At 51.1% G+C, this 62,840-nt stretch overlaps 3 protein-coding genes across 5 annotated transcripts; 2 read left to right on the forward strand and 1 right to left on the reverse strand.

Moving 5' to 3' along the window:
* Positions 1–640: 640 nt before the first annotated feature.
* CLSPN (claspin) lies at positions 641–16,119 on the reverse strand. Of its 2 annotated transcripts, none has more exons than XM_086626162.1 (25): positions 16,096–16,119; positions 15,108–15,237; positions 14,078–14,541; positions 13,236–13,403; positions 12,805–12,894; positions 12,513–12,585; positions 11,855–11,963; positions 10,818–11,374; positions 9,615–9,806; positions 8,647–8,828; positions 7,920–8,122; positions 7,539–7,603; positions 6,925–7,130; positions 6,444–6,604; positions 6,118–6,344; positions 5,786–5,900; positions 4,977–5,058; positions 4,556–4,650; positions 3,972–4,136; positions 3,761–3,882; positions 3,406–3,533; positions 2,782–2,884; positions 2,026–2,108; positions 1,671–1,832; positions 641–1,480 (listed from the first exon to the last, which is right to left on the reverse strand). In XM_086626162.1, exons 1-25 carry the CDS (start codon positions 16,114–16,116, stop codon positions 1,367–1,369), a joined length of 4,017 nt encoding a protein of 1,338 aa, XP_086482288.1. In that variant the 5' UTR covers positions 16,117–16,119; the 3' UTR covers positions 641–1,366. The 2 variants fall into 2 exon arrangements, with proteins under 2 accessions (XP_086482288.1, XP_086482287.1); XM_086626161.1 differs by having other exon boundaries at positions 13,236–13,400; positions 16,096–16,116.
* A 3,773-nt stretch (positions 16,120–19,892) lies between these two features.
* AGO4 (argonaute RISC component 4) lies at positions 19,893–33,592 on the forward strand. Of its 2 annotated transcripts, none has more exons than XM_086626291.1 (18): positions 19,893–19,926; positions 22,942–23,107; positions 23,515–23,635; positions 24,683–24,864; positions 25,260–25,396; positions 25,479–25,613; positions 25,789–25,876; positions 26,304–26,451; positions 26,532–26,651; positions 26,858–26,986; positions 27,145–27,278; positions 27,652–27,836; positions 28,139–28,298; positions 28,897–29,212; positions 29,439–29,573; positions 30,372–30,473; positions 30,704–30,903; positions 31,008–33,592. In XM_086626291.1, the coding sequence occupies exons 1-18, from the start codon at positions 19,908–19,910 to the stop codon at positions 31,114–31,116; spliced, it is 2,586 nt and encodes an 861-aa protein (XP_086482417.1). In that variant the 5' UTR covers positions 19,893–19,907; the 3' UTR covers positions 31,117–33,592. The 2 variants fall into 2 exon arrangements, with proteins under 2 accessions (XP_086482417.1, XP_086482418.1); XM_086626292.1 differs by having other exon boundaries at positions 28,139–28,294; positions 28,875–29,212.
* Positions 33,593–36,446: 2,854 nt separating this feature from the next.
* On the forward strand, positions 36,447–59,352 carry LOC104383758 (protein argonaute-1). Its single transcript, XM_086626290.1, has 19 exons — positions 36,447–36,475; positions 45,072–45,255; positions 45,925–46,045; positions 46,160–46,341; positions 46,585–46,721; positions 46,850–46,984; positions 47,269–47,356; positions 49,072–49,219; positions 49,557–49,676; positions 50,366–50,488; positions 50,977–51,110; positions 52,357–52,541; positions 52,711–52,870; positions 53,162–53,252; positions 55,353–55,547; positions 55,672–55,806; positions 56,689–56,790; positions 57,635–57,834; positions 58,281–59,352. Exons 1-19 carry the CDS (start codon positions 36,451–36,453, stop codon positions 58,387–58,389), a joined length of 2,574 nt encoding a protein of 857 aa, XP_086482416.1. The 5' UTR covers positions 36,447–36,450; the 3' UTR covers positions 58,390–59,352.
* The last annotated feature ends 3,488 nt before the right edge of the window (positions 59,353–62,840 follow it).

A 62,840-nucleotide genomic window follows, 5' to 3' on the forward strand; every position in this document is an offset into this window, starting at 1 on the left:
AATTAAAGAGACAGAAACAGACAAACATTTTGGAAAAAAACCCCAAACAATCCTCATACATAAAACTGCGTGAAATCCTGTAAATTAATTCCAACAGCCTCCAAAATTAAAACCAGGTTTTATTGTGAAATTGCACTCCAATTAGTACCATAATTCTTTATAAACATAATATACAGTAAAATATTTTACATGTAGCACACCAGGCGTATGCTTCTGATGTTACAAAATTTACAGTTCAGGATTCTTCTCTGACAGAGTCAGTGACCCAAGTATGTGACATCAAGTCCTAGGAAGATGCATAGTCTTAGGGAGCAGCCCACTGTCTTACCATTACCCGATCCCTACTTCGACACATGCAACACCATCAGAAACGTCAGAAACGCTGTACACGTTCTGTCTCACGTTTCCTTCACGCTATTCAGAACAGTTGTGAACGATGGTGCCTTATCCTCTGATTTCCTCGTTCCAGAGAAGGCCTCTCATTACCAGCTGTTCAGAAATGGACCATTTCTCTTGGATGAGTGCAGGGAAAAAACAGTTTTTTGCACGAAAACAGCAGAATGGATGATTTAAGAGTCTTCACTTGGGCAAAACAACCAAACAAATCCCACCCCGCTCCCCACCAAATAAAAAACCCCGACACACCTCCTGTTCCTCTCCCACATCTGTTACTCACGTTCTTCCCTCTCCACACACCCACATTCATATGTCTGTGTATGAATATGAACAGTAATAAAAACTTGGAAAGAAATCCTTATCACACCACCTCATAAAAGACTAGGACCTTTTTTAAAAGTATACATTTCAAATATAAATTAGAGCTTCTTAAAACGTCAAGCTAGCAAATGCTTAACTTTACAGAAAACAAGGCATTGGAGGAAGCCATGGCTACCTTCATACTGCAAGTGTCAACAACACATTTCCTGCCACAGCTCACACTGCCTTCTCCTTACCCAAACTGCAGAAACACTTCCTTCACCTGTGCTTTAAGCTAACTGCAGCGTTTCTGCATCATACCTGTCACACAAACAGTATTTTCAGAGGGAACTGATACCACGGAAACATGTGAGATAGCATGAGGACGGTGTACAGTAGTGTATGTTTCCTTAATGCTTGGGAAAGAGCAAGTTATCATTTCATTCCCAGCCAAGCATGGATTTTGTGCTTGTTTGCCACAGTGCACCGAGAAAAATGAAGGGGAATATACAAGACCGTTGCCTGGAAGATACCGGGACTCGTGAAGTAAACGGCAGCAGAGAAAACGTACAGCAATGGGTTTACCTTCCTGATGATGGCTTGCAGATTTGCAAAACAAACTGCAACTGGCACGAAATGAGATCAAACCTCTGGCCCTAAACAGAAATATTCAGGTCTCCAAGTACTGGAATATGCTCCGGCTCTGACTTGTTTCCTCTACGCTGTCCACCCTGGGCCGTTTGGGCAGAGATGTCAGTACTGCAGTAGCACCTCTTTTCTTCACCTACAGGGGAGTATGACACATTAGGATACACAAAATCTCCAAAAAGTTTAAATTCTGAATGATAAAAGAATTATTTGGTGTGAGAGCACATACTGGAAAATCATAGGGAATATTTAGAACGGCAATGCTTTCAACTACTCGGCAGTGCTTCGTGTCTGTGCGTTCAGATAATCTACACGCAAATCTTTACCTGAAGTTTTGATTTCTCCTTTGCCTCTTCACTCTTGTCTGGGGAAAGTGTATGAAAGACAAAATTTCTTGAATTTCGAGGCGCGTTTGGATTAAGATCCGACATTGCTGCTAGTTTCTGAAGCACAGCTTTAGGTCTGTTCAAGAGAGACCCATTTTTTATCTGAAGAACAGAGAAATGCTCCGTTAAGCCACTCACACAAACAAGATAGCTCTTTTAGTAGGTTACTCTTATTAGAAAAGACTACTCCCTACTAAAATGTTACTCACTACTTTACAAACCAGAAACGGCCAGTTGACTTGGATGTGTTCTACACTTGCAGTTTGGAAATACCATTTTCAGAACCATTACCAACCTGGATGTCACTGGCAGGTCTGAACGCTTCAAAAGGGTTCCTGGGTAAGAGTGTTGTGTCTTGTACCACCACTGCTGGGCTGGCTACCAGGGACAGAGAGGAAAAAGTCAGTTTCTGAACTTAATTCGAAAGAATATAATTTCGTATCAAACTGAAGAACTTAGCATTTCAATAGGCAGTAAATACGGGGGGGGGGGGGGGGAGGGGGGAAACATCTGCATCAAATTATGCTGTGAGCCATACAACTGAGAGGTGACTCTGGCAATTAGTTCTATCAGTTAGAAGGGAAAATTTGGCTTTGAAACAGCTTTGCAGGCTTTCCTTACTAAGGAAATCTTAAATTTATTTTCACTACATTACGTAGTTTTTCCTTAAGTCACGGATATTTGGAGAAACTGCTACGCTGGATGCCACAGTCTACTTCTCTGCTACTTAAAGGCAAGCAAATGAAGAATAAAAGACCAAACAAAGATGTAGAGGAATTTACTTCCACTTTACAACAATTTTTTCAAAAAGTAACATACTATTTTATTAAGTAAGTACACACAATTACCATCAAACTTGAAGTTGCATATTTTCAATGCTTTTACACCTTTAGCTTTTCAAGTTCTGGAACTGAGCTCAGACTGGTGTAAGAAAACTAGACACTGGAGTTTTCTGATCTGTGATCTGCTTCACTGGAGACCACAAGTGATGACTGGAAGCTAAGCTTGCTTTCTCTTATTTGATTTCCACTTCAATAAAAACTAAGCTTACCTTTCTTCTGAAGGGACTTAGCAGTTACTTTTTTTGCCAGTTTCATGAATTGGCTGTCTTCACCGATTTCTTCCTCCTCCTCCTGCTCTTTATTTTTTTCTTTCTGTAGCAGAGAGAAGGCACTTTGTAAAACTGAAAAAGTTCATATTAAGAATGAACATATTCAGTATTTCAAGTAGACCAAGTCTTTTCATGATGTAAATTAATATATTCATTTTTATTTACTTTCTCCTGTGAAAGTTTATTGCAATTTCGTAGCTACTTTATCATCCTCATTCTATCTGTTAACGAAAAGCAAACCTGTAGTATCACACTCAGCTGAAAAAGCTGACCTGATACTGAAACTTCTAAAACTTCAAGTTATACTCCCAGCATAAGAGACTTATTCCAGCTTTGAAGCTGACTTGTTTTAGAACACAGCTGTTCTGCCTCTCCCTCTTGAATTAGTTTCTCTCTCTGCACAATACTTGTAGAAGAGAAAGAGCAGAATTCATGACGAAAAACAAAGATGCATTTACAAATGGTATTTTTTCCAGAGTTTAATTCGAGGAACTAACAATTTCCCATCTAGCAATGGTACAGAGAAACACCGAGCAAGATGCCATGCTGGAAGTTGACGATTACCTGCTCACGAAGCCACTGTTCTCGTTCAAATCGCTCTTTCCTCCATTTCACTTCTGTCTCATCAAACTGCTCGTTCTCGTCATCATTATCTGAATCTCTCTGGAACAAATCAGTCTGTGAAGCATAATCTAGACAAAGAAAAATAAGTAATTAGCTATCGATTTTAAGAGGCATAAAACACACAGACTAGACAAAAAAACAACTCAAAACAACCCCCCAAAACAGAACTCCCCCCAACCCAATCTATTTCTGAAAGACGTTATTTACTTTTGAAGGACGACTGAGTGCTATTTCATATGCACACTCTCTTTCCAATCTTTTACCCCCACCTAGTAACTACGGATCAGAAAGGCACCTATGTTTTTCCATCTGAATCTCCTCATTCTGCCAGGCCCATCGCTGTGCAGGTCACCATCAATGAGGTATCTCTCCTGGTACAGGCGTAACTGGCGCTTGTCATCATCCAGCATTGCCTTCCTGCCCACACAGGAGAAAGGGAGCAGGTTAGTTCAGATTATATCCAAGAGCCATGACTTCACACACAAAAACATATACTAACAACTGACATGTGTAATTTCTGTATTTGATTTTCTAATTCCACTTCATTAGGGAGTTCTTCATCAATAATATCTTCTTCATATTCATTCAGGTCTTCGCCATCATATTCATCCTCACTTCCCACATCACTCCCTGACAGCTCCGCCTCATCTTCCATGAAATCCTGCAGTTTTCTATAAAAGAACGTTAAAAGTTCAGTTTGGTAGACCAATAATCATCACACAAATCTTCTGTAAACAAGATTTATCTTTTGACATAAAATTAACATCTATCCTGAATGAGAAATTAGGATTCATCTTTAATTTTTGAAAAGATTAAGTAATTTTGGTCAGAAAAACGTTGCACTGTTGTCATCGTGGCCCTTTGACTTCCATCTATAATGGAAATTATAATGGAAATCTTCTATAGCCCACCAGCAACACAGTTAAACTCAAGCAACGTGACAGCACCAAAGCAAAAAAAAAAAACCCCAATCACCAGATCACTACACAAACAGCAGCTACGTAATGCTGGGGGAATAATAGGTCCAATTTCTGGGGCTGAAGATACTCCATTCTGGCTGGTAATTAAGATGCAGAAAAGATGCACTTACAGTTTTTTCTTCAAGCCCTGTCTATGTCTCAGCAGTTCTTCTTCTTCATCACTAATTTCTGCCTCTTCAGGATCACTGTCTCCACTTTTTTCATCCTGTCAAAGAGAAAGTTTTCAGAAATTAAGGAATTTCTGAAAGCAGATTGCTTTGTAATGACAACTTCTCCTGCTCTTCAATCAACACACACAGACTAGGCCACCACTTTTCAGGGGATTTGCTACGCTGAGATGCTTTATCCAGTATATTAGAACATTAAGTGGAGATTGTAAATGATCCTAACATTGCTCTTAGAAACGTTTCAGTAACTTGTTCTGGAAGCCACGATACTTTGCACTGAAGGTTATATTAAAAAATTAAGTAGATAAATGGAGTTCTCGTAGTCAGAATGCTGTAGCAGTTGCTTCACTCCATCAGTTCATACCTCTTCGCTATCAAAGGCATTGTCATCTGTTAAAAGCTGAAAATCACCAAGTTCTTCTTGCTCCTCCTCATCTTCCTCTTCCCTATGGGAAAAGCGAATCAAAGACATGCATGTTTTAATTTCACCTCTAACGATGGCTTGGCAATAATTTAAGGCAAGATTTCAACCATGGTGATAGCTGGTCTCAGGTAATTAATTACCTGTGAGTGAGTGTTCAGAAAGCTCCAGTCTCTCAACAGCATTTAGCTTTAGATGCCCAAAATCCCCATTAGCATTGGCTTTTTGAGACCTCACATCTTCACTTGCAGAAACCATGGGACAAGTATTAAAACCTGAGTTTGTTTCCCTCCAAAATTCCTCTTGGATCCCCTAACGTTCCCATTTGTTAAGCCTCATCATCCTTTTGTCAGGCAGCCATACACCTTTACATTTTAACCAATGCAGAAAATGCAAGTATCCAACTTCCATTTGGTTATGGTTCCTGCAGTTTGGCAACAGCCCAGAGCAGAACCCAAAAGTCCTACGTTCTAACCATCTTTTCTCAGTCTGATGACAGTTCTTCAACACTTCTTTCACTATCAGCGAAAGAAAAACCAGAATTTCCCTTCACAGTAGCTGTGGGAAACAGTATATGCTGATTTAGAGAGTGACTGCTGAGCAATATGCAATATTCCTCCCTTCACCTCCAAAACAGACCAAACATTTTTGCTTCCAGTTTTGAATTATGTTGAATAAGAAAACACATTAAGAGTGAAACAAGCCAATTACCACTACACGCTGCTGTAAGTTTTAGGAAGAATAATACTAACTTGTCTGTGGGAAAGGAGCCTGAACAAAGTGCTAGAGCTTCTGCCATTGGATCTTCTATGTCACTATCTTTTTCTGCCTTGGAAGATACTGAAGATGCCCACGTTGGAGAACCTGCTACAAAAAGTTATAAGATGGCAACTTATTAGACAGATGCATTTCTACTCTTAGAATATCAGAGAGCATCCTAGAAACGACAGTTAGTGTGCTCCCACACAGGTGACAAATTGTCAGAGCTTTCAGAAGTTCCACATTCTGCATTAGTGCCCAGAACTAAAAGTAAAGCTTATAAACCAAGCAACCAGCAAAGCTGCCAACAGAATTCAGGACGTACTCTGAGACACGAATTTTCCTGAGCAAAGATTAAGCAGTTCTTCCATGTTCTGCTTTTTATTGCTGCTGGTATTTGGCACATGCTCAGCTTGACTGCTAAACTGTCCAGAGCACAAGTCCAGTAATTCATCCATATTGGCATCCATTGCATTCTCATCCATGCTGGCCAGAGTCAGCCGATGCTTTGAGGACTGGTATTTATTCCTATGTTGTCCAACGTTCAAGAACCTGAAAGAAAGTCTGTAGTTAGGAAAAAAGTCTTGCTGGTCTGTATGTTCTATTTCTGTTAAAGGGTGCAAAACGTCATCCTTTACACCTTTTACTTACCCATCTGCATCAAGCAGCTGGCTCTGAGTGTCATCTTCCAGAGAAAATTGAAACTGTGACTCCCCAGCCCCTGGAAATAAACTCTTAGGCTCAGGAGAAGCATTATACAGGTCCTGGGAATCTTCTATGGGAAGAGAGGGCTCAGACGTCTTTCCTGAGCTCTGGTCAGAGGAATGTAAAGGTACACGAGTTATTTGTTTTGCAATCCTAGAAGTCAAAAGCAAGAACGGGATGAAACATTTAAGCTACTTCAAAGGATTAACGCTGTGCAGGTGTCAAGTATGTCCACTCTGCTCTGATAAATCACAGGAGTTCACTGACATCAGATGTTGTGTAGCCCACGTAAGTACACTTCAAAAAATATTTACGATGCACATATTTTAGATACCAAAACCATGTTACAGCATCTTTGCTTTATTGTTTTAGAATATTCACTCCCCCTTGTGTTATTATACAACGGGAACAGGACTAAGAACTCTACCTTGGAAGCAGAGCTGATAAAGCTTGTTTTGAAAAAGCCTGGGGAAGGTGATCTGAAACCTCCTACTGCAGATAAGAAGTTCCCTGCACGGGACATCTGTTTGTTGCAGGGCTGATACGATGGGATCATGGAGCCGATCAGCTCAAAGCTGCTGTTATGGCTACTGTCTTTTGCCAGTGTTGGTAGTGAGAATGAATCATCATCCTCTGAAAAGAAAATAAATATTTAAATACAGTCCTTAACTACTTTTTTTTTGTGACCCAGTAAAATCTCAAGATACTATTTTGCCACACCAACACCCTGCTAAAACAGTCATCTTTCTGTGCTCACGCTGGATTTCTTTCTTCACAGAGGATGCACATTGCACTTTTTAACTGAATTTCATCTTGATTTCTGACTGCTTCTATATTTTTTCCAGTATCATTTTGAACTTTATTTTAACCTAGTTTTTTCAAGCCTTCGCATTTCTTTCATCAGTCTAAACTTTTATAATCATACTATATAACTACTCAGGTGACAAAATAACAAAAATCTTGAATACCAATCCCAAATAGAAACTTCTACATGTGCCATGTGAAAAAAAAATGCTTTTTAGGATAACAGTTCTACTTTACCTAACTTGGTGGGTCCTTTATCTGCAGCTTCTTCCATTTCAAGTTTCTCATCAGGAAGAGAATATCTGCAATTCATTAAATAAAATGTATTTGCTGATATACATGCACAAGATGAATTGCTATTGTCTGTCAAACCTAATTACAAAAACCAAGGTAACACACAAAAATACATCTAGAGCACTTTGATTAAGAAACAGATTATTCCACTACACAATTACAGTCAGTAAGCTTTTTAAAGACAATACATACGAATGCACATAAAAATACTGAAACAAGACAGAAAAAAAATACTTATACAAAGTACTTTAAACCAAAACATCTATGCGCATTGATCAAATTTAAAATTTCTTTGGCACCACTTTTAAAGCTTGGTTTATTTACCCCATTTTGGAGGAGCTGTCCTTAAAAAGCATCAACGTAGACTCTGTTGAAGGTGGTTTGGGAACAGAATCGCAGTGCACAGATTTCTCCAGCTTTTCGCCATCAACTGATTCTTTGTCAGTTTCTTTATCACCATCTTCAACATGTTTCTCTTCTATATCTTCATTATCTTCCTCTGCTTCACCCAGCAGAAATTCCACATTCTAAAAAACATCCCCAAACACAGCAGAGAGGTGGTGACCATTGCTTTGATCCGTCAAAGTCCTCGCATATTTATCAAGAGAACGTTCTAACAACTAAAGGATGAAGATGAGTGACATGCACAGTTCTTAGAGTCACCTATTCCACCCCGAGACAAGTGACACAGAGGTGCTGGAAACAGCCAAGCTTTTCTGATCCATTTTAAAAGCAAAAGGCCATGGCAAACCCCACCCCAGATCAGGCAGGTGACCTCAGTTTGTCTCCTGCTAGCAATGAGCCAAGGATACATAAAAGAGAAAGTGGCACCAGTTTGTTTTAATATTGTTCAGACAAATAAAGAAAACACTAATAAATTCAGCTTTAGACAACCTGAACATCGAACATGCTGACTGTAGAAATTTTTTTATTTCTAGGAAGAATTCTTGGCAGTTACCCTAATATTAATAGCACACCAAAGTCATTTCATTGGGGAGAGGCAGCAGAACTGAAGAGCTGACTAGGTTATGTAAAAATGTTGCATACAGACCTCATGATTGCTTTCTTCCTCTTCCTCAGACTCATCTGTCATCTCTTCCTCCTCCTCCTCTTCTTCCTCCAGCATGTCCTCATTATCCAGTTTGAACAACGCTTGCCGCTTTTGGCGTTCCTCAGTCCTGCGGAGCTTCATGGCCTCCTGGAGTTTAGCCTTCAGCGCTTGTAGCTTTTCACCTGGCCAGAAATGAACAAATTAATACGTTAGAGGAACTCCAGTGAATCCTGAACTTCATCGCCTTCAAGCATCCAATCTAACATAACCTCACACACAAAAAGGGAATTAAAAAATTACTTGGTTTTAAATGCTATTATGAATTGATCTGCCTGCTGCAAGAGCCAGAGCAGTCAGTTCAACGAGCTCGATTTAGAGAGACCAGACAATCTCATCAATTATCAACATTCCTCATTATCCATAAATGCCACTGGTGCAGCACTCGGAATGAGAACAGAGTCTGTCTCTCCACTGTGTCTTCTGGGAACAAGAGCATCCAACTGCCCTGGGCAGATGTGCTACAGCACATGAAATAATTACGAGCAGCTAAAAATAATGTGTGCCCACAGAACCAGCCAAATAATCTCTTTCTTTTAATGATACTAGGGAAGAGTCACGTATTTTTGTTTGCAAACACATACAGCTCTATTAGAAACTGCAGTACAGAAACACGGCAGCGTGAGAGGTCTAATAAATGGCAATAGTGCCCGAGGATCTGAGAGCTACACTCAGAGGGCTGATGGCAAACAACAGTGCTGATATACATTCATAGAGATTTTGGTGCAGATGGGGAGAAATCCAGAGAACCAGCTGCAAAGATCTGACTGAGACTGTTCTATGCTGGCCAGTGCTATTTAAGAGGTCTATCAAGATTCTTTTTTAAAAGCAGGGAAAGGGGGAAATGAAAGGAAAAAAAAAAATAGACAAAATGTTTTCCAATTTAACCATCATCACTTCCCCAGACCAACCTGGCTTTGCGTGGACTGCTTCCTCCAGGCTCTCTGCAGCCAGTACTGCTGGCACCACGTCTGCCTTCAGCTCCTCTTTTCCTTCAGACGTAGTCTCCTTACGAATGATGTTCATGGTTATGGGCCGCTCGACTTTGGATTTCGACGTCCCAAGAGTGTGCTTCAAGAAACGTGCTTTCAAGGCTTCTAATTCTTTACACAGATATTAATCAAATTTCAAAATGCAACTTCAATTAATTTGATAGATTTAAAAGCATTAAGCGTTAAAGTTAGATCAAGAGTAGGTCTTGAGAATTTTTTTTTTCAAAGGAAGTTAGTCAAAAACTCTAAATCCTTAATACTAAAATATTTGTAAACCCATTCTATTTGACTAATAAGACAATAAACCATTACAGACTATTTTTGCTGTAACCTGTACTTAATTGATATTAGCTAATATTAAATTACCTTACCATTGACTATGATTTAGCCACAAGACCCAAATTCACTTCCAGCCACCAGGTATCTCCAAATTTCTGTTAACACATATATCTAAAACCAGACTGAAAGCTGACAAAACCACTGTTTCTTGGCAGAGGTCAGTTTGCTGCATGCACAGAAGCAGCATCCAATCCACACATCCCCTTAATATCTTCTAATACATAACAGATTTAATGGAATCATAAAATCTCCTAATCATTTGCAATCTCTCCCTGAAACGAGGTCAACTATTTAATATTGATGAACAGACGTTTAAATTCCAGTACCTAAAAGACATTCAAAACATTCTTGCTACAAAAGTAAATTTTTGCTTGCTATCTGGTCTCGCCTTTTAACAAAATCCTTGGTAAACACTCTGGAATGCAAGCTAGTTTTGTTTCCAGATAATTACTGCATGCCCCGTTTTGAATCAATTTGTAAAAAGTGCTGCCATGTGCTTTAAGTACCAACATATTCCACCATGGCAAAATGGAAATAAATCATTCATCGTTAAATAGTTATTACTGGGCATTTCTTCAAGCTTTCAAGCATTAGGGACTCAGAAGTTACCTTGGAAACATCAGCTGAACGAAAAGGGATACCAGCATTGAGCAAAGAACCCGTACTAGTAAAGGAATGTACCTGACTATCCCATCACCTGAACGTTTCTCAGATTTTCCAGTGAAAGTCAGATTGACTCAGCTTACTCAGAGAGACCTGACAGGATCACAATAAAAGCTGTACCTTTATTTGGCTCAGAGTCATCGAGGTTTACGAAGGATTCATTGCCAGAGCAGATTCTTGGCTTGATGGACAGGTCTATTCCCAGTTCGCGAAGTTTATCCAGCTTGGACTTCCTCACTTTTTCAGGTTGCGCCACCAATCCAGGCCCCACTTGCTGATGGCTTTTTTCACCTTCTAAGCCTGGCGCTGTTTCCTCTCTTTGCTCAAGGGCACCTCCTCCAACTGCTAGAGGAATTTCACTCTCTCTTTGTTCACTACACTCAGTGCTTAGGACGGCAGCGAGCTGTTGTTCTCCTGAACTATGATCAGTTGTTCCGGTCCTAACTGCACAGGAACCATCACTGCCCTGCCTGGGCGTTTCAGCACAGTCCTCTGCCAAGTTCTTCCCCACATCAGCAGGAGGCTTGTCCACAGCAGCATCACCACCTGTGCCAAGGCTCGTCTCTGGTTCATTAGCTGCTGACTGGCCACCTTCGATTTGCCCGTCTCTGCAATCCGTGCTCGGGTTCTCAGTGTCTGGAGATTCCTCATTTAGGGAGAGCTGGTATTTAGTGGACCTAACGAAGGCAGAAAGAAATATATCACCTATGCCTATCGTGGAAGGAGAGAAGAGGTTGAGAACAAACTCAGAGAGAAAGAAACCATTTCTAATCACTGTCCTTAATGTGCAGGAAGAGGTGAAGGACAGAAGACTAGAAAGCTTCATTTTGAGGAGATAAGCTGAAGCCTAGAGTAGCATAAAGAGTTTGTACTAGCTAGCCACATTGTAACAGTACAAAATTCCTGTGAGATTTCCTGGCAACAGAAGCTTAAGTATTTTCCTACACATTACTCAAAAGAAGAAATAGTCCAAGTAAAATGTTGTGGTCCAGTCTAAACCACATTGAAGCAACTTTGCATGAGCATGTTACTTCACCCAGAGTTACTACGAGGCCCTGATACTTCAATAGTACAACTGTGTTAATAGTGCAGCATTGCAAAAAGCTGGGATATCCTCCAAATTTGTTAAAAAGTATGAGGAAGGTTTAAGTCCTTACTTCAGCAATGCCATGGCATTTCCTTGACATACTGGTCGAGGTCTACGCTTGAAGAAGTCATGAATGCTTTTGGTCTCAGGCACGTGATATGGGAGAGAGACAGACGATTCTACCAGAGAAAGGAGGTGAAGGAAAATGTAGAAAGTCATCCAAGGCATCCATTTGATATCTCTGAAATTCAGAGAAGCTCGACACAAATATTTTGCAGCAAAGACATCTGATTAGGCACAAACAGCACAGCTTCAACTTGAACACAGCAAACACTGCTGTTTGGGAATGAGTTCCAACAGCAACACTCTTGAAGACCAAATTTGCAACATGTCCATGGATTCACTAGGAAACGAACTGTGATGTTAACATCAGAGTGGCAGGACCAGCTTCAATTCTATCACAAGCCTATCGGACTCTCCAAACACTGCACTAACTTTACACAACAAGTTTACAGGCTCAAGTGTTTGCACAGTGATTATTTCTTTTCATCAGTTACAAAGATATCTTGTAACAGGTGCTTGAATAAAAATGGTCTTGCACCCTTCAACCCTAAATAATTCGTGCTAAGTGGAAGAAGGCTCTAGCCTTTTAGATAAATTCTATAAATTTCTCCCCCGAGTTTCTTAATAGTTTATACCCTTCTACATACAAAGAACTTAAGATTTACCTCTAATAAGTCGTTGGGTCTCACTATGTAGTTGTTTAATGGCTTCTTTGCTCAACCTTGCTGCTTTCCGCTCCTTAAGGAAAGGAAAGAAAGGCTTCTGAAGTCAGAAAACAAGATATGGGACTCTACCTATACCTTCTAAACAGCCTGTTTTTCCCTTTCAAACAGAGAAGTCAGAATAAAGCAGCCAGTTAAAAAAAAGATTATAAATAGCAAATCAACAAAAACATGCACAATGTGTTTGAATCACTACAGATAACCACGGAGAGCTTCAAAAAGAAGAATACTTCACCTTCCTTTTTGGTTCTTTTAACACAGGCTCCTCGTTCTCATCACCAAATACATGTTTGTAGCCTTCACCCTCAGAAAACTGTTCTTTGTTCTGCAGTGCATAAAAAGAGAGACGCTTATTTGCCTAGAGACACGGGCACCACCAAGGGCAAACAAGTCAAAAGTGAAAAATAAGTGTACAGAAGCAAAACCAGCAAGTGTTCACACAAACCAGTACAAAAGCTGCCTAACACTTCTGGTAGATTTCCAAAGCTTCTGCTGTAGCATGACGTTTACAACTTTCTAGGACAACACCCTCCATCTTCCAGAGCAAAAAGCAGAGGACTGTTCTCTCCTCTGTCACAGCACCATTATCAAAAAGAGTTTCAGACACACCCAGGTACAACACTTCCCACTAATAACCAACAATCTTGGACCACTATCAAATGTCACCTTGTATTTTTTTATTTTGTTTTTCACTGCCGCTCGTATCGATTCTATCGACTCTTCATCCTCTGGGAGGGAATCGTTTTCCTCTTCCAAGCCATTATCAAAAAGTTCTTTGTCATCAAGAAGACATCCGCTGTCATTAAAAGGATTCCTCTCGCCTCCATCTACCTGCTGCCACAAGAACAAAATATTTGTGTAACTGATTTCAGAAGGTCCCCTTCAGTTCTCTGACATTAATTTAAGAAAAGGTCTTGAAGTCAGAAAAAGTACACACCATCTTTAACCTAGCAACTTTTGTGTCCTGCAAGCCAGCCAGTAATACTCTTTTTATAGCACTGCAAAGCTGATAAGGTAACTCACGGAGCAGTGTTCCCTACATCTGTGACAAACAGGGAAGTTCCACAGTTGCTGAAGACTAAAATGGCTCCGAGAGAATAAATTAACACCTGCAACCTCCCAAGCAGGCATTTCTTTAGATCAGAACTCCAACATGAAAGAAGCCCACAGCTTCCTCCAGAAACCAGCACAGCACAGTAAAGAAAGGCGAAATCCCAATCTGAGCAGTCTGGGCCTGCAACAAACTCCCAGCGAAACTAAAGAACTCCAAGAATTTCTGCCTGACTTAACACGCACTGACGCTAAATCACCAAGTGCTGGGGTCTGTGCTTTCTCTGCAGGTGGAACCAGCAGACTTATGTGGTGTTCCGTGGATCCCTGGGGATACCACACCTGCTGTGGGAATGTGGACACCAGCAATGCCAAAGCATTGAAACACACAAACCAAACACAGCAATAAATGGAAAGTAGTTGAGAAAACATCTGAGATTTTCTGCCAAAATAGATACCTCTGCTCCAGGCTTCTTGTCTTTTTTCAGCTGTTTAACGGACTCAATTCTTGTCTCGTTCTCCTTTCTTCTTCTTGATTTTACTACAGCTTTTTTTGCTGTCTCTTCTTCAAAACCATGTTTATGTTGTTTATGTTTTCTGTACTTCTTCCCAGACTTTAAGGGTCTCTCCTCTTCCAACTCATTGCCAGGCAAGCCAGACTTCCTGCTTGTTTCAAGATTTTCAATCTGCAATCGGTCACCAGCGTCACTGTCATCACTATCTAGCAGAGCCTGGCGAATCCGATGGGATTTCTTGTTCCTCTGGGCAGTAATGTTCTCTTTTTCCTCTCCGTTTTCCTTGTCTCCACCCGGACTATCGTTCTGCACAAAAGAGCCACCATCCTCTCCATCTTCACTCTCACTGTCCTGAAGCACTTTCTTGCTTTTTGCTTTTTTACACACAAAAATCTCCTCCTCTGAATCTGATAAAATATATTAAAAGAAAAAACAATATGCATGCTACAAAGAGGCAAATTCCCCAAGTTAGTTAACAAACCATCAGTTAACCATAAAGTTACATATCTGTTAAATTTCACAGATGTCAACATCTGTAACAAATCAGCTTGAATTCAGGTTTTCAGAATCCCCTTCTCCCTGTAGTGAAGCACGAAGTTGACCTAAATTGACGTTACAGGTTTTTAACTTTTAAAATTAGGCAAAGCTGAAAATCCTTCACTGATGGCAGCTTGCTTTGAAATAGTAATAAAATTCACGGTAATTAACTAAGTACATAGGTCAAGCAAATCATGAAAAGAAAGGAAATCAGCAATTAAGACATTCACATTCTAGTTATTATTTCCCTTTCTGTACCTCAGAAAACGCTTTTCGGAGGTTTACAGATGTCTGCCCACATTCTGAACAACGAAAAGGGCAGCTTGGATTCACACAGGTTGAGCAACAACAACTTCCTGAAAAGGTATTTATGAAACCAAAACCGCCCTGTTGGAGGCAACAGCCACCAGGCAAAATTCATGGGAACATTACAGACCTCCGTCATCGAGAGACGCCGTCCCCTTGATGAGGTGGCCCGGAGAGGCTGTTTCACAGCTGCCCTGCCCGCTGTCACAGTCGCTGTCAAGGGTTTTCGGCGAGTCTGAGTCCAAGTCTCCTATTGGAAGCTACAAAGCAAAATAAATTTTCCTTGCTATAACGAAGGCTGTTGATGTGGGAATGACTCCCGGTGCCTGGCATCGTTCCCAAACCTTGGCTGAGCCCTGACACACGGCTGTACTCACACACACTCTCGTTGCGTGTTAAGAACTAATTGGTATTTACACGAAGGGCGATTACATCACCCCAACACCTACTGGTGTAAAAATCTGTTCAGAGGGAGCTCGCACACGCACGGAAAAGGGCTGACCTCGCCTGATCACTATTCCAAACCACGGGAAGGAAAAAAACAACGAGAAACATAAAAACTTTATTGTCCCGCATCTGCATTTCACCGAGACCAGCTGCACAGGGATCGGGAGACACCTGCGGGGCTTCTGCAGAGCGGATCCCCCGTCACAGGCGCCCGAACACGCTGCAACAGAAGGGCCCCTCCCGTGCCCCGGGACCCCCTCCCGGCGAGGACCCCCCGGCCCGGCCCCGCGCTGCGGGAGCGCAACGGGCACGCTCCCAGCAGGCACCGCGCCCCCCCGGCACCGCCCTCCCGGCACGCCCCGCGCCCCCAGCATGCACCGCGCCCGCGGGGATAGGCCGTGCGCAGCCTTCCCAGCATGCACCGCGGCAGCGAGGCGGAAGAGCGAGCGGCGGCTACGCTGGGAAGCGTAGTCGGCGCGACGCGAAGCGCGAGCCCGGTGGCGGCCCGGTACCGCCTGGGGCATCCGAGGACGCACCGCTGCCGCCACCACTACCGCCTCACTCGCTGCCCCTCCCAGCCCTCCGCCGCGCCGCAGCCAGAGGAGCCCTCAGGCCGCTAGCAGACAGGCTGCAGCCGCCACTGCCCGGTTGTGCGGAGCGGTAGGACTCACCTCAGCGGGGGCCGCCGCCATAGCCGCGGCCCGACTCAGCCCCAGCGCTCCCGCCACACAACCGCGTAACAAACCGCTTCGAGTCTTCGCGCGCTGCCCCAATCCCGCCCCACCCCGGGGACAGCCAATGGTTGCGCAGGGCTGCCCTGAAATCCCCGCCCCCCAGCCTTTTTATTGGGCGATTTTTTTCTTCGGCGTGAGCCCGCCCTTTCCGTCCGGTCCAATCATTGCTCGCGCTTCGAGGCCACGCGCACGCCGCAGAACCCCGCCCTGTGGCAGCGCTGCGGTCAGGGCGGGGCGAGTTCCCGCTGAGGCGGGCGGCGGGCGTGCCGGGCCGGGCTGGGCGGGCTGCGGGGCGGCCGGGGGCGACACTAAGCTGCGTGAATGCCCCGGGGGTCCGCGGGCCTGGCCCCCGCGGTGCGCTGCCCGTCAGAGCCCCGGCTGGGCCGGGCCCCCGAGGCGGCCTCAGTTGTGAGGGCAGCCCGACCGCCTCCGCGGCCGAGCGAGGTAGCGCCGGTGCCTGGTGCTGCCTCCCCCGGGCATCCTGCAGGCACTAGCTAGCGGGAGCGCAAAAGCCGTCCCCGTGCGATCGGGGGTGAGTACAGGTGAATCCGAGCAGAGAGGAGTCCCGCACCTCAACTCGTTTTTCTGCCTCCGCGCCATGCAAAGCGCTGCCACCGCGTCACACCACCAAGCCTGCAGTACGTAGGGCCCCAGTGCTGGCAAAGAGTGGGAAGGATGGCAGGTTGAGCTCGACCCTGACGCTCAAGAGGCTTATCCAGAGCGGTAGGAATTCGTGGAAAAACCCAGAAGTGTTTGATGTGTTTTAAGTGGCTTCAAGGTGGGTGTCACCTCTTCTTTCCCTCCCCTAGAACCTGGGATTTCTAGAAATGTTTGCAACCCACTTCCTACTGCTGACAGCTGGTGGGTGCCAGCGACCTTGTTCTGAATCAGTTACAGACGTTTGGCACTTTTTCGTTGTTAAATCTGTTTTGTAGAACGTACTGCTACAGCAGATCGTTTTCTTCCAAGCCAAACGGCAGGCATCTGCTGTCACTGAAGGCAAGGCCAGGAAAAAAAAAAAAAAGTATTCTGGAGTGTTTGGTACTAGTCATGTTTTTTTTTGGGAAAAGGACCAGACGGGTTAATCTACTATGGTAGTTCCCTTATAGCAAACAAGTCTGAGAATGGAGGAAGTGAGGAAAAGCAAACGTCCTTGAAACCCACTGCAAACATCACAACGCAATTCTGGTTTCCTGTAGCTGCTACAGTAATTTAATAATTACTGTTTAGTAATGAGAAGGCAGATGCTGGCTCTGCAAAAACACCATTAATCCATATAATTAAGATACTGTCTCCAACCTACTGGAGTCAGAAAGGAGAGAAAAAACAATCTTCAGCTGTCGTACAGCTGAAGCTACCTGCTTCCCAAAAAGGTATTCACTTTTGTGAACAAATAAAACCTTGGATGTTTTAGACTGTTGTGCAAATGTGAATAAAACATGTTCAGCTAGTATTTAAGACTGACTATGCTTTTTCTGCAGAACACTCTGTTCTTTGCTGAAGAAGCAGTAACTGCGCAGACCTTTCCTTCCCAGTGCTGTTCTCTAACTGGTAACAATGTACAAAGGGTGGTGGCATTACGCTAGAGATTCCTGGAATTTGAGGATCTTTCTAGGTAGTCTGCCAGTTAAAAAAAAACAACACTAGCAAACAGTTTATTGTACTGACTCAAAGCTGTAATCTCGTTGCTACGTCAAGAATAGTTTTGAGAGTCAACTGGCAAGAAAAATGTGGCCAAAAAGTTACCTCCCTGCCACGGTAGGTTATTTCTGATCCCGAATTGTGTTACTCATAGCTGCCACGCAGAGGTGGTCCCACAGAACAGTTGACTCTTGGAAAACGTTTGCCATTAGGAGATTCTAAACTAAATTCAAACTTTTTTTTTTTTTAGCACTGGATAAAATACAATATGAATACGTTTGGGTTTTTTTAAAAGCTAGTTTATGAATGTCTTTTTTACTAAATAACAAACTCTTTCCATAACTTCTAGCAGGTCAGATGTTTCGAAACAAATCTTCAGAACTAAGAACTAACTTCATAGCTGGTCTGTCAGAACCAAATTAGGGCTTGCCAGTGGGAACATGTAGCTGTTTTCAGTATAAGGGGTGGATTAACATATAGAAATAAGGTTCTGCCCGCTTTGGCAGTCAGGATGCCTCAATGAGTACATGATATTTATCAAGTTCATTGCTTTGCTGACTTTTTTTGGAATTTGTAATGCGTTAAGCACAGACGTGAGGTGTCATACTCAGCATCTTGTGGGACCAAGCCTCTGTTTTGCAAATTTCTTGAGGCAGCGATTGAATCTTTGTTTTTTAAAGTCCTGTTTGCACAGCCCTACATGTATGATTTTTATACACGGACATGATGAATAATCGCATGGAAGCGTTGGCTGGCATCCTGGGGTTTTGTTTCTGGGCTTGTGAAACTGGTTTTTCCCTGAAGTGTTCATTAACTGCTGTCAGGCAATTATGTGAATCTCAGACGTCGTTTCATTTTAAGATAGCTTTTTAATGTCTCAACTTGGAAAATATCAACCCTGCAGGTTGAAAAAAGGCAAATAAAATGGACTCGGCATTTATTATTTACAAAATGTTTTGACTCCTGACCTTGGGAGTCAGCTGAGCGCTGCTGGCTGAGCAGAACCCTAAAACAGCTTTCAAAAAACAAAGGCATTGTCGGTCAGCCCGCTCCCTGCCCGGTGCTGGGACAAAACCAGCCCGGGGAGCGACGGAAGCGGGCACGGGGCCGCGGCGAGGTGCACCCCGGCAGCCCAGCGCCTCACCGGGGGCACCGGCCGGTTCCCCGCTGCCGGTGCTCTCCGGGCGATGCCCCACGTTGCTGTCCATCTCTGCACCCGCTGCTGGGCCCTCACCCATCGTGGGCGCTCACCGGCGCGCCCGCCGCACCGACCGGGCCCTCCCGTGCCCGCGGGGACGCGCCCGTCCTGGTCACGGCCCTGAGGCGCTCCGTGCCCTGGCTTGTACCGGCCCGGTTTTAAGCCTCGTTAAGGGTCGGTGTTCGGGCTGTAACTAATTAAGCCGGGCAAGTTTCGGGCTCCGGGGCGCAGTGGAGTGCCGGGGGGGCCCGGCGCGGCCCCGGGGCGGAAGGTGCCGGTGGAGCTGCCGTCGCGGCGCGTGCCCGAGTTTTCGGTCGCCGTTCGGTTCCATCACGAAACCTGCGGGCGGATGCGGGGCTCGGAGAGGCGGGCAGGAAAGCGGCGGGCACGGGAACGCGCGGGAGCGGGGCCGCGCGCCAGGAGCCGCCGTCACCTGTTGCCGCCGCGGGGCCGCGCCGGCGCTGAAAGGGTGCGGACGGCGTGCGCGCCCCCGCCGGCACGGGGGCGGCGCGCGCGCGCGCGTGCGTCAGCCGGCGTCGTTGGGCAGCGTGGAGGGGCCTCTTCTTCCTCCTCCTCCTCGCTCGGGCGGCCGGGGGCGCGCGCGGGGGGAGGCGGCGCGTGCTGGCGGCGGCGGGGGCGCGCTCGGGCTCGGCGGGGGCGCAGCGGGGGGATTGTTTGCGCCGCCGCTCGGCCAAGCGGAGCGCGGGGACCGCTCCCCGCCGCGCCCCCCCTCCCCTCCTCCGCCCCGCGCCCCGCCGCCGCCGCCCCCCACCCCGATCCCGCGCCGGGCCCCCACCCCGGAGCCAATATTCCCGAGATCAAGCGCTACGCGGCGGCGGCGGGGCCGGCGGCGGGGCCCGGGGCGGTCGTCGGGACCGGGGGGGACCGCAGCGAGGCCGCCGCCGCCGCCATGGAAGCACTGGGACCCGGTAAGAGCCGCGGGGGGGCCTGGCGGGTGGCGGTCACGGCGGGCCGTGTCAGCGGGAGGAAGGAGGCCGCGGGCCCGGCCCGGCCCCCGCCATCCTCGGGCGTTCGCGGCCGGGCCGACAGCCGCCGCGGCCGGGGGCGGGCGGTCCGGTGCGCGCCGCAGGCCGGGCCCGGCGGGCCCCGGGGCTGGCGGTGACCCCGCAGCAGGCCGCCGGCGGCGGGCTGACACGCGAGCGGGCCCCGAGGCGTCTCGGCGGTCGCCGGGCGCTTTCCCGCAAAGAGGAACTGCAGCAGGCGCCGAACCGCCCGGGGGGTTTGCCTGCGCCCTGCAGTCCTGCCGAGCAGGTCGCCCACCCGGGAGGTCCGCGTGGGCTGTCGGGCCACCGGCCCTCCGAGAGGGAGGGAACGGGACGGGGCTCCGGCGCTGCGCTCGGCCTGTGGGGGCGGTGGCGGGGGGGCAGGAAACACTCGTAGGTGTCTAGATGTGCGCAGCGATGTGCTCCGCGCACGGGAGTTCTGTAAACTGTGTGATAATAGCTTGGGGGGTTTGATGTTGAGCCATTATTAAGAGTTTAAGGTGATCCTTTCTGAAAATACGACATTATTATTTTTTTTTAACAGACTTTGGTTAAATATCGGTGGTATTTCACAGGTGGCATTTTCCCACCTATGTCTTATTCTGCTATTATTCTTCTGTCAAATGTCTGCAGGACGTATTTCTTGACCTAAGTGGTCTGCACATCTGATCCATTCAAGTTCCGGATCAAACTGTGGGTATAATCGAAGTAGTGTTAATTTAGGTGCCATAGGAAATGTTTATTGACACATGCAATTGCACAATACAAGTGCAGTTCCAGAGGAATCCAGATTTTAAGATAGCAGAGGGCTACCTTGGAGATCTGCCGTGTGTGTACATGATGTCGTGTGTTGTCTCTGACTTCCAGCTGTAGAAGTAGATCCTCTTTTAGTTTCGTGAAACTGCTTCCTGTCTGAAGTAACTTGGTGGACGGTGCTCGGTATGGAATCGGCACAGAGTAGAAGAAATTAAAAGTAACAGCACATGTAACCCTAGTCAGGCTGATCAGGCAAAAATCCCGCTAAATCAGTGGGACTTGCAGGGCAGCCTGGCTCCAAATGGGAAAACAGTTCTTAGCTTGTGCTAAGAACCCTTTGAGAAATAACTTCAGGAAGAAGATGCATGTTTTATCGCCTTCGATCAAACTGATGGAGGTCAGCATTGCCTGTTTACGGAACTTGTGAATTCCGAGGGAGGAAAATGGGTAAATATAGTTGTCATTTAATCTCTTGCAGGACGTCAGTGCCTGCACTTACTTCAGACTAATTAGCACGGGATTAATGGATCATCTCTCTAGTATCCAAATAAGCACAGCAAACTTTGATTGCCCTTGGTGATTCACGCTCGTCAAGACAGCTGTAGTTTTTTAAAGTGCTAACTGTACCCCACAGCCGGTTTCGCTGCGGCTGGGAGCTCCTCCGGGACGGATCGCGATTAGTCAGGCGGGTGCGGAGCCAGCGATGTGTCGCGTGGGATGTCTGTGGCCCGGTGGCCACCGTGCTGCTGCAGCTTTGGGGAGCTGGTGTGTTGAGTGGGCTGCAGCGTGCTCAAAGTGTTACTTCTGCTTAAAAATATTCTGGGGTTAGTGTCCTCACGTCGGTAATTTTAACCGGTACTGTAGCACGGGGTGGCTTACAAACCCAGTGTAGAAGGCTCCTTGGATTTGGTCCTGGGTTTAGTTTAGGATTGTGTTCCTGCACCCTGAAGTGTACCCAAGTGTGAGCTTCATCCTCCCGCATCTTACCTACGTCTCTTCCCTCCTGGCATGAACTGTGAGCCTTTGACTTGAATGGGTACTGGCAGGTTGGCACAATCTTATAACACTAAATTTGCCCTAAGTTTTACAATTGCTTTATTATTGCATTCTTATAATACTTTTTATCCCCCTCTCCTTTGCTACTCTACAACAGAGGGAGGAAACTTTGGTCACACTAAGCACTGGCAGATGTAGACAAAACTCATGAAAACACACTAATTTTATTTGCTTTATGTGCAGCGTCAACTGAGGCTGTGACAGATTTAAAAAAAAAGTCTTTTTGATCTTGTTAACGTGGTATCTCAGATCTTAACACTTTGAGGAAGTTAACTAAAGACTTAACGAGTGACTAGCTTGCATGTGAGTACTTCTTCAAGCCGCTAGTAATTTCCTCCTTGGAACTATTGTGTCCAAATAAATTGTATTCTCCGCATCTGTTAGGAGTCTATACCTATGCTTTCTTCCTTACTCTTCCTTTTAGAAGAAAGCCTAAACCTTGCCTCACTCCTTTCTTTGCGTTGGAATTTTTTTTCCCTGAAATTGTGCTCTAGGGGAAGAGTATTTCACTGTTAACAGAAGCGGTGTGTTCATGATGTAAAGGAAACGACAAAACTGTTTTAGCTTAGATCCGATACAGAAATACAGTTTTAGTTTAGTTAAGAATAAAAATATCCCTTCCCCATTTCTGGATAGTATCAATTTTCGGGTAAAAATTGCGGATGTACATCCTAAGTATGCCGAGAGTGGCAATCATTAACAGCTGAACTTTAAGCCTGTAGTGAAAACAATGAAAAAATGTGGCTTGTGTGGCCATTGGCTAGTTGTAGAAATGGTGGTAGGAATTTCTTTCTCTTTACATTATATAAAAATACATAATATGTAGATGGTTGCATTCCATCTCAGGACTCCATCAGGTTCATAACCACAGTCGTGAACAAACACCATTAAAATGCTGGGAATGCATGGTGGCACTAACCTATATATGCTTTAGGGGGCACGTTTTCTTACCTGGAAGTTCCAAGCAGCCGGCAGGCTGTGAGCCGCTTGGAACACGTCCATTTGCACCCTCAGAAAGCAACTGGAGATTTCTTTCTGTCCCATCAGAAAGTCAGCTCAAGTACACCCGGAAGGCGACAGCGCTGCGTGATCGATCACATCTCACACATATTTATCCGACTTCCCTAGGGCCCCCGACCAGCCTCTTCCAGCCGCCCCGTCGCCCTGGCCTGGGAACTGTTGGGAAGCCCATCCGCCTCCTCGCCAACCACTTTCAGGTTCAGATCCCCAAGATTGATGTTTATCACTATGATGTCGATATCAAACCAGAAAAACGCCCCCGAAGAGTGAACAGGTAGGAGTTGTTTAATAAAAAAAAATTAAAAAGTCCATCTGCCTCACCTTAAGAAAACTGTACATCATAGAAATTCTTCATCTACTAAAGGCCAGTTTGTGTTTGTACCGTGGTTAGCAGTTGCTTAATTTTTCAGTGAACTAGTGTATAATATTCTCCTTGGTTTTATTACGGTGTCTTTCAGTTGGACTGTAGTCTGGAAGGCTCTAGGAAATGTACAGGGCCTTGAACTACAGCTGTTTTTACGTTTCATTCTCCATCGAGTGTCCCTGATAATTGTTCCACAGTCCTACCTTGGTTGTTTAAGAAAATGTGAAAAGAGAATGTTAAACTGCATAATTTTAAATTATGGATTTAAACTGCTCGATCTTCTGTTCTTCAACTTAACTTGAGAAATCCCTCTGTAGAGAGGTGGTGGATACCATGGTGAGACACTTCAAGATGCAGATATTCGGCGATCGGCAGCCCGGATACGATGGGAAACGGAACATGTACACCGCACACCCCTTACCGATCGGCCGGGACAGAGTAAGTGTTACTGCGAGCAGTTTTCAGTTTGTGTGGCAAAACGGTTACGTTCTCATTGGAAAAGTGTTCTTTTATTGACCTAAACCCAAAATGCTGTCAGACGTTTTAGTATAGTCTTGGAAACGACAGGCAGTGCCAGTCAGGGATCTCTAGGAACTTACTGATGTTTTACTGAAGTTTGTCATCTTTGGATTTCTAATTCCTAGTTCTTCTTCAGTTGGTGAATTTGTTAGTGATGACGTAAATTAGTACATTGTGCTCTTTCAGCTGCAAGTAGATTTTTATTTTTTTTTTCCCCCACCCTGACGGAAACTTCCCTTTTCTCTGTTCCAACCCTTGCTCTGTTGTGCAATGATAAAGTAGTTGTAGATGACAAATACGCTGGTTTGGTTTGGCTGCGCTGTTGAGATACGTCCTCCTGTTCCACAGGAACAACTACATCAGCTGCGCTGGTCCTTCATGCTCTGGGGTGTGCTTCCCAGCACCCTGGCTCTAACAGATCCCAGTATGAACCAGTGCTGGTACAAAACTTAACCCCTGTCTACTCTTCTCCCCAGGGATCTGGTTATTGCTGGCACAGTGCCATGAGGAATACGCAGAGCGAGTTCACATTTGTGCTTTGGGCTGATGGTGTGTGAGAATAATATCAAGTACTGTGCTAGAACTCAGATTTGTGTTTCCCAGTGAGTCGTCTTTTTGACCAAAAGTTTTTTTTGCCTTCCCATTTGCTTCACAAGACATTTTGCTGTTAATCGGCCGACTTAAAAAAATGGCTCACAGTTCTTCAGAGCTTTGATGTCACTGTACTAATGACTGCTGAAAATTTACACTTAAAGGTACCTCAGTGCAGTTTTTCAGACGAATAAATTACAAGCTTTCAAAATCCTAAGGAAACCATCCCTAATGTTTTAAGAGAATTACACAAACTAATCATCAAAAGTATAGATTCAAAGGATACCCAGGAGAAAAACCTAACATTGATTAGTGTTGTGATAGTCTGCAATACATAACAGAGGCTTGTGCCTAATTCTGTTCTGACTATGTCAGGTGGATATGGAGGTGACACTTCCAGGAGAGGGGAAGGACCAGACGTTTAAAGTATCCATTCAGTGGGTGTCAGTTGTCAGCCTTCAGTTGCTGCTGGAAGCTCTGGCAGGGCACTTGAATGAGGTTCCTGAAGATTCCGTACAGGCGCTTGACGTGATCACACGGCACCTTCCCTCCATGAGGTGGGTACTTCCAGCGCCGTCCTGCCTGGCTTAACCTCATATCTGTCTGAACGATTGTATCGGGCATTGCCTGCTGCTGTCCTGCTGCTATTGCACTTCCCTGCAGTAGAAGGGATGAGGGATGCAGTTGTGTAATTCAACGCCTGCCTTACAAATTTGCACTAGAATAAGGAAATCTAATCTGGACTCAGGACGTGTATCTGCTGGTCATGTTTCTAACAGCAATTTTCTGCAGCCTTTCCAGCTGCACTGTTGGTAAAGGCTTTGTATCGTGCCATAAGTCAGCTCTGACAGTTCTGACGTACTGGAGACACGGGTTTTAAACGTTGTAGGTGTGAATGTAAACAGGTGGATCAGAAAGGAATGATCAAAGTATTAATTTTTTTTTTTTTCAGGTACACTCCTGTGGGTCGCTCCTTTTTTTCCCCCCCTGAAGGTTATTACCACCCTCTGGGTGGTGGCAGGGAGGTCTGGTTCGGTTTCCACCAGTCGGTCAGGCCCGCCATGTGGAACATGATGCTCAACATCGATGGTATGTAGGAAATTCGGTCTCGCTAATGTAACAGAGAGTTCTTTCCGCTTCTCAATTAAACGTCCTCTTTTTTTTATCTTAGTGTCAGCAACTGCTTTCTATCGTGCCCAGCCTATCATTGAGTTCATGTGTGAGGTCTTGGACATTCAGAACATCAACGAACAAACCAAGCCTCTGACGGACTCCCAGCGTGTCAAGTTTACCAAAGAAATCAGAGGTAAAGGCTTGTCTAAAGCTGGGGCAACGAAATGCTGGAAACCTGCTCGTGTTATACTGTGATGAAAATTTGCAAGGCACTTGGGAAGCCGACCTGTTGCTTTTTGCCCTCGTCTTTCTCAAAGGTGACTCCTACGCCTGAATTTATTTAGGTGACTTCTGTGTTGGGTTTTCAGGTCTGAAAGTCGAGGTTACCCACTGCGGCCAGATGAAGAGGAAATACCGCGTTTGCAATGTTACTCGGCGGCCGGCCAGCCACCAGACGTACGTGTACAAGCACTTTCTGACCATCCTTAACATCTCGAACCTATTAGGTGTGCTAGGTGTATTGTTTATGCAAGAATAGTTGGTTCTGGAGATGAAGCAGCTGTGTGGCTTTACAAGAATGTTTAGTCTTAGTGGAGTAGAGGAATAGTGTGGGTTTAGACCACTGCTTTTCTTCCTTCAACACGGGAAAATTGAAGCTGTCCTGGCTTTTAAATGTAGTTATCAGAAGCTATAATGTTTAAAATAGCTATGAAAAATTCAGTATATAGTCCATAAAATCTTTTCATAAGGAAGAGATCCGGCAGCTAAGGAAAATAAATGTTTCCAGCCTTTCTAGTCTGGAATAGATTTTTCCAAACCATTTTTACCTTAAAAAAAAAAAAAAAATCTTGAAAAGTCTAACCAGAACAAATGTCCTTTATAGGTTTCCTCTGCAGCTGGAAAATGGGCAGGCTATGGAGTGTACAGTAGCTCAGTATTTTAAGCAGAAGTACAGTCTGCAGCTAAAATACCCTCACCTTCCCTGTCTCCAAGTAGGACAGGAACAGAAACACACATACTTACCGCTCGAGGTGAGAGTCTGACTGTCCCTTGCACTGCAGGAGATGCTCCGTTTGGCGGTATCGCGCCAGCTCTCGCTGTTCCTCTGCAGGTGTGTAACATCGTGGCAGGCCAGCGGTGCATCAAGAAGCTCACGGACAATCAGACGTCGACCATGATAAAAGCAACTGCGAGATCTGCACCAGACCGACAGGAAGAAATCAGTAGACTAGTGAGTGTTTTTTCCTAGCTAAACAATCTGCAGTTGTCACTTCTCGTGGCTCTTCTGGAAGCATTGTAGCATGACCAAGAACTGCAGAAGTTAAAAAATCTGACTTCTTTAATACAAATCCTTTTAAATAGAAAGCCTATTCGTGGTAAGGACAGAGCCACCTGAAGCATTAGGTGGAGTTACAGAAATATTTTTCTTGTCACCAGGTGAAAAGTAACAGTATGGTTGGTGGACCCGATCCATACCTGAAGGAGTTCGGTATTGTTGTCCATAATGAAATGACGGAGTTGACAGGCAGAGTTTTGCCAGCACCAATGCTGCAGTACGGAGGCAGGGTGAGTTTTCCATGCCTTGTCAAATACCTCATCCCGAGGTTATTTAAATTAAGTGCTCCGTATATCTCCTCATAAGGCTTCCTTTGTATGAGCACCGTTTGGCTATAGTCAAGACAAAGCAGCATTTTATTTTTAATTTGCCTTTGGTTTTTCCCTAGAACAAGACTGTGGCCACACCAAACCAAGGTGTGTGGGACATGAGAGGGAAGCAGTTCTATGCTGGCATTGAGATTAAAGTTTGGGCTGTTGCCTGTTTTGCTCCTCAAAAACAATGCAGGGAAGACTTACTAAAGTAAGTGTTTTCCTATTTATTCAGGATACTTATTTTAAGGTTAATTTTCCTCATATTTTTGAAAAGCGGTGTGCAGCATAAGTTGATTTTAATGCATATGATAGTGAAAAGAGGAAACGACTGTTCTGCAGTGTCTTAAATATTTACATCTTGGGAGGAGGCTACAGCAAAGTTCATGACCTGATTGGCCAGCTAGGAAAAGCATTGATTTCCTTACCACTGAGGCTGTTTCCTGCTCTGGAGCCTGCATTCCACTTGCGTTCTGTTGTTTTTACAATTAGCTGCTGATAGTCTTTCATTCTAAAACCTTAACAAATTTTTTTTCTTAACCTTTACTGCCTCTGGACCAGATCCGTTTGTATTTCACTTCCAGGAGTTTTACGGACCAGCTGCGCAAGATCTCCAAGGACGCAGGGATGCCGATCCAAGGGCAGCCCTGCTTCTGCAAGTACGCCCAGGGTGCCGACAGCGTGGAGCCCATGTTCAAACACTTAAAACTGACCTACGTTGGTCTGCAGCTGATCGTGGTGATCCTGCCTGGAAAGACGCCTGTGTATGGTACGGAGAAGAGGCTGGAAAGGGTTAATTAGCTGCATGGCAAGTGGTTGTCATCTTCTGCACTTCTGGGGTAGGAAGGAGGCAGAGCAGGCAGTACGTTCCGTTTGAAAAGGGGTTTTGGAGGTGGGTTTGTCAGGGCCTGATGGGAGTTCTTGTATGTTACCAAAGAGTGAACTGAACCTGTGTCAGTGAACTTTTAAGGATCTGAATTATGGTAACACTTGAGAAAAAAGTAAGAGGAAGCAGTTGGAACTGCTGACTGTTCGGGTAATTGAAACCACTAACTTCTTTTTCTGTCACAGCTGAAGTGAAGCGGGTTGGTGACACTCTTCTAGGAATGGCCACTCAGTGCGTTCAGGTAAAGAACGTGGTAAAAACCTCACCGCAAACGCTGTCCAACCTGTGTCTGAAGATAAACGCAAAGCTTGGAGGAATCAACAATGTGCTTGTACCTCATCAAAGGTGAGATTAAATCCAAAGCACTCCTTGAAGCCTGGGTTGTCAGGCTCAACGGTGTCGTTGTGTTTTGTTCGGTACAGTGATACCTTTCGAAATATTACGTGCTTTAGAAATAACCCACAGCAGACAAAGAGGTTTGTGCACTCAGAGTCCGCCCAGTAAGCCCTGTGTGGAGGATCATCTCCAGTGTCAGAGTGTCCAGCAGTGTTTGTGAAAGCAGGCTCACAAACACTTTGTATTTTTCTATGTCTCTTTTTCCTGCCTTTGGGTTCACTCACTCACCCTTTTCCTCTCACCACCTCCTCAAGCATACTTTAATTCCTTCCAAATGAAAAGAAAAGGAGAAAGGAAGAGTGCCGTGTGATAAACGCTTGCAACTTTGTCTGGTTTTGGTCCTTTCCTTTGCACTTTCTGTTCTCTCTGGACTGTAAGAGCTTGAGGCAGAGAACTTCGTCCTTGAAGATTCTGACAGGGCTTGAGTTCTCTTCAATGGTTTGGATATACCTTCCTCAGTTGTAATTTTTTTTCCTTCGTCACCCCCCTTCTTTGTATTATTATTGTTATTATTTATTATTTAATAAATGTTAATCATATTAAACAGGCCTTCGGTGTTCCAGCAGCCAGTGATCTTTTTGGGAGCAGATGTCACTCACCCTCCTGCTGGGGATGGAAAGAAGCCTTCCATCGCTGCCGTGGTCGGCAGCATGGATGGCCATCCCAGCCGGTACTGTGCCACGGTGCGCGTGCAGACCTCCCGTCAGGAGACCTCCCAGGAGCTGCTGTACAGTCAGGAGGTGATACAGGACCTGACAAACATGGTGCGAGAACTATTGATCCAGTTTTACAAATCCACTCGTTTCAAGCCCACGAGGATCATTTACTACAGAGGGGGAGTATCAGAAGGACAGATGAAGCAGGTATTGTCTAACGATTTCTTGTTGCTTGAGAAAAGGGATTGGCCCTTTTCACATATATATATGAGGGCACAATTAACAGTTTCAGTGAGTTTTCCTGGGCAAGCACAATGTACGGTTATCCTGACTAATCCTGTTCCTTATAAAGTGGCATTTGTACGTGGAAAAAATGAAAATAATATTACATGTACTGAATTCAGCACCTAATAGTGAAATCTTCTACTTCTAGGTAGCTTGGCCAGAACTGATAGCCATCCGGAAGGCCTGTATTAGTTTGGAAGAAGATTATAGACCGGGAATAACCTACATTGTTGTGCAGAAAAGACATCACACCAGGCTGTTCTGTGCTGACAAAACTGAAAGGGCAAGTAATGTTGACTACATAAGAAGGAGGTGATGGCAACAGGAAAGTAAGATTGTGTGGTTGAGTGGGGTGGTGTGCATCTTGCCCACTAACACTGAATTAATCTGCACAAGCAGTAGCAGTTCTGTGCAGTAACAGGCTTTCTCCACCAAAATAGCCAGTTCCTCCCCCTTTTTATTGCTCTAGATCGAGCGGTCAGATGGAACAGCTTGTTCCCAGCCCCTTTCGGAGTAGGCATCCTCTGTATCCCTGTATTCGTGTGTCTGGAGCTGTGGCCTGGGTTTTTATAGTCCGGGATTGCTGAATATAAACCGAACTAGTTGTTCAGTTTGTTGCCTGTTCTGTCTCTAGACTCATCTGTAAGATTTGCCTGTGGCACCAATCCATAAGCCAACTAAGGAACCTTTTTTAGGAAAGCTCTTTGATCTAAGGTTTGCTTGACAAATACAGATCTCTGGGATGTGAGTTCAAACAAGGGTATGAAATAAATTTATGTCAGAAAACTTGCATTTTCAGGTCCTGAATTACTTGCGTAGGCTTGATCCCACTCTGCAGTTCTAATAGAACTGGCAAGTATTTTCTTTTTCTCTGATGACACACCAATTGGATTTGGTGAAGTTTCTAAAAATGAACTCTCGCAGAACATTTTCATTCCTCCTATAGAAATGACCTTAATATTTTTCCACCTTGTTAAGCAGTAAGTTCTCGAACAGCTTTGAGTAGAGCCTACCTTAGGAGGTATTTTTGGGTCGCTTCCAAAAAAACCCCTGTGGGCTAATAATAAACTTTCCTCAATAGGTGGGTAAGAGTGGCAACGTACCAGCAGGCACTACTGTGGACAGCACGATCACACATCCTTCTGAATTTGACTTTTACCTCTGTAGCCATGCAGGAATTCAGGTAACGTTTCAGCTCTGCCGTGCTCTGGCTATGGGGCTAAATCCTTAGAGTTGTCCTGATGAGTAATGCCGCTGCTATTTATAGCTTGGCAGACTTACAGTCACATCAGTTATCAGTTCAGTGCCCGTTTGGCACTTACCCTTCAATGCACTGATGGAAGGTACAGCCTTCAGGTACCACCTCTGTGTTTGTTGATGCTCTCCAGCTGACTGCTCGTCTGTTCTCCACAGGGAACCAGCCGGCCCTCCCACTATCAAGTCTTGTGGGACGACAACTGTTTTACTGCAGACGAGCTACAGCTCTTGACGTATCAGCTGTGTCACACGTACGTCCGCTGTACGCGGTCGGTCTCTATTCCAGCTCCTGCGTACTACGCCAGGCTGGTGGCCTTTAGGGCCAGGTACCATCTCGTGGACAAGGATCATGACAGGTAAGGAGCTGTGCCTCGTCGTCTTGGTAGGCTGATGACGGACTCGAATCACATCCCGCTTGGCCCAGTTGCTCATGGTTCTCTGCATGTGTCTGTTCTCACAGTGCTGAAGGCAGCCACGTGTCAGGACAGAGCAACGGCCGCGATCCCCAGGCCCTGGCGAAGGCGGTGCAGATCCACCACGATACTCAGCACACGATGTATTTTGCGTGAGAGCGTCTGGGAGGATGAGGCAGAACCAACAACGCGTGCAGTCCTGAAATGCTTCGCATGCCCGCTGCGACCGCGGGGGCCCGCTTTCTGTCGGACTGCCCGCTACCAGCAGCTCTCAGCCGTCGCACTGAACCCGTACTTCACAGCAACGTCTGATGCACCAACACGATTGAGCCATTCGTTTCGTTGTTTCGTGTGACAGAAATCCACAGACCGTCTTTTCCGACGCATCGGACTGAATTTTTACCTCAAAGCGCAAAAGGCCGATCATCCTGAAATTTTTAAAGGACTTGGCACGAAAGGTTTCTATGGAATATTTTGCTAGCTGCCGTTCTTAAGTTATCTTCTCATCCCGTTTCTCGTGACGACTGATTCCCTGTCTTCGTGCACTGCTTAGTGAGTACGCATATTACGGCAAAACCTTTTCCTCCAGTTAAATGTAATTGTTCTATTGTGTGGGGCCATAGATTTTTTAAATGGAGATTTTAGACTTCACTACTGTAAATGCCTTTTAACAAACATAACTTTCACAGGTATTGCAGTTTTTTGTCGGTTTTACTAATTATCTTTTTAATCTCTGCAGACTTCGGCTGCAAAGCAATTGCACTATACTGCGAGTTCGAATAGGTGGTTCTTGTTCTGTGAATGTGTAATATAACCAGATAGTGATGCCTGTCAGTAGATTTTATTTATGATGGTTACAAATAATACTGCCATGGTATCGTAACAAGTACTGAACCATCGTTTCCCCCTCTAAAAATGATAAAAACAACAAAAAAAAAAAATTAGCTTTTAGGTATTTTGCAAACTTTTACAAAAGTGCCCACTTTATGCTGCTGTGTGGTTTGATAAATCTAAGTGATTTTAAAACTTTTTTCTCATAGGAGGTTTAACTTTGGCAATAAATATTTGTTTTTTAAGCCCCCCGAACAGTGTAATTTTCTAGCTGAGGATTGTGCATGAGTTTAACCAACATTCTCGTGTCGTTTTCTGAACGCACGGTTTGGCAGTTCCTGAAACTTAATTCGACAAGACACACTTCCATGCTTTTTTTAAGAATTATTTTTAACTGTTTTGTATTCACTGTTGGTGTCCTGTCTACAACATTTTTTATAAGCTTGGAAACTGAGTGTTATGTGTAGGGAAGGCTTTGCCAATCTGTACAGTCTAAATGTATTGTGTGACAGGCAACCTAAGGACTTGTACCAGCATTTTAAACTTTTTTTTTGTCCCCTGGGAATCTGGGTTGCGCACACAACTGCATTCAGCAGCATGTTTAACCGATGTAAGTCTCGTATACTGATTCTGTCCCAGCCTAGAAATTCGGGTTTTTTAATCTGCTTGGCTTTTTTCAGCTGCAGTGTGTAAGAGAGGAGAGGGGCTTGGTTTTGCTGAATACTCTTGGAATCCACGTGCGTTCAGACTCGATTCCTCGTAGAGTTGACCTGAGTTAGTGCAGATTAAAAGCTTTTTCCTAAACTGAGTAGAGCTGACACCGCTGCTTTGATAACAGAAGTCCAAGAAGTCCAGCGATTGCACTGTGGTCTCTGATGCTCGTGTGGGGTTTGCTGCTAAGTTGTCTGCCGTTCCAAAGCTTAGGAACCAGCCCCCTTGAAAATTTCAGCAATATGAAATGCTGTTTCCTTCAGTCTTTAAGCTTGTAAATAAATCGAAGTTTACATTTCCAAATGCTGTTTTTTTCAGTTGTACCCGAGTACGCTGAAATTAGTCTTCAAACAGTTTTATAACCTTCTTTCAAGTAGTACGTCTCATTAAGTTTAAACTTTTTTCTTTTCTGTTGAAAATGGGACTGAAGCGAACTCTGCTCCTGCCACGTACTGTGGGCAGGTTTAGATTGAAAAAAAAAAAAAGTTCTTTTTAGTTTTTTAAAATTTTTTTTTAAAGAATACCTCACTTATGTAATAAAATCAGGACGTGGGTGGGAGACTGACCGCTGCTTCAGCTAGATGGCTGCTTTTCTCAGTACTCGTTCAGGGAGAATACAAAAAAACCTTTTTAGAATGAACTCTGACTGACCCAACACGCATGGAGAACTTTGGCACCTTGAAAAGAAACTGAGCACCCTTTTTAGGTTCTGGGATCAAAGATGGCTGTTTTGAGTTTGTGCACTAGGCAAGAACGTGACTGGTTTCATTGAGGGTGCGTAAGAAATACTGAATTTTACCAGCAGTTAGTTGTCCAGTGCCAAGCACTCCTGGTTCAGATGGAGTGAAGCGAGAGCCTCTCCTCTGTCTGCCTGTGACCGGACTGAGTAGTTGACCTCAGATAGGGGATCGTTAGCCCTGGGCTAGCCCTGGGGTGCAGGGCCAGGACCTGAACTCATTCTGTGTTGCAGCCCCGCTGAGGGCGCAGCGCTGTCCCTTCGGGAGAAGAGCACTGGAGCTCGGGACCGGCAACTGGGAGGTCAAGGTCGAGGTTTCGGCAGTGCTGTCCCACGCAGGTCTGAGTCCCAGTCCGCAGGTCTGAGTCCCAGTCCGGAGGTTGGGCTTGGTCTGGATTAACCCCTTGGGACTGACTGAATCGTGATGCATGTGTCAATCAATGGGAAGATGTGCATTCTGTAGATGTAGTTCTTAGGGTGTTCTGTTTGGTTTGTTTTTTTTTGTTTTTTTGGGTTTTTTTTTAAATAAATAAAGCCTGTTGGCCACTGTTTAGCTATGTGGTGTGAAAGATTTTTAAATGTAGCAAAGTTTAAAGAGTTGGGGAAGGGGGTGGTTGACTTTTTTGGGGGAGAAAAAAAAGAAAAAGGCGGAAATCCCATTTTCAAACCCGTTCTGCTTGCTTTGTGACCAGCTGAATTCTGAACAAGCTCTGGCAATCACTAGCTAGCCCGTCCCTAGCAGCCTGGCTTAGTTATTCTCGCTGGGAGCACCACGGCTCAGCGTGGTGCCTGGAGCCGCATCCGAAGGGCACGGTGATGTTCTGGCAAACGTGCTTCACGCTGCACGTCTCGTGTCCCGGACGCGCACGTCGGAGTCGTTCCACCTCCGTCAGCAGCTTTGCTCTTCAGCTGGGGAAGGGACCCTGGTTGGGATCCAGCATTCAACAGAAGCCACCCCCAACCACCTTTGTGGATGTGCTGTAGGGTTTTTCTTGCTCAATAGCAAGGGAGGAGCTCTGCTTTCATTTTTGGAAGGCAGAGTTTGGAGGGCATTGTATCAATACTGTTTCCACTACAAGGTTTTTTCCTTGTGCATTGGAGGAAAGATCTTGTAATATCACTTACAGATTTTCTTACACCTTGCTATTGACATTTTCATATTTCTATGTCTAGAGGCTGAAACTTCAATGTGAAATGTTTGCATTTGTTCATTTTGACTTATGATGTAATTTTTGTTTCTATATTGTTAGACTTGTAATGTTTAAAATTGTATTTTATTAAATTTGGACTGGATGTATGTCTATAGCAATACGAGGTACTCTTTCTAAACTGTTATGGGTGGGTGAGCAGCCCCATGTTGCGGTGAGATGCTGGTCGTGTACAACTTGCAATGTAATTTTTTTTTTTTTTTAGCCTGCAGGGATATTTTGTGTTCATGTGTCCAAAAATAATAATAATAATAAAAAATATTGGCATTCTTGTGCCAAATGTTCTGTTTTTTTCCTTGTTGATGTCTAATAAATGCAATGTACAGAGTGAGCAACCGATACTGTTGCCTGTAAACAAATGTCTTAAATTATTTAACTTTTAATTAAAACTTGTACACAACGTGTAACCTGTAGAACTCATTGCCACAACATATTTATTTCTGATGTGCGAGGACTTGGAAAGAAATAGGAATATCCATGGATAATGTCTTTAGGGATACCAAGAGGAGAGCTTAGGTCACCCGTTACCAGAGCCCGTGCGAACCGCAGGGGGAGCGGGTCAGAGCGGGCGTTATTTTTTTCACGTTCTCAGCAGTCCCACAGCAATGTCTGGAGAAAATACCGAGTCACCAGGCACCGAGTCTGCCTGGAGAGCGATTCTTCGTTAGAGTCGCAAATTAATAAGGGGAGGAGCCGTGTGCTTATTCACCTTGTTCCAGGTGAGGGTTTGCTGTTTCCTCAGGCAGCTGCACTTCACTGAAGACACTGGGCTCAGGACAGAAAAAGCCTTTGGACGAGGTCAAAACGTGACAGCTATAAATGAACTGGGGACACGTGGCTGCTGGAAATAACCTGCACCTGCAGCAAAACCCCGGCTTCGCGTTTGATTCCGTTTTGCAGTGGAGATCCTGTGGGTTTGGGCACCGAGGTCGCTCGGCCTCCGGGCAGCCTGAGCAGCTGGGAAGCAAAGGCTGACTTTATCCTTGTGCCTCCCGAAAATGACGGAAAGATGCTTGGATCAAACCGCAGGAACGTGGGGCTGGAGCTGCACGGCACCTGTAAGCAGGTCTGTGCCTTGGGCTGCCCATCGCGTGCTTGGCAGGTGCAGCCCCGGCAACTCCTGACCTCCGACGCGCCTCCCGAAGCGCTGCCCGTGCCCGCGGCTCCGGTGCCATCCGAGGGACTGCGTCGTGCTGCTCCCGTGCGCGGACATGACTCTGTGGCGTAGTAAGGGGTGAAAACGCTCGAACTGTTGGAATTTCTGTGCTTCTCTTCCATTATCCCACACGATCCAGCCTCGGATTGCAAGCCTCATCTCGTCTGGCATCGTCTCGGAACGATGCTCCCGGCTTTACGAGCTGGTATCGCCAAAGTCACGCCGCGGGGTCGGCGTTTTCACGCCTGAGCAGCCGTCGGGAGGGCGAGTCCAACAAACACCGACGCCACCGACGGCGCTTCCGCCCGTTTCCGCCGCCTTCGGGGCAGTGGGACCCCGCACGGCGCCCGCCCGCGATGCCCGGAGCACCTCAGGGGTATCACAGACGCTGCCAACGGGCGACCCCGCGCTGCCCTTGGCCCAGCAGCACAAAACGAGTCAAAAAAAGATAAAAAATAGACCAAACACCGTCTCAGGCAGCGGGGCGCGCAGGCCCCAGCGCAGCAGCCGCTCGCCGCTCAGCGACACACCGCCTCGGGCCCCCCTTCCCCCCCGCGGGGAGGCCACCGCCCGGTGCCGCCGGGTCGCCCACTCCGGCGCTGTCCCTCGCCCGCCCGGAGCAGCCCCGGGGCGGCCCAAGATGGCGGCGGGCGCGGCGGGCGCCGCCTTTGTTGCGCGCGGGGCCGGGCGGCGGCGGCGGCGCCTGCGCGTTGGGGCGCGGCGAGCGGCGGCTGCGGCGGGCGGCGGTGCAGCACCGGCCCCGGCCCTGCCCGGCCCTGCCCGGCCCCGGCCCTGCCCGCGGCCCCCGGCCACGGCCCCCGGCTCGGAGCGGCGCCCGGGTGGATGGGATGGAAGCGGGACCCTCGGGAGCAGGTAGCGGCGGCGGCGGCCCGCGGAGTGGGGGGTGGCCGGGGCGCTGCGCACGGCGGGGCGTGCAGCGGGGCGGTGTAACGGGGGGCGAGTGTGCAATGGTGCGGGGGGGGCGCTGCACGATGGAGGCCGGGGAGAGCCCCGCTGGGGTCTGTAACGGGGTGAGGGGGGGGGGTGCGGGGTGGCGGCCCCGCCGTGGGGGCCGTGCGGTGGAAGGACGTGCCGGGGGGGGACACGGGGACTGCGGAGGGGGGAGCCCACAGTGGGGGGTGAGCGATGTGCAACGGGGGGGCTGCGCCGTGGGAAGGCGGAGGGCCCCGCGGTTGGGTATGGGGGGGTGTGGGGGGGGTGGTCTGAGCGGTGGTGGGGCGGGGTGGGGGGGGCTGCGCGGTGGGGCGATGCAGAGAACGCTCCTGTTGGGGCCTGCAGCCCTCCCGGGGGGGCGGGGGGCGTCGGGGGGGGCTGCCCCGCTGCGGGGTGGGCGCAGCGTGGGGGCGGCGGGCTCGTTCCCCCGGGGTGAGGGCACGGGAGGGGGGGGCGGAGGGGTCCGTGCGGGGCAGAGCACTGGCAGGAGCGGGGTGCGGGGCTGGGGGGACGTGTCCGGCTGCAGAACTGGGAGCACCGAGTCCCCCCCAAAGGACCGGCGAGCCCTGAGCAGGGGGCCTGTTTGCACAGAGGAGCACCAGCATCCCCCAGCTCCCGGTGCCCCCCCCAGCTCCCAGTCCCCCCCAGTGCGGTGTTTCGGGGAGCGGGGCGAAGCTGGGAGCTGGCGTGGGGCCGGCGATGCTGCGCCCTGACAGCACGAAGCGGCTCCTCTCCCCGCGCCGGGGCATGCGCAGGTCTGCCGCCGTCGAGGGGCCGTGGGGGCCGAGCTCCAGGGTCCCCCCCCGGACCCCCGTGGCCCCTGGCTGGAGATGGGAGCAGCTGACGGTGCTTTCGGTCCAGCCCCATCACACCGGGCTGCTCCGCGGGGGGTTGCAGAGCTGCTCCCCAAAACTCGCCTGGCCGGAGCGTCGGCAGACGCTCCGGTGCCCGGTGTGAGCGTCGCGGACGTGTGCCGCTCTACGCCGCAGAAGGGCTTTGGTGCCTGAAATAAGGCAGGAGGAGGGGAGGGGGCGATGGGGACTGGGGAACCGCTGCCCTTTCGCAGCTTTCGTGCTGGCAAGTTTGGTGCCTGCTGTAATGCGGCGGCGCGGTGAGATTTGGAGATAAAACTGCTGCACGTTTGCAGTCAGACTTCGGTCCTTCCGTACAGTATGGAATTTTGGAGCGTGGCATGGAGCTCTCTTCGTGGCTGCGTTACCTTCTGGTTGCTGGAGCTTTCTGTCAGGGGCTGATTTATGGGCCTGTGGAAGCCGAGATTTGGTGGCCCCACAGGGTGTCGGGGCTTTGCCGGCGCCTCGGGGCGATAGCGGCGCTCGGCCTCGGGCGACGCAAGATAACGCTGCCGGCGCCCTGCACCCTCCTACCGCCAGCCTGAACTAATTCTGTCAAGGTGCTTTACAGCAGCCTCTTGGCTGGGATGGGGACAGGTTTGGGTTTCTGGCAGGGGAGATGTTTCCCCCATGTCGCAGGAGCTGCCACGGATCCCGCCGTGCCTGAGCGTCCCTTTGCCCGCGGACCCCAGGTGCGGTGCTGAGCCTCGCGAACGAGCTCTGCCTGTGCCAGGCTGTGACCTGTGAGGGTAAGAAAGCAGAAACCTGGTGTGCCCCTGGGTGTGCCCAGCATGAAGATGCCTGGAAAGGTGGCGGAGGAACCTGGGACACCTTCTGACCCGCGGGCGCTGCTCGGGGAGGCACACACGTGATGCTTTGAAAAACTGAAGTCGGTTTCCCCCCACTTCTAGTTTTCTTTATTCCTCGCAAACTTCCTAACCGACGTTAATCCTAACCGTTGTCTTCCTGTGCTAAACCCTGCAAAAACCCCAGAGCTGTTCCGTCTGTTGGATCTCTTTATCTTCAGGAAACATGAAATCGCATGTGCCTGCTTCTGGGACGGGATCGTACCAAGAAACAAAGCCAGGAGAAGCACCTTGCCTGGAGACACGGCATGTACGGTTTATCTCTGAACACTTTCTGCAGCCTCTCTCTAACCCAGGAAGAACAAAACAGATGAGTTATTAAGATGGCAGGCGTTAAAAGGAAGCCAAATGAGGCAGAAAAGCGCAGGGAGATCTGCGGTGGAGCTGGATGCGGGTTGTAACCTCCTCACCTGGAGCCCGTGGCTCTGCGGGGCTGCCCATGGTGCAGCGTGCCCGGCGCGGGGCCGCGGTGGGATATGGAGAGGAGCCGCCATCGCCTTTGTCCCATCCCCTCCGGCGCTGGGGCTGCCTTTGTCTTGCTGCTCCCGGCTCTGTGCATCCCGGCTACTGCCGGGAAAGTCTGCGGCAGCGGTGTGAGACCCTGCGGGGCAGGCAGGAGGGGTGTCAGCCTTTGCCCGGTCTGGGTGCCGTTAGTGGGGACCTCGGGCTCGCGGCGCGGGGTCACACAGTCTGGAGGAGCCACCTGGTGTGTGCAGTGGAGGTGAACTCACGGTGCCGGGTGCTTCTCACACCCCATCAGAGGGACTGGAAAGGGGGATGTGGAGCCGCTGGGCAGCCAGGGCTGGCTCAGCAAGACCCTCACGGGTCGGCTCAGGCCACCGCGGCTCAAGCCGCGTCCGTGCCGCTGGCATCGCTGCGCTGCTCTCCTGGAGCCAAAGCAGCTGGTTCGCAGACCCTGCAAACGGGTGCGATGGACGTGGCGATGCCCCTGCTGCTGCTGGTTCTGCTCCACCGCGGCACCCGCAGGTTGGCTCTCTGGCCCAGCTCGGGCTGGGGGGGCAGCGGCGGGGCAGGTTTTTAACTTGGCGCTTTCCAGTTCGTCGCCTGCGATGTCCAAGCAGAAAGCTGAGGTTGGACAGGGCGCAGCGACGCCCTTTGCAGCGCTCGGTGCCCGGTGTCGAGGTTGGAAAGAACTAAACTGCTTTCAGAAGTGAGCACCGTAGTAGGACAGATTGGAGCCCGTTTTGGAGCGTTTCTTGGACGCAGCCACCACCGCACGGGCAGGAGCAGCGCTCAGACAGCTCAGGCTTTCCCTTGGAAGGTGGGCTCTGGTGCACGGGGTGGGTTTAATGCTGCACATCGACGGCCGCAGCCTCTGCCCTGCCTGGACGTCGTCTGCGTCAATTCAGTTTAGCGTCGAACCGAGAAGCACCTGAAGCTGGTCGTGCTCACGGCGACGCGGGAAGGGGCAGGCGGTGGGCACGATGTCTGGGCTGGCGGAGATGAGATGGTGCTTGTTGAAGTTCGGGCTTTGCGGGACGGCGGCGGTCACAGCCTAGAGCCGGCGCACTGGAAGGCGTTGAGGCTGGAGATTGGGGAAGCCACTGGCTCACCCCAGCAGTTGCCTTTGCTGCTGGTGCTGCCGCCTGCTTCGCCTCCCAACGGGGGTTTCACTTCCCTGGGGGGTTTCTGGGGCTGCTTTAGGGTGGGTGCCGAGGTGACTCAGGGCGAGGATGGACCACGCCGTGTGTCCAATGGCGTTTGGCGTGCCACGGCCCTGCTTCCTCCTCTCCGATTCCCAATTCCTGGCTGTGTTTTGGCAGGGCTGGGTGTGCAGGGGGGGCCGTCGCGGACCCGCCGCCGCCGCCATAAAACTCCCTTTTGTCTCGACCCCGTTCCCGCGGCCCCTCGGCTGAATGCGGCGCTGGAGAGGATTTAAATGACATGGTAATTTCATGCCGTCCCACCGGCGGCTTTGCCCGGCTGCAGGCAGCTGTTGGGCAGCGGGTCGTGTTCCCCAGCTGTTACAATAAATAATAGAAACAAAGCGTATTCCGGTGCTAATTACCCAAACGGACTTTCACCGTGGCGGCGCTGCCCTCGCCGCCGGCTCTGCCCGCCGCCGCTTCGCGCACACGGGATGCAGGCGCGGGGTTGGCAGCGATGCTCCCGCCGCCGGCGCGTCCCCGGGGCACGGCTTTTGTGTGCGAAAGTCTGTGATTTCTCCCGGGCCGCTGAATTTATAATGGCCGTTGGATTTCATCCCGCTCACTGGCCGCATTGTGCTGCAGGAACAGCACTGGCCCCCCAGCCCCCGGCCCGGCGCCCGCATTTACATGACAAAGTGGGAGGCTGCGCAGCTTCGCCATGGAGAGCCGAGGTATGTGGGAGCCCCCGGCTCCCCGGCGCTTCGGGGCGCTTTTTAACGAGGCCGCTTCTACCGACGGGGAACCGGCACCTTTTGCTGCCGGCCCCGTTTCTGCTGCTCCGAGCTGCAGCCGAGGCTCCGGGCACCAGGTGCCCGGGGATGCCACTGTGCTGCCCGCGGTTCCCTGACACCACATCCTCTGAGCCAGGCAGTGGGCAGCTTTTGGGAGGGTTTGCATCGAGACAAATCCTGGGGGGACCCTGAGTGCCTCAGGGCAGGGATGTGCCGTGGGATGGGGTGAGCCCAGCCTGGGTGCTCACCGAAGGGCTTTGGGGTCTCTCCACCTGGGCCGAAGCAGCCAAGGCCAGGTGAGAGCCTGTGTCACATGCCAGAGGTGCTGGATGCCACAGCTCCCGTCGGGTGCTGAGCCTCACCCGTGGTCCCCCTCCCTGTGCTGGCTGCCCCCGTGTCACCGTCCTTATAAACAGCCATGTCCCAGGTAGGCTCTGCGGTGCCCGGCCGTGCGCAGGCACCGGGGGTAACAGCTTTTTAAAAATCTTTGGATCTCAAAGTAATTTAGACAGGAAAAGTTGTTATCCCTCCCCGCTTTGCTGGGTGAGCGGCACAACCCCTGCAGCGAGCCTGGGGTCGTTGCATTCGAGGACCGTGTGCCTGCGGTCGCCGAAATAAAACCCTCTGAGCCAACCCGGGCTGAACTTTCCCATCCTCGAAGCTGGTCTTGTGTCCTGCGCCGGTCTTTGCAGAGCATCTCCCTGCCGTGGCGGTGCTGCTCCCTGCAGCCAGGCTGCCACGTTTGCGATATCTCGTGGCTCACATCAAACTCCTGAGCCAACTTTGGCGTTGCCGGAGGCCAACTCCTTCACCTGTGATTCCTGATCCTCATTGCAAGGCTTTATGTTCATAAAGCATCCGGCGAGAGCGTTCGTACGGCGAAGCGTTGTTTCTGGGCAGACCGGTGCAGCGCCAGGGATGCGGGATGGGCGCAGGACCGTTTGGTCACCCCTCTGCTGCACGGCTCCTGGCAACTCCAAACCTGCTTCGGCTCCTCTCCGGCACCAAAGTGCTCTGCATCCACGGAGACGCCGTCCTGCTCATGCATGGCTGCTGGGATCGTCTTGGGGGTGAGAAGGTCCCGGAGAGGAGGAGCCGCGGGTGCTGGCCCTGCTGTGGCTGCAGGAAGGCAGCGGAGAGCTGCTGCGCTTGAGCTCTGCGCTTCCTCCCTCGGAAGGCAGAGCAGGGACCGGAGGCTCCAGCAGCGCTGGCAAATACCTCTTGGATTGCGATCCATGATTTAAAGACGCATCAGCTCGCAGCCAGGGCGCCGGCGATTGCCAAGAAGTGTTCGTCATGTGGAGACATGAACTGCACCACGAGTAGCTCCTCTGAAAATCAGTTTCTTAAAACGAGCAACCCTCGGAGCGCGGCGCAGCCGTTAGTCTTGGGGGTGCTGGCAGCCACCCTGTCCCACAGCAGCTGCGAGTGCCTGCGAGGGTCCAAGCCCCACATCAGCCTCAGAGATCCCCGTCTTCCTCATCGGACTGCTCCGAGTCCCGTGCTACCGTGTCCGAGGAGGCGCGGGGGCCAGGTTAGCCCCAGGGTCGGGGCTTCTGGCAGATTTTGGAGCTCCCGGACTCCTGCCATGGGGCAGAATCAAGAGCAGAGCGGGGATCGGCTCTGCAGAAGTTGATGCTGCAGTTCAGCGTCCCGCGGCGCGGCGGCCTTCCGTCGGCAGGAAAAGCCTCGTGGAGACGAGGTGCAAAACCGATCAACGCATCTCAAGTCTGCTGCTCTTCTGCTTTCCTGCTTCTGGTATTTTTAGCCTGGAATTGAAATCTGGATTTAAAAAGACAGCGGATGGGAGCAAGGGGTGCGAAGAGCACCATGCGTTCAGGAGCCTGAATTGGAGCTGGGATGCTGTCTGGGGCTGACTGGGACAGTTGGCCGCCCAGCTGGAGCGTGCGGAATAGCCACGTGCTGCGCTCCCCGCACCCAGCCCAGCTGGCCAAGACCTCGTGGGCTCCAAGAGACAGATAGGAGATGGAAACTGGGATGGGTGGAGATGGGCAAAGTGGGAACAGGGCAGGGAGGGCAGATCTCGCCTCGGAGAGCAGTGGTGTGGGATGCTCCTTTGGCAATGTTTTAAGATACCTTTGAGTCCAAAGGTGCTGTTGTTTAGAAGCACAGTTCAGTCTCGTGGTCTCAGACTGGTCCCTGTCCCTCCATCTCCAGAGCTTCATTAGTCAGTCTGTGTAACTGGTACTTCCATCGTTAGGGCTTTGGGGCCCACGCTGCTTGAAGCAGGGATTTGGGATTGATTTTTTTTCCACTACCTCCTATAATCCATAGAAGTTTTTCATCAAACCGTTTTTCATTTTCTCTGTTTTTTATCAGCAACTTCCCTGGAGTTCCCTTCCTCTTGATGTGACTTTTTTTTTTTTTGCTGAACAGTGGTTGAGAATTACACTGGGGAGGGGTAAAGGATAAAAGGGAAGTTCAGGTACTGGGACTGGTGTTGTCCTGCAACCTGGGGTTCGAAACGCCGTCGTGAATAACCGGTATGAAACCAAAGCGACCTGTTATCCTGCCAAATCCGGCCGTTAAATAATCGCGTAGTGCAGATGCAGTAATGCTTTTCCTGTTTCTTGGGGCATCCTCCCTCCGGCAGCGAGTCGGGATCTGCCGGAGGGGAAAAGGCACGTGTCTGCAGGTCCCCGCCGGAGGGGTCTCGGGGGTCACAGCCCCGTGGGGACACGGCAGATCTGCAGCTCCGGGCCGGTGGGTTGGCTCTGCGCTCCCTCTTCCCCGATGCCAACGCGGCAGATGCCGTCACCTGCGTGAGCAGCCCCGGCTGTGCCACGGCAGCCGGTGGGGCGGGAGGCGGTGGGGCTGCTGGCGGCTCCTCGGCCCCTCGCTTCGCCTCTGGCAGAAGTCCCGGGCGTCTCGGCGGGGCCGTATTTCTCTCCCCGGCGCAGACACGTCCCTCACCTCCTCCCGCCGGGCAGAGCCTCCCCATTGTGCCGGCGCTGGCTTATAAATCAGCGGGGCAGGGGCTGGCGTGGCTGCGGGACAAAGGCTGCCTGTGCTGCCCGGCGTCCCGGCTGTGCTCCCCACGGCACGACCGTCCAAGCCCTGGCGTGGGGGCAGAGGGTGCCTGCGAGCCCCTTCCCTGCTAAAACTGCCCCCCGGTGTTCCGTGAGCTGAAGAGCCACGTATTGGGAGGAAAACACGTGGAGGTGGGGGCAGAGTGTCTCCGCCAGCCACAAGCAGCAGATGGAACTGGGCAAGACCGCTCTGTTGGTCAGAGCCCCTGGGCAGCGTCAGACGGGCGCTTTCTTCTCTGGGGTTCGCAGCAGCATCCCCTTTCTCCTCACCCCACGCCCTGGCACGTCCCGTGCCGCCTCCGGCTCGGCCCCGGGGAGCTGTCAGACCCGGGCTGGTTCTGGAGCTGCCCTCAGAACAAAGCTCTTCGTGTGCCGGAGCCTGGCGTGGGTCAGCTTCGATGCCGCCGTTGCTGCCGTGCCACGGGGCAGGCGATGCTCAGCCTGTGCCGAGCACACTCGGCAAACGCTGTCCCACGGGACGGGATGCTGGGGATGCCCGGAGAGACGCCGCCGGAGGGATTCCTCCCGCAGGAGCCGGGGAAGAGATGGGCAATAAAACCACACCGCAGCCCTGGGAGGACTGGCCTCAGCCCAAGTGTGTCTCCGCTAATTCAGTGTGCCGACGTCTCCCGCGTGCTCCAGGCTGCTGCTGCTGCAGACCCGTGGCGGCTCTCGGCGCGGATACGAGGCTCTACCTGCTTTTTAAAACCAGGGCTGGAGAGTTTCTTGCTGCTCTTCTGGTCCTTTGCATATTGCGACGTTTCTTGTGCAAAACAGAAATGAAAGTGCAGCTTAGAGGTGGCATAGCGGGCGCTTCCAGAGCTCTTCCAGTGTGGATGTTGGGTACAACCTGTCCTTTGGTATCAGGAGAACCAAACATGGCCTTCTGTCCCTGCAACTGGTCAGGGAATTGAGTTACAGGTATCGCGGGGTACGCCAGGACGTGGGTGACCTGTGCTTGGGATGGGTGATGGGAGTCCCTTGTCCTTCCACGGTCTGCACCACTGTCACTTGTGGCCCCAGATGAGTTACCTCCCCTAAGGCAAAGTGGAGGTTATTTATCTACCAGTGGATGGTTTGACACCCACGTGCAGCTGGTGGTGGCACAGCAGAGTGGAGGGATTGGCACTGCCCTTGGACAACTCGGCTGGCGCTTGCCGTATGATGTCCAGGGAAGCTGCTTCCAGCTGTGCCAGTCCAAATTCTGCGACTGCCACCTCCTGCCGGGAACGTGGGTAGTGGGAGATCTCCTGGTTTGGGATGCAGTGGTGGAGAGCGCTGTGACTCTGCGCTGTCTCTGGCACGGGGTTTCTCCCAGCCCTCCTGACCCCTTTTCTCTCCCTGCAGCTGCAGGCGCATACCTGCCACCCTTGCAGCAGGTATTCCAAGCGCCACGTCGGCCCGGGATAGGAACCGTCGGGAAGCCCATCAAGCTCTTGGCCAACTACTTTGAAGTGGACATTCCCAAGATTGATGTGTATCATTACGAAGTGGATATCAAGCCCGACAAATGTCCGCGCAGAGTCAACAGGTAAGGCAAGTATTAGAGGTTTTGGCACTCGTTCCCCGCTTCCAGCTTCCTCGTGGAGGCTCCATAAGTGCCTGTCTCTGTCTTCACCGGTGGAAGCCATCGGGGTGACGTGGCGGCAGGGGTCACAGCGCTGCCCGGTGCCCGCGGGTGGCCGGATCCACCAGCCGTGGTTGTGCACCAGCGCTGGTTCCTGTCCCCGACAGCCTCGGAGGTTCTGAACCTCAGCGCAGTGCCCTGCGTCGTCGCAGCAGCTGTGCTGTTCTGGCAACAATCCCGGGCTTAAAAATAGCAAGCCCAGACCTCGGGCCATCGCGTACTTTTCTTTGTTTTTCTTTTTGATGTCTCGTTCGCTGCCGGTGCCCTCCTGCCCTGGCAGCCCGGGTGGCTCTGTGCCCCGAAGGTGGGCGAGCAGGTGCTGCAGCCGCCGCTCCCCGCGCTCCCTCTCGCCCTCCTGGCACACGCGATGGGTTTGCAGCCAGCTCCGGCGGGCGCGTTCCTGCGCGCCGCGTGAACTCCTTCTGCCGCAGCCGACGTGCCGAGCTGTGGGGCTGGCTGCTTGTTGGGGGGCTTTCCTGCCCGGGGGGCACTCAGCTCTGCTCTGAAATCAGCAAAACGAACGTTGCCCTGCTCTCCCCCTGCCCCTCTGCCTTGCCCTGCTCACCTGCATAGGGAAGTTGTGGAGTACATGGTGCAGCACTTCAAACCGCAGATCTTCGGTGACCGAAAGCCAGTCTATGATGGGAAGAAGAACATCTACACCGTTACAGCCTTGCCCATTGGAAACGAGCGGGTAAGGGGGGCCGTGAGCCCCGTGCGGGCGAGCGCCTGGGAAGGACTGGCCAAAACCAACCTCTGCCCGCGCCTGCGGGGATGCCACGGTCGCTTCCCTCCCTTCTGCACCCAGGTTGACTTTGAGGTGACGATCCCGGGGGAAGGCAAGGACAGGATATTTAAGGTCTCCATCAAATGGATGGCCATCGTGAGCTGGCGCATGCTGCACGAGGCCCTGGTCAGCGGGCAGATCCCCGTCCCTCTGGAGTCCGTCCAAGCGCTGGACGTTGCCATGAGGCACTTGGCTTCCATGAGGTACCTGCGCCAAGGGGCAGCCTGGCGGGTGGGCTCTGGGGTGGCAGGGGCCATGCCACGAGCACCGAGCGTGCCGGGGAGGGGACCGGTTGCCCTTGGCCAGCTGTTGTGGCTGGGGCCGGCCTCGGAGGTCGTCGGGAGGAGGCAGCTGCACCGCTGGGTGCTCCTGCAACAGAAATGAATGGGGGCGAGGGCTCACAGGGTCTGGGGGTGCTGTTTGATGTGGTTTCCCCTCGTTTGTAGGTACACTCCCGTCGGCCGCTCCTTCTTCTCCCCCCCCGAAGGCTACTACCACCCCCTGGGAGGCGGCAGGGAGGTCTGGTTTGGTTTCCACCAGTCGGTCAGACCTGCCATGTGGAAGATGATGCTCAACATTGATGGTGATGCATTTTTGGTGCTGGGGAGCTGCAGCGGTGGGGCTGGGCGCGTGCGGGGAGGCTGGATCTGGCCGAGGCCGGGTCCGTCTGCTGGGAGAGAGCAGAGACGCATCGTGGTGTCTGTCCCGCAGTGTCGGCCACCGCCTTCTACAAAGCCCAGCCTGTGATCGAGTTCATGTGCGAGGTGCTGGACATCCGGAACATCGACGAGCAGCCGAAGCCCCTGACGGACTCGCAGAGAGTGCGTTTCACCAAGGAGATCAAAGGTAGAGCCCCCGGGGAGCGCTGGGCACCCATCCCTGGCCAGGGGCTGCCCCAGACACCAGCCATGGCTTGTCTCCCACCCAGCCCTGGCAGCGAGGCGGGGGGATGGTGGGGAGTGCACGCTTAAAATATCTCCTGGGGCACCGTTACCTCCCTCGTGCACTTCACAGGGCGTCTGCAAACGGTTAAATAGCTGCGGGAGGTGTTGGCGGTGTCCCGGGGAAGTTGGGCGAAGGGGAATCACTCCGCCTTCACCAGTGGCTCTGCTGTGTCTGTCTTCCGTCAGGTCTGAAGGTCGAGGTTACCCACTGCGGGCAGATGAAGAGGAAATACCGCGTGTGTAACGTTACGCGGCGGCCGGCCAGCCACCAGACGTAAGGCGGGTGGGAAGATGCCCTTGGAAAAATCTGCGCTGTTCTCCTTTTTAGCAGCTGCTGGTGTCGTTAGGGAGAGCTGGACGGGAAGCTCTCGCTTGCCATGGCACAGGGAGGGGTGTCCGGGGCTGTGCCATGGTTCTGGGCGCAGCAGCTCGCGATGCAGGGGCGGGTGGGAGCGCAGAGGATGCCATGTCTGGCAGGCGGCACGCCGCAGCGGGCAGGAGCTGACGTGCCAGGAATTGTCCTAGTTTTTACCTCCGAGTTTGGTTTTCTTCTTTCTTAAAATAGACACTGCCAAGCAGAAGTTTTGTTGGGAGATAAAGCAATTCCCTGCCTTGAAATTATTTCCATGTGCCTGGCAGCAGGCTGGGCCTGGGCACCCTCCGTGTCGGGGGGGCTGCCCCACTCCTCGCAGCCCCCCGCGGATGGGGACAGTGGCATCGCAGAGGTGGTGCCCTCAGCACCATGCTGTCAGGTGCCACAGCCCATGGGCATTTCCAGGGCTCATCACTGGGGTTTGCCCTGGGAATTGCCCCTGGGGAGGCTTAGAAGCAAAACAGGGTTCGAGGCTGAGGCGGGGGGGAAGAGCAGGGGGACCCTCCTGACCTCCCTGCAGCAGCGGTGGGGACAGTGCCAGGGCAGGAGGGGCTCTCTGCTGGGTGCTCCCTGAGTCGAGCTGGAGGGGAGGAGGGGATGTTTTTCAGGCTGTCCGCTCCCTGGGTTTCTGCAATGTTTTCAGAAATTTTGCCAACAGTTAAAAAAAAAAAACAAAAAACAAAAACCAGCAAGAGATTTTGGCTCGTGCTGTACAAACCCAAACTGGCAGAAAATCTCTGCTCCTGGTTCTTGCCCGACACCAAACCAGTGGTGCCTGCTCAGGTCGGTGCTCTTGGGCTTCAGAGCCAGCCCTGAAGGGGTCACCTCCTTCGCCACAGCCGCGTTCTCTCGTCGCACAGCCCCATCTCCGGGTGTATCTCGTTGGGGTTCGTGCGCCTGTCGCCGAGTACACCCCCCTCCCCCCGTGCTCAGCACCCTCGGGTCCCAGGAGGGATGTGACGCCTCGCCAGGGCGCTCGGGCTGCCTCGCCTGTCTAATTTTGGCTCCATAAAGAATATTGGGTCAATTCTTCATTTTCATAGAGCTCTTTATGGAGCCAGGAGCAGCTGGTGCTGGGTGAGGCTGGGTATCACGCGCTCTGGCCATGGATGGCGCAGCACCCTCAGCCCTGCCACCGAAAAGTTTTGATTTTTTTTTTTTTTTTTTCCCCCTGTGGTTTTGAAGGGAGATGCACCCCTCCTGCCCCCCACGCTCTGCCCACCCTGGAGCTGCTGCCCTGTATCAGGAGAGGCCAGTTAACCTTTGCCTGGAGCTCGGCTCGGCTCCCAGGGAGGGCACCGAGCACAGAATTCCTCCTGAGTGCCAGTGTGCTGTATTTATGTACCTGACAGTGGCATGCGTGGCATGTCCTGCAATAAACATTTGCCCTGATTAGCTGGATTAGTGAGGGAGAGCTTTATTTAGGGACCTCAGTCCCACGCTGGGATCAGAGTATTCCTGATTCGATTTCTGAAAATACTGCTGTTGTGCTTTTTATTTTCTTTTATGGTAGCTCGGAGCGGGAGCCTGCCAGTTCTCACCCAGAGTAAGTAGTGCTTGAGGTCTGGAAGTGTCTGTTTTGAGTAGGTGCATCCTTCGTGTCCTGCCTCTGCCAGGTTTCCCCTGCAGCTGGAGAGCGGTCAGACAGTGGAGTGCACAGTGGCTCAGTATTTTAAGCAGAAATACAACCTGCAGCTGAAATACCCCCACCTGCCCTGTCTCCAGGTTGGCCAGGAGCAGAAGCACACGTACCTGCCCTTGGAGGTGAGTGTCGGCTCTGCACCGTCGGGCGCCCCGGCTTTTAGGGACCGTGCAGAGCAAAGGCAAGTGGCCTTTGCTGGCAGATACATGACAATATTCTGCAGCTGACGTGTCGTGGGCACGAATCACCTCAGTGGTGACCTGGCGAGAGCCATTTCGAGGAAGTGAGGGAGGAGACCACACTGTAGAAATGTCGTTTTCCTGCAGCTGGAGGCTCGGCACCCCCGGTTTGGGGCTGGCTGCAGGGCCTGAGTGCTGTGCCCACGGGGCAGCTCAGCCGTGGTTCCCCGTGTCTCGCCTGTCCCCAACGCGTGGCTTCTGTCTCTTCCCCACCGTGCAGGTGTGCAACATCGTGGCAGGCCAGCGGTGCATCAAGAAGCTCACAGACAATCAAACGTCAACCATGATAAAAGCAACAGCCAGGTCTGCCCCAGACAGGCAGGAGGAAATCAGTCGCCTGGTACGTGGCAAGAGTCCCTGGGAGGGCTGGGAGAGACAGTGGCAGGGCTGCAGCTCTGGTGGCAGGTTATGGCGGTGTGTCTGCGATGAACCTCATCGTGGTTCTGCTCCTCTGCTGCTCTGCATTAGAGAGCAGTGACCTGCTCAGAAGATGCTGGTGGGGCTTTTTTTTATCTCCCTCTTCTCACTGAATCCTTGGTCAGAGATGCCTGCAGGTGTGTAATGGGCACTTGCATAGAGGAGCCCAGCTCGACGTGACCGTGGAAACTTGTGCGCAGCAAATTCAGGTCCTTGCACTGATGGAACCTGACCCAAAGGGAGCTGGAACCAAAAATAGGAAAACAAATTAGAGAAATGCCCCCGGCTCTGGGTGAACGTGGGGACTGTGCGTCGCAGGGCTGCGGTACGGGAACTCGGTCTGCAGGTCAGCCTGGGGCGAGCCAGGGGAACCCAGCTCTGCCAGCGGCCGGGTAGGAGCTGGTTGACGGTGCTGCTCTTACCCAAACCAATGTCTCTGGGCTGTCGAAGACAGGGATGTTTGATATTCCTTCTGGGACCCTCGATAACAGAGAGGACTTCAGCTCTGTAGGGAACATGACTTTAGGTGCCCATGTTTCCCGGCCAGCTGAAGCTGCGTGGGATGCACTGGTTGGTCTTGCTCCCTCCCATGGTCCTTCCTTCCCTCTGCAGATGAAGAACGCCAGCTACAACCTGGATCCGTACATTCAGGAGTTTGGGATCAAGGTGAAAGATGACATGACGGAGGTGACGGGGAGGGTCCTGCCGGCACCCATCCTGCAGTACGGAGGCAGGGTAAGCAGGGCGCTGCCTGGGTGTTGGGCTGCGTTGTGCAGAGAGAAGCTTTTGCACCAGAAAACACCGATTCTGAGCAAAACTTGTGCTACCTTCAGGTTCGTAGGTTAGAGCTGGTATTTTTTTAACAGAGTGCCTTGGGTTTTTTGGGTGTTGTGGGTTTGTTTGTGTTTTTTTTGCAATAAAACTCTTCTGAAAGTTGTAGCCAAGAGTCATTCAGTGACAAAAAAGTGAGCTGAAGGAGAGAGGGATGCTCAGGGTAAGGCAGCTCAGGTGAATTTTCCATCACCTTTGAGCAGCTGAGATTCTGAACCGCCCCTCGCCGTGCGCCGCGGCAGACCCTGGTAGCGCAGGGGGTTGGCTCCGGCGAGGGCGAAGGGCGCTGTGACGGGGAGCACAGCCATGGCACGTGCGGGTGCTCCCCGGGGGCTGCTGGCGCGGGGCCAGGCAGGACGTGGCAGCGCTCTGACCGTCTGTTTGCCTTGCAGAACCGGGCCATTGCAACTCCCAACCAAGGCGTGTGGGACATGCGAGGGAAGCAGTTCTACAACGGCATTGAGATCAAAGTCTGGGCGATTGCTTGCTTTGCCCCGCAGAAGCAGTGTCGAGAGGAGGTGCTGAAGTAAGGAAAGGGGCAGCCCGTGCGGGTGGGGTGAGCCGGGGCAGCCGTGCCCGGGGAGTTGTGCCACGGGAGCCGTGCTGGCACCCGGTGCGGCCACCCTGCTGCTCCCAGCCTGGGCCTGCGCGTCCTTCGTCGCTGACGCTGGGTCTGAGTTGCTCGCGGTGCAGATTGGATCCGGGTTCGGACTGGGTGTTAGTCTCGTTTCCGTTGGTTTATCCGGGGTGCCTGTCCTGGCTGCAGACTGTCCCTGAGCCATCGCAGGGTCTGCCAGGTTGGAGCCATGCGGGAGCTGGCGGTCGGGCTCCCCTCCATCTGCCCTTTGCATCAGGTAGCTGCGGCGTCGGCATCTGATGCCGCCAGCCCTAGAGCTGTATTGAACTCTTCTCAGCTGTATCTCCTCAGAGAGATGGGCTTGTGAGGGATAGGTAATTAAAAGTTCCCCTGATACCCTATCTGAAATAATGTCATTCATGTAGGAAGCATCCTAACTCGCCACGGGTTTTTATTACAGAGAAGTCTTAGGCTTTCTGAAAAGCTTTGGTAGCTTAGAGATTCTCTGCTTCGGTAGCGGGGACGGTTGATTTGATTTATGGAAGTGGTCACCTTGGTTTTGGACTCTGCTGGAGACTCAGGTTTCGCCTGACCGAGAGCGGATGCATTTTGTGTGCCTTGTCTGGGAGTTGGGCACGGTTAACGTTTGGGATGGTTTGGAGCAGCCCAAAGTCTCTATGTCTGCAGTGCCTGGGTGGAGGTGGGAGTGACACTGTGCTCCTCTTGTGACCCCCTCGAGGCAGAGCTGGGAGCCCCACGCTCCCCCTGGCTCTCCCTGCATCAAATTTATCCTTGGCAATCCAAAATCCCAGAGGGTGGCTGAGCACCTTGTCCGGTTTGGTAAGTGAAGGCTTGCATCAGCTTTGCATCTGGAAATCGAGCAGGTCTGCTCCCCCCTCCTCCAGCTTTCTAACGGAGGGCGGCTCGCAGCTCCAGCGCTCTTCAGGAAGAGTCAGTTCCTGGGTAAGAGGGTGCCAAGAGGGGGTGGTTCATCTCTAACAAGTGTTGGTCTTGCATTTCCTGTGCCGGGCGCTTGCTGGACGCTGTAAAACCACAGACGTGGCGATGAAATGTCCCCGTCTGTCCTGTGCTCAGCGCTCTGGCCGCGGGTCCCTTCTCGCTCGGTGGCCGAGGTGCGCAGCGGAGCTGCCGTGCGGAAGGGCTCCGGGCTGAACCCTTCTCCTCCCGGGCACAGGAACTTTACGGACCAGCTGCGCAAGATCTCCAAGGACGCAGGGATGCCGATCCAAGGGCAGCCCTGCTTCTGCAAGTACGCCCAGGGTGCCGACAGCGTGGAGCCCATGTTTCGACACCTCAAGAACACCTATTCGGGGCTTCAGCTCATCATTGTCATCCTGCCGGGGAAAACCCCGGTGTACGGTGCGTCTGGGGCGGGGGCGAGCGGGGAGAGGAGGGGGGCTTTGCTCTCGCTGAGCAGGGCTGGCTCTGCTCCTCCCGTGGTGATTTCTGTCCCTGTTTTTTCGAGGACTCTGCTGGAAGCAGCATGTTGCTGGTCGCTTGTCTGCTCATCTGCTTGCTCTGCCCGCAGCCGAGGTGAAGCGCGTTGGGGACACCCTCCTGGGAATGGCCACGCAGTGCGTCCAGGTCAAGAACGTGGTGAAAACCTCCCCGCAAACCCTTTCCAACCTCTGCCTCAAGATCAACGTCAAGCTTGGCGGGATCAACAACATCCTTGTGCCTCACCAGCGGTTCGTACGGCTCCTGCCTCCTGCATTTTCGGGGCTTGTTTCCCAAGTCCCTGGTGGTGCTCCCTGCCTGGCTGTACCTGGGGAAGGGGGGCCTGTGGGCTGCTGTGTAAAGTAGCTCTTCGAAGCGTAGATGTGCCCCCTGTGTCGCCTTGTAATGAGCTGCTGGTGTGCCCCGGGCAGAGTCGGGGTCGGGAGATGTCCTCTGCGTGATCTGCTCACCTCCACTGGGCTCTGTGTCACCCGGCGATGGCCCCGAAAGGCTGACTGCCACTTTCTCTTCTCTCCCACCAGCTCTGCCGTCTTTCAGCAGCCGGTGATCTTCCTCGGGGCCGATGTCACTCACCCGCCGGCAGGAGATGGGAAGAAGCCCTCCATAACGGCTGTAAGTTCCCTGCCCGGGGCCAGGCTTGGCTGCCCGAGTGCCCTGCAGGGACCCAGGAGCTGGAACGGGGCTCGTGTGTTCATGAAGGGGCTGTGCCGCTGCCGTGCCCATAGCGACACTTCTCAGGGTGGCCCCATGCCCTGTCGGGTGTTTCAGTCCCACTGCCGGGGTGGTGGGTCCCCGATCCCCTCCTGCCTCTCTGCGGAGGAGCTGCGGTTTTGGGGAGCCGCTGGGAGAGCTGGCAGGTCCCAGCAGATGGGGCTGGGGATGTGCCGGACCCCGCTGGCACGGTCGGACGGGGAGCACGGTGCTGTGCTCGCCTGAGCCATCCCTGGGCATCCCCATCCTGCGGGGAGCCCTAGGAGGGACCTTCCCAAGCAGGAGAGATGAGGGAAACTGGGGTGACGGGGCTTCTTCAGAGCCCTTCTGGGGGAGGATTTGCCTTCACGCCAAACGACTGGGGAGCGTCCCTTGAGCACAGTGCTGCTCCCACGCCAGCGGGGCTGGGCGGCAGCTCGTGCCCTTCGTGGGGCTCCAAGCCGTGTCCTTGTGCTGGCTGCAGCAGGGAGAGTGTCGGGTTCTCGCAGCGTCTGCTTTAATTAAGCACGTCAGCATTTTCCTATTAAGTTCTTAACTTTCCAGGACTCATAGCTCAGGTTTTCCTTGGCATGCAAATGCGTCTTTGGAGGAGTGTTTTTTTCTTAATTAGAAGGGGTTGGGAAATGCTTTTGGCTGTTTGCTGTAGGTGTGGGTGGGACAGAACAGTCTGTTTCCTGGCGGCGGCGCTTCCACTCCAAAAACAATTTCGGTGTTTTTCTGTACAGGACCACTGTGGGGTGTTTTTTTTTTTTTCTTAATTTTTATAAAAGCTTTTTTGAAGCTGCAGGGGAGAAGGGTAGAGCCTGCAGATGGCCTTGATCTTGTCCTTGATCCGTTGTTAATTAGACAACAGGAGGGGGTCCGTGGCTGAGGCCAAAGGAAACGTTTCTGCTGAGCATGTCAGCTCCAGACCCCGGCGCTCCGTTTGTGAAGCAAAAGTGAAAGTGGGGGTGCAGGCGGGGGCAGCAGGCTCGGCGCCACTGAGGATGTGGGCTCCACGGTGCTTTTCCTCCGCCCGCGGGGACACGGACCACACGGAGCTGCGAAGCAGCCGGGCTTTGTCTCCCAGCATGGGTCAGCACCTGCTCCGACGCCCGTGGCTCGCGCGGTGCCCCCAGCCGCGTTGCTCTCAGGCCTCTTTGCCCTGATGTCTTGGAGCTCTCCCCTCCAGAGCGCCCGGCTGCGATGGGAACTCCGTGCTCCGCGGCTGCTGCGCGGTGACTCAGCCCTGCCGTGTCCCTGGGAGGCGGCAGCGCCGGCGAGGCAGACCGCGGCCGTCTGGGGCAGCTCTGCCGCCTGCGGCTGCGCGAGGGCAGGGATGTGGTGCCAGCAGATGCTCTTGGCAAACGTTGACCTGATTCAATCGCCTTTTGGGCAGAGGGTCTCTGGGCAGCCCGGGGTGGGCAGGGCAGTTGTGCCGCAGTCGGAGGCGTAAGGAGTGGCCGACAGCAGAGTTCCCGGTGCTGCGGTGGGACAGAGCTCAGCAGCGGCATTGCAGCTGCAGGTGGGGTTTTGTACCTGGGGTGTCATCATCCTGGTGAAAGAGCAGAGCCGGGTTTGGGGTCACACAGTCCTTCGTGGAAGCCAGAAACCCCTGGAGTCAGGGATGGAGGGAGAAGGGCTTAGGTAGGCGGAAGGGGAAGCCCCGCTCCCCCCTCGCCCCTGCTATTTTGGGAAGGGGGGTGAAGCTGGGGCAGAGCAGCAAGAGCCCCCACAGCCACGGTGCTCAGTGGCACCAGCCAAGTTGTCTCACTGGAAAGTCTCACTGGAAATTCCCATAAACACCACAAGGGCACAGCAGAGTGTGAACCCTGGACGTGGCCACGACCAGGGATGTCCTTTTTGGCCGATAGTTGCCTACACAGTGTTCGCTGTCCCTTCTCCCCGCCTGTGAGCTTGGGTGCTCTGCCCGCTGCCAGCTGTGGGCGTTGGAAGGAGGTGGAGGCTGTCCCCTCTGTCCTTCCATTGTAACTCCTGGGCCTGGCCCTTCTGTCGCTGCAGGTCGTGGGCAGCATGGACGCCCACCCCAGCCGGTACTGTGCCACGGTGCGTGTGCAGCGTCCTCGCCAGGAAATCATCGAGGACTTGTCCTACATGGTGAGGGAGCTCCTCATCCAGTTCTACAAATCCACCCGCTTCAAACCCACCAGGATCATATTCTATCGCGACGGCGTTCCCGAGGGGCAGCTCCCACAGGTGAGGACTCCTCGGATGCCCGTCGGCCGGCGGGGCTGCACTGGCTCCTGCAGGGTTCCCTTGGGGCACGGGGACAGCTGGGTGCTGGCCAGTCCCCTCACTCTACATGCCCTCATCTCTCCAGATCCTTCACTATGAGCTCCTAGCGATCCGAGATGCCTGCATCAAACTGGAGAAGGATTACCAGCCTGGCATCACCTACATCGTCGTCCAGAAAAGGCATCACACCCGTCTCTTCTGTGCAGACAAGACCGAGAGGGTGAGTGCCACAGGGTGCCAGGGCTGGGGGCAGCTGGTTCATCCCCAGCCTTCGGGAAGAGCCAGCCCTGACTTTGCCGAGGGGGCGGCTCACCGCTGGCAGGCAGAGAGCTCTTTGCTGAATGAAACGTGCTACTCGGTTGACTCCCACATCCGTGCGGATTAGGCTGCTTCTAGAAACGCAGACAGCTGTTTGCTGTTATTCTGAGTTAGTGGGTGCTGATGATCCTGGTGACTCTCTTGAAATAGCCTCTGTCAGCTCGAAAACATCTGTTGTTTTGGTGATAGCTGCAGCCACTGACGTGCCGGGTTGAACACCCCCTTGCTTGCTCACAGCTTATCCGTGTGTGCTGTGTACTAACGTTGATTGCTTTAGCTTTTCCTAGATTTGATCTAAATTTTGGGGTTGGATCTAGTCTAACCAGACTCTGGCTCTTCCTGAGCATGAAGATTTAATCTTGAGAACTGAGGACAGTTTTTGATCAGGGTGCAAAAGCCGCAGTACCTTGTGGCAGAGATTTTTGCTTACACTCTGCACAGAGATCCCTGGAGTTTTGCTCATTTAATCCTCATTTCTGCAGTAGGATGAGGAGGCACTCGCCCTGCCTGCTTTCCTTCTGATGCTGGCAGATGCCGGTGTTGATGCTAGCAGAACATGCCAGCAAGCCTGTTCGGGCAGGGAGCAGAGCGGGATGAGCCGCTTCTGTCCCCCCTTAACGGGCACTGGGGAGAGGCTCTGCACGGTGCTCTCAAATTGGGATGCTGAGCCAGCGACCCCGCACCGTGGCCCTGGTGCAGGGCAGGTGTGTTACAGACGGTGCTCTGGGCAGCTGGAAATAACCAAACTCTGCAGTGCTTGGATCTCTCTTTCTATTCCCTATAGATTGGGAAGAGCGGGAACATCCCAGCAGGAACAACAGTGGATACAAACATCACCCACCCCTTTGAGTTCGACTTCTACCTGTGCAGCCACGCAGGCATCCAGGTACTGCGCCGCGGAGCCGGCCGTCGCCGCGCCGCTGGTTTTCTTCAGGTGTTGTTGCAGACTCTGCTCTCGTGCATCCGACCCGGCGCCGTCGTGGCCTCCCTCCGGCACCGGGGACGTGGGCAGTTCAGTCCGAGCTGCCGTTGCGGTGGTTTGGCGAGCGGGTGCTGGGACGGCACTGCCGCTGCGTTACGTGGCACATACTCCATTTCTCTCTTGGAGCCAAGGATCTCTGGGATTTTCCTCCTTCGGAGCGGCCAATTCAGCAGCTTGTCAGCTGGCGCCCGAGCGTGCCGGGCTCGCTGGGGCGCCTGGTTGTCAGCAGGGACCTGTTGTCTGGCCGTGGGCGGCAGAGCCGGGGCCAGCCGGCCCTGGAGCCGGCGGCTTGTTCTGCAGCTGCCTTTCTTCAGGCAGCCAAGATTAGTCAGAAACTGTACTGAAAAAATTGCACTCAGCTGCTTCCGCAAGGGAGGCTTTTTGGCTTCCTCTCCCCCGGCAAGGACAGCAGGGAGCTGGCCTGGATCAGTGGGAAGCGGTGCGGTGCAGTGGGATCTGCGGTGTAGGGAGCCAGGGGCGGCACCAGCAGCGCCCGGGCACGGGGCAGCAGCGTTAGTGCTGGTTTGCACCTCGGTGCGAAGGACTTTCCTGCCTCGCAGTGCCTGGGCATGTGTGGGGATCTCAAATTAGGGAAGCGTCTCTCATCTCATGGGCATCCCTCCTGCCCGGGCTGTCTGCAGGGTCTATGGATCAGGGAGTGGGGTGATGAGGACGCGAGGCAGCTGCCTTTGGCTGCTGGCATCTGGGTGCTGGCAGCACCTCTCACCCTGCCCGCTCTCCTTCCCAGGGTACGAGCCGGCCCTCCCATTACTACGTGCTCTGGGATGACAACCGGTTCACCGCGGACGAGCTGCAGATCCTCACGTACCAGCTGTGCCATACCTACGTGCGCTGCACCCGCTCGGTCTCCATCCCGGCCCCGGCGTACTACGCCCGGCTGGTGGCATTCAGAGCGCGGTACCATCTCGTGGACAAGGAGCACGACAGGTGAGGGAGTTCTACCCGCGGGCCCGGCAGGGCAGACCCCAGGGATGGGCAGGGGGCACGAGCACCCGGCCTTGGTGTCTGAAAGTGCCTGTGTCAGAGCAGCGCTGCAGCAGACCCTTTCTGAGGGGGGAGACCCGCATGTAGCTGCACCCTCTTAGGTCCCAGCCTGGGCAAAGCTGGGGGTTAAGGAGGGTTAAATCCCACCCTGAGCTCATCCGGGGCCTGGAGGAGCATCCCTGGGGTGTTTGAGCGTTACCAGCCACCTTGGGGTGCTGGAATCTCTGCAGCACCAGGCACAGTCACCAGCACGTGCATCATCGCGTACGCTGCGGTGAGATGCCGTCCCGCGCTGCCAGCGCCCGCAGACCCTCATCTCCAAGGGGGTTTCTCAGTGTTCCTGGGAGGGAAACATTAAATAATTACGCAGTGATTTCCTTGATTTTCAGTGGCGAGGGCAGCCATATATCTGGACAGAGCAACGGCAGAGACCCCCAGGCCTTGGCGAAGGCTGTGCAGGTTCATCAGGACACTTTACGTACCATGTACTTTGCTTGAAAGCCTAACTTTTGTTACCTCACTCAAGAAAGCTTTCAGATTTGTAGGAGCCATACAAAAAAGGAAGCATTGGGACACCTTGGTTTTTTTCCAATGAGAAATCTCTGCAGGGCAGGCAGCGTCGATTCGAGGCAGGAGACCAGCACCACGGGACAGAAAGATCCAACACCTTTGTAGGATTGGAAGAGACTGACGATTATTTTTTTAATTTTTTCTGGCTTTGCAAAATTTTGACCTGACCAAACACATGAAGGCATTCAAGGAAGGGATAAAACTCCCAGGAGGCGGAAGCAGGTTTTCATTTTTAAGATGCAATACTATAGACTCCTGACTGTGAAATGCGGATTTGGTCGTCCGTTGCCCACCAGGCGCTGGTAGGTATTTTTTGTGGGGGTTGGGGGGAGGGGATTTTTAGAGCCTTAAAACAGAAGACTAGATTTATAAAACTAATATTTTAGAATATGAGATGCTTTAATGGGTTAAGGGGAAAACCAACTAGTTTATAGGAGAATTCTAACACTAACAGTTCCCCGCCCCCGAATAATTCCCCCCGTATGACGTAAGGCACCGTAGCACTTAGCTCAGAACTGAAAACTGTCTTCCTCGTGTTAAAAGCTAGTTAGCTGCTGCCGATTGAAGCAACAGTCACAGACTTTTCCGTGGGTGAGTGCCTTACTACGATGCTGCAAAATTTCCATGTTTTTAATCTTGTAAGGAAAATAGTAATCTCGTCTTGATGGTGGTCCATATTTCCATCGGAAGGAGTTAATTCCTATGGTCCTAAGTTGCAGTTTGTGTTAGATCACGACCTCATGGTGGTTAAACTCCATTGAAAGATGTGCACTTTCATATAGAACACGTTTAATGGCTGCTGACCCATTTTTGTTTCCAATGTACTACTTGTTATTTAAAACTGTTTCTGACAAATGGGGGCATCTTCATCCCATGAGGACAGAAATCGCTATCGAGGTTTGTTTTTTTTTTTTTTTAATTTTTTTTTTCCTGAATTTTTATGATGGACACCGGGATTTTTTTACTAAACATTATTTTTATATGATACTGAGTCTGTTGCCAAAATACACAAGTCATTAACATTCTCAGAGTTTACATCACCGCACTTCCTGAGGCTGTGCGCTCACGCCAGAGATTTCTAACGTTTCCTGTCCAACGAGTGTTACCAACTGCGGTCCGTGCAGCGCCGGGCACTCCTCAGCGCCCGTCTCCCGAGCGCGTTCCGCACGTGTCTGCCCGGGTCGGCTGCTTCCCGAAGTACCGCGTACCCCGACTCCAGCACCTCCAGACTGCCACCCTCTCTGCTGCTAGGTTTTGCTGCTCTTTGTGTCATGGTATCTCTGATCTCATGCACAGGGTTTTTTATTCTGAAAGCACACCAGGTTTGTTCCTTAGTCAGAACGATGAAATCCTTGTTATTGTCGTGGGGGAAACTCCTACTGGTTTGTGTTCGTAACAGGAAAAAAGCCTTTTTCCCAACAGTAACGTAGTGAGTGCTTTTCAGACTCATCTTGCTGCACAGAATGACCGTTACGCACAGCGAGGCAGTAGTAGCAACTCATTAACCGATATCATGTGGGCAGATTATCTGGTTCTTTTTTTTTTTTTTTTTTTTTTATATGAAAGTGTGCGCAGCACTTCCTTGGAGAGAAAAAACGACGCGCACACTCCTGCCACGCTCTTCCAGGGAAGAGCCCCGTTATCATTTTATCCAGTCGCGAACGCGTTCCCAAGGCAGACCCACCGCAAGCACTGCCCCGTGTCAGTACACGTGGCCAGAAGCACACTCTTTTGGTTTGTACTTTCTGACGTTTCAACTTGCCTTGCCTTCATGAAAACCACATTGGTCGTGTTGGCCCGTTGATCTGTCCTAGCACCGGGAATTCACTCTACCCATTTTCTTTTCGGGCGACGTTGTTTGTGAAAAACGAAGACATCAATATGCTATGCAAACTAAGTGCTGAGCCCGCCGATGTCACGTTTTTTGTGAAGATCCTGCGTTTAGCACAGTCCTGTTTTTTCCCTCCAGACTACAGTATTTGGTTCGTATTCTCCTTTGCACCTTGTGTCAACCTCCACTGCTGTATATCTGCAAGGTGCCGGGGAGGAGACCGGGAACTATTCATGGTCAGTAGGGTAGCGAGCTCTTAGGAAGGCTTTTAGAGAGCAGGGAACGCATCAACACTAAGTGTCAACATGAGAAGCCTACATTCCTCTACACAAGTGCCTGCATAGTGACACAGGTTCTGCACCTCTCCATCTCATCCTCAGAACTCCAGCTTGTGCTCATTGAAAGCGAAACGCTCTCGGGGGGCCCGTGCCCGCTCACCTTGTGTTAGAAAGCCCCTCGCGAGGTGTAAAACCGCGGTTAAGGTCAAAGTTCTCTCTGCAAATCAGTTTGTTCACCAGCATTACAACGGGAAGCGCCCGGCCGCTGCTCTGCAGCGAGGGGCAAAGGTGTTTTGGTTTCTAGTTTTTAGTTTAGTGTTTTAGTTGGGTCTAGAATTCTGAAATGTCTTTTAGTAGCTGTGGCATAGCACGTGCCGTTTTTAACCATTTGAAAAGAGATAGTGTGGGCATTTACAGAAACAGCTTGTTGCTCTGTAACAATTTTTTTTTTTAACCTTGAGACTTGAAATGTAAAATGGACCTTTAAGATTTGCACTCATTTGTAAGGTGGCTGTTCATAGCAAACTATGAATGAAGACTTGCTGATGTAGCACCTACTTGTAACAGCAGTTTTAACTACACAAAAGCTTCACAGCTTCCGAAACTCTCAGCTGTTGACTTGCAGATCGTGTTCTGCCCTTATTTCACCCTCTGCGTTGGGTTTTAATGGTTTTGAATAAATAAAAAAGCCAAACTCAGTCGCTGCTGTGCCCTTTAAACCCCGTTTCCATTTCGAAGACGTTTAGAGGGGGTTTGAGTTACCCGCATGTTTTGTATGACGGACTATGCACTGTTCCTTCCACGCGGCTCCAGCATTCCGCGTTTCTACCCTTTTCCTGTCCGAGATGCAAACGAGTAACTGCATGTCGAGGTGCTGTGCGTTTTGCTCCCCGTAGCGGATAGGTGTTAACCCAGATACTTACCAGGAGTTGTAGTTAGCCACAAACCCCACGGGGACACCCCGAATGGCTCCCGAGTCTCTGCCTTCTCCATGCGCACGTGTTCCTCCTGCAACTGGAAGCACGGCCAGGTGCGCGCGGATCTGTGGGAAGAGGAGTGACTTTTCTTTGCCTGTCAGTTGTTGAGTGCTGTTCGTTTCCCTTATCTCATATCTGACCGTAACGGGGGCGAGGGGGCAGAGCCGCCCTCTCCCCAGAGCTTCCAGGGGCGGTCGGGGTGTCGTGGTGTCAAAAAGCCCGAGCGTTCAACGTTGCCTCGCGGAAGGTTTTCTTCTTGGAAAATCAGTGTGAAATAAAAGAATGTGACTCTTTCAGGAAGGGAAGCCAGACAGCAGGACAGCAATAAACAAGTGAAATTCATATCTTGCCTGAGTGATTTGCACTTCAATAGTTGTGAAAGAAAATTTACGGGACTCCAGTGCTTTTGTGTTCAATTTCTAGCCCCTTTCGTACCTCCTTTGTACGAGCAAGTGTTGAACTGTACGCAGGGTGTTTACAAGACACTCCGTTTGGATTGTTATTTTTCTTGTGGGTTGTTTTTTTTTTTGCTTTAGCTTGAACTCTGTATGGTCCATTTGTTAAATAGACATGAACAGTTGATGTACAGTACTTACTAAACAAGCAGCAGCACAAAACTTATTTTATTAAGAAAATATGGCTTATATTTTAAAGGTTGAATATCAATTTTTTTTTTTTGTATGCGTGGAATTAAGACTGGTAAAGAGTAACAAAATCCTCGGATTAGGCCAAAAGAAAATACTGTAAGATCATAACCACCTCTTTATTAAAGAAAACGGTATGATTAAAGAGCTCCAGAACATTGTATTTATATTTGATTTGATTTGATTGCCTTTGTGGATTTTTTTTTTTTTTTTTTTTTGCCTTGGTCCTGATTTTTGCTTGCAACTTTGACTTTGCAGTCCCAAGTGTCTGTTACCCTGTAACTGTTGGCAGAAGACCTAAATAAAAGCAATGTGAACACGTTGGGGTGACGCTCCTGAGTCAGATTGCGTGGCGGAGGTACGTGCGCAGTCCTGGCCGCTCGCTCGAGCAGGGCTTGGGGACAAACTGCAGCTGAATGGCATCAGATGCCGTGGAGGACCCAACCCCCCTCACTTCCCAGGTTTCAATTTAATGGAACTGACTTCCTTTGAGCTCCGTGGGGCAGTAGGTGTCAGAAGCGTACATCAAAACACGCTGCTTCTCCTCGTATGTTACGTGCTTTGGGGGCTGCAAAAGGCCGCTGGCTCCGAGGCTCCGATGACGGATTTTGGATTCCTTTTGGATTGGGGTTAAACTTGATCTTCTGGG

This window comes from Tauraco erythrolophus, chromosome 24 (assembly GCF_009769465.1).
Source record: "Tauraco erythrolophus isolate bTauEry1 chromosome 24, bTauEry1.pri, whole genome shotgun sequence".
Lineage (NCBI taxonomy): Eukaryota > Metazoa > Chordata > Aves > Musophagiformes > Musophagidae > Tauraco > Tauraco erythrolophus.

Excerpts from the sequence above, each read along its gene's own strand:
- CLSPN (XM_086626162.1), bottom strand. The coding sequence starts at position 16,116 with ATGGCGGCGGCCCCCGCTGAG. Across the intron at positions 6,345-6,443 it reads CAGCTGCTTGATGCAGATGG|GTTCTTGAACGTTGGACAAC; the intron begins GTAAGTAAAAGG and ends ACTTTCTTTCAG. Across the intron at positions 4,137-4,555 it reads CAGGGCTTGAAGAAAAAACT|AAAACTGCAGGATTTCATGG; the intron begins GTAAGTGCATCT and ends GTTCTTTTATAG.
- AGO4 (XM_086626292.1), top strand. Across the intron at positions 24,865-25,259 it reads CGGCACCTTCCCTCCATGAG|GTACACTCCTGTGGGTCGCT; the intron begins GTGGGTACTTCC and ends TTTTTTTTTCAG. Across the intron at positions 25,877-26,303 it reads CGGCCGGCCAGCCACCAGAC|GTTTCCTCTGCAGCTGGAAA; the intron begins GTACGTGTACAA and ends TGTCCTTTATAG.
- LOC104383758 (XM_086626290.1), top strand. The coding sequence starts at position 36,451 with ATGGAAGCGGGACCCTCGGGAGCAG. Across the intron at positions 50,489-50,976 it reads TCCTGCAGTACGGAGGCAGG|AACCGGGCCATTGCAACTCC; the intron begins GTAAGCAGGGCG and ends TTTGCCTTGCAG. Across the intron at positions 53,253-55,352 it reads AGAAGCCCTCCATAACGGCT|GTCGTGGGCAGCATGGACGC; the intron begins GTAAGTTCCCTG and ends CTGTCGCTGCAG.